Source organism: Pezoporus flaviventris, unplaced genomic scaffold, assembly GCF_033815535.1.
Source record: "Pezoporus flaviventris isolate CSIRO_AGI_PZ_B2104156 unplaced genomic scaffold, CSIRO_AGI_Pfla_v1 ptg000027l, whole genome shotgun sequence".
Lineage (NCBI taxonomy): Eukaryota > Metazoa > Chordata > Aves > Psittaciformes > Psittacidae > Pezoporus > Pezoporus flaviventris.
Window position 1 is genome coordinate 3,010,166 of NW_026892575.1, and position 72,089 is coordinate 3,082,254.

The following is a 72,089-nucleotide window of genomic DNA, read 5'->3' on the forward strand; positions in this document are numbered from 1 at the left end:
GAAAAAAAAAAAGAAAGAAAGAAAATCAGAGTGACAGCCTAATTGTGGCAAAATATTATCCCTCCCATCAAATCCTGAGAATAATTTCATTGTGAATCACAGCAATAAATGTTTGCCTGTCTTAACTGCAAAGGACATACGGCTTATATGATCCAAACAATTGCTGGAAATATACACAAAAGTAAGGAAATAAATTACCCAGATTACTAAAGTGGCAGCCTGCTGTAATATGTGTATATGGTATAACTTGTAGAAATATTCATAGAATCATAGAATAATTAGGGTTGGAAAGGACCTTAAGATCATCTAGTTCCAACCCCCCTGCCATGGGCAGGGACACCTCACACTAAACCATATCACCCAAGGCCTTGTCCAACCTGGTCTTGAACACTGCCAGGGATGGAGCATTCACAACCTCCCTGGGCAACCCATTCCAGTGCCTCACCACCCTAACAGGAAAGAACTTCCTCCTTATATCCAATCTAAACTTCCCATGTTTAAGTTTTAACCCATTACCCCTTGTCCTACCACTACAGTCCCTAATGAATGCAATGTCCAGAACATGAAATTATACTTTGTACCATCTTATTTACTACAGGTGCCGTGGTTCAACCCCAGCCAGTAACTCAGAACCACGCAGCCGCTCGTTCACTCCCCTGCCTTCCTCCTCCCACTCCCGGAGGGATGGGGAGAAGAATCAAAGGAATGTAACTCCCACAGGTTGAGATAAGAACAGTCCAGTAACTAAGGTATAACAGAAACCACTGCTGCTGCCATCAATAATATGAAAGTAAAAAAACACAGCACTGCACCAGCTACTAAGAAGGAGGAAAAGAACTGCTACTGCTGAACCCAGGACAAGAGGGAAGAAGGTTAATGTAGGAGAACATATTAAATATTATTTTCATTCTTTGAAATAATTGTGGCATTTGCAGAATCCTTCCGAGGAGATTTGCAGAAGAAAGTGCTTTTAAGTGACTCCACAGGTAGCCGAATTAAAATAAATTCTCAGACAGTGAAGAGTTATTTAACAAAGAACTTGGAACAAAACAGGAGGCCCCACTGGATACCATGCTTTCTGGTCCCAGTTTTTATTTTTCAAAGCACCAGCATCCACTGAACACCATTTTGTTCTATGTGAGCACAAGAAAATTTTCCTATACTGACAACCAGATTAATTCAATATTTTCGTATTGTATGTAACCTTTAAATACAATACAGTCTGCACGGTCATCTCACCCTGATGCCTCAATATTACTGAAAACTGAAGCCATCACAAAATTGCAAGGGGAAGTTCAGCCTTCAAGAGCAGGAAATAAACTGAAAACACCATAATCCTGTGGAGAGCTCCGGGGTTGGATGCAGGAACTCATCCTGGCAGCACGTGGAAAAGGTTTATTCATCTGGGGCAGAACAAACTGTCAGAACTCATAAACCAGCATAGGGAAACCAGGTCTGAAAGCACAGCTAGGAAGACCCCAGGAAAGCCCACCACCACTGGCATAGATGGAAGAGCACCATCTCCTGCCTCCCTCTGTTAGACGGGGCACTTTTACAGATTTATTTTTAATAGCTATTGGTTCAGTGTTGTATCCTCTTGAGGTAAAATAGCTAAAATATACAGAGCTGATAATAATGACAGGTATCCACACAAAAGAGGGGGAAAGGAAAGAGAAGTATCCTGTATTTTAATCAGCAATTATAACATACATGGCAGAAATGTTTGGTTGTACCACCTGGAGGAAGCACAGGAGTGGGAAGCATATTTTCCCTAGATAAGGTTATAAGAGAAGCAGAGGGCTGTGTCAAAATTACTGGGCTTAGAAACTCCAGCCTCGGAACATTCTGGTGGTCTTTGTCAGTTCCAGGGAGGCTGCCTTGTTTGAATTACACTGGATGACATTATTTAAAACAGTGGCAAGTTTATAATCACCAAGTATCTGGTCTTCAGTTTCACTGAAACATTACGTCAGTCTCGAGCTGACCACAAGGACAGGGTGACCCTAACAAACTCATATTTGCTCACTGGGCATCAGCATGAAGCCATGAGATGAACTAGAAACCAGGCTTTTAATAGCGGTTGTGGACTTGGCTCAACTATGTAGATTTTTCCATTTTTACAATCTATCACCTTTCAGACTGAACAATAATGACTTGTTTCTACATAAGACTCATGAAAAGCTGAATAGAAAAGCCAAAGTGATGGGAGATTTCAGTGTGCTCTTTAAACATCAGTAAGCCAAGAACTGAACTGGCAGGGCCAGTAAATCTATGGCTGCTGCCTGCTCATTAATCTTTACACCTACATTTCTACCTGTGAGGAGCAAGGCAGCCTTTCCAACCATGCCCACAGTCCCTCTCACGTAATGGTAACCCTCCAAGGAGGCCAACAAGATGCTATTGAAAGGCTTCTCCTTCTGGCACAAATCACTGTGGCACAAACATCAGAACTATTTTTCGTCTGACTCTGCTGTCATCTACATGGCCGTATATTTTAGCTTTAGACACATTACATGCATAATGGAGAATACATAAATGAATGTACAATGATGACAGATATTTATATGCATCCTGCCAGTGAGAGATCATGCCTATAATTCATATGTGGTAAAGCCACAAAATTATGACGGTTTTCTTACCACTGCCATTTATAATCCAATGGGAATCCATTACCATTTTATTTCTCATGTTGCAAGAGGCAATTTATGACCATCTGTATATCACATTATGGTTTAGAGATGATGATAATGTAAAGGCAGCCTGACTTCAAAATGGACTGATTCAAGAAAAATGTTATTTCACAAGAAGCATACTTGGTTTCTTGGAGAAATGAGGAACAACAGGTAAAGCTTTTTTTAAATTTTAGTGATGGCATTCATTTTAGAAAATCTTTTCATCAAATAATCTCTTTCTGGGTCATTTCATTTGATTTTCCTTTTAGGAACAGAGGCGTGGCTTTATTTTTTTAATTACAACAGAGCATACAAATTCAGCCTGTTTCAGAAGCTGTGAATAACCCATTCTCTAACCTTTCAGTCTGGTCATTCCCAAGCCATTTTGTTACCAATACAGAGCTGTTCCCAGCCCAAATGGAGATTTCCAGACCGTTACTATTTATCTACCGTCTACTTGTGTTGTGAGGCATAAGCTCTTGGTGCACTTACACACACTTAAGGTTTACTGTGATGCCTCTTTAGGCAGAGTTAACGTCAGACAGTTGTAATGTCAAACTACACAGGACTTGATGGGTTAGAGTCGTACCTGCTATCTTCTACTTAGAAATGAAGTAGCATTTCAGATAACAACTATCCAATGTCCTCCACAAAAGCTGCATGCCACTCCTCAATGAGAGACATGGTATGAATGTTCCTTTATCACTGTTGTTATTATTATTGGTTTTGTTATTATTTCTAAGGAAAAGTGTTCTTATTTCCAAGGAGAAGTGTTCTATTACATTCATTTAGTGCCTTAACAGCAACATAACTTTGTTCACACCTTTGCAAACCTACCACATTTGACTTTTCAGTTTCTTAAGTTTGCCATATTAAGGATAGTATTGCTATATTCTGGTTACAGTTTTTCAAAAGCTGCAAGTTCCGTTCTCTGTTGAAGGGAGAAACCTGCCTTTCCACAGGCGTATTTCAGAGCAGATTCATAAAAATTGACAGCTAGCTAAACTTTATACATCTTGACCTCACTAAAAGTTCAGTTTCACCTGAAGCAGAGCCATTTATACTGGCATAATTAGCATAGCTGAAGTCAAATTACACTTAATAAGCTAGACTGTATTTTAAAAAGATGACATAATGGTTATAACATTTAATGTGCCACTTAATTGTCACATTAATAGTAAATCTATCAGTAAAGATGACAGAGATACAATGGCTTAGCAGTTGCCAAACCAGACCATTACTGCTTTATGAGTAACACCAGTGAACAGCATTATGTGAGCAATTCATATCTTTTCTTATATGGAAGATCAGCCTCTTGAAATTCCTGAACAATCCCAACTAAGTGGGACTAGTCATGACTCTGCCCAAAGTCAGTTGAGATGCCAGAATGTGGCTCTAGGAAGTGCAGAACTTTATTCCATTTTCCAGATTTAGTGGAATACCTTTTGCTGGGTCTTCCATGCAATGTCTGAATGGACTCAGGGGTCTGTTACTCTTACAGCGCCTAAAGGCAACTCCTTTTCAGCATCAGACAGGAATTACTTGTTAGACTCACCTGCATCAGCAGAATGAACTGCTTTCAGATAGGCCACTTCCCTGAAGCAGCTCAGTGAGTATGGTGGAGGTGGCACAGATCCGAGGGGGCAGGACATGGGACAGGAATAGCCCAGACTTTGGTCAGTTTAAGCTGCCGTGAAGCTGAATACCTGGAGAGGAAACAGCTGAGGACTGATTCAGTCTCCATACAGCCCCCAGCAGCTGCTGAGCGCAAGTACAGATAACAACTTTCCCATGCTTTGCTTTCACACCACACTGTTAAGGAATAAGCTATCTGAATCTTATTTTTCCTGTGTAACTTATTTTACTTTATATAGGTTATAGTCTAAGTTTAATGAAATATTAAGTAATAAATATATGTGAATTATAAAATATGTAAAAAGTTAACATTTTAAATCCATTTATTAAAATTATTTTTTTAAAAATCTGTCATTGTTGGAAAATGAAAAACAAATTTTAAGTTTGCTTGCTGTATTCAGTGCCTGGTCTACTTCATTTTTATGTCTTGTCATTTAGTACCTCTTAACTGAAGTTCTTAAACTGATCTGCATTGTATTTCATGTCAGTATCAGTCAGTATATCCTTCATTTATCTCACTGAATGTAAAGAAAAAAAACGACCAAGAACTGAAAACTGAAAAAAAAAAAAAAAAGGGCTAAAAATTCAGGAGAGCAAAAGTCTTAAAATTCAGGTCAAAATAAAGCCTGGATTCATTTCTAATTTTTTCAGAAAGCCATCATAATTCTTAAGTTTACCTGTGCTGTGTTTACCAAAAGACAAGTGTTTGTTGGCAGTATAACCAAGTACTTTCTCTAATTGACAGCATTTTACACCAGGACTTGAACTATGCTTAGAGCTGTATGGCATTTGAAACAAAGAAATTATTATCTTGACTTTGACCTACCCTTTCAAAGGATTTGCGATGTAGTGGTTCAACAAAAACAGGCCTATGGGGGGTGCATTCAATTTTTAAATCTCTTTTCTAATGAAGGATAATGTGTGAATCCCAAACTGTGCAATTCATCTTTTTTCCATGTGATTAAGGGAGAGGTTTCAATAAAAACCAGAGTAAATTACACAACTGTCTCTCCCTAAAACTGGTTTTCTCTGTTACAGCAGTGTGACACGACTTCCAAAAAGGAACGAGCAAACACGATGAAGAAGAGATTCTTATCAAGGCTTTGAAAATGTCAGAAGAGGCAATAACATTGGTTTAACTAGTTTAGTTCTGTAAACATTTTGCCATTTCACAGAAACATCTCTGGTGGCAGAAGGGAGATAAAATTATGCTTTGGCTAGGTTTTCGTGATGCATTTCAGGGCTTCTCCATCTATAAGGAGACTATTTAATTCTTTTAAATATCATCCTGACAATGATAAAGCCTCTGAAGATTATACACAAAAATACACTTGTTTATAATTATCTGCTTTAGGCTGTATGCTGTACAAACCTGCACTTGGTGCACCCTGTGGAAAGCTTTCTCAATGGAAGCTGAAGCCCTGAAGGTACTAACTTTAGTACCAGCCTCCCCCAACAGGAAGTTTCATGGGCACTGTGATCTGCTCAGAAATTCAGTTGCCTCTGGCCACAGATAACCATCCACTAAGTAACCCTAAATGTTATCCTCTCAAGGTTAAAAAAGTGTGTTTAAGATTACTCTGGCTTTCAGGTCACATTCTTGCATCCTTCCTGAACTCCTGCTTCCCAGGAGATTCTGCCTGGTGATGGATACAATCTGTTTTTCCTCTTGTATTTAGAAGTTGATTCATTCATCACACTAGGTGGGGAACATTTTTTAAGCACTGGAATGAGAGCTGGTCAGCACAAAACAGCATACATGAAAGATAAAACTGTGAGGAAAACAAACCTAGGTTAGGATTGAGGAAAAGTCAGAGAAGTGCAGAAAAACGTCTCCGTCTCCTGCAATACACAATGCCTTGTATCAAGCAGCTCACTGCATCTCCTTCTCAAAACTCTGTAAATCTCAACTGAAGTTCTAATTATTAGGCTGCATTATGGTTTATTACCATTAACCTGGAATATCACCCAAAAAAAACCCAACATTTTCTCTCATCTTTGAAGCCTGCTCAGGGAAGGCACTCAGGAAGAAAACTGCTCAATATACTGCCTGGATTAGTGTTGTCTACATAATGAACCCAATTACATCAACAGAAATTATTACAAGTATTTTCCACATAAGTTTTTAATAGAGGGTGGCTTTTCTCTATATAGATTTTCTACTTCATGGTACCTACACTCGTCATCTTAACTCTCCCATATAACTGCTAAAGTTCTCCTAGAAAACAGAGACCAGCTTTCACTACAGCTGAAGTCGTACATATTATTACATGTCTCACCATTCAGTTTTCACCTCACAATCAAAAGGAACTAGGATGCAATCAACACACATCAAATAACAAAACTACTCATAAGATTACTGAGAAAATTTCCTTTCAAAATCAGAAGGAATTAATGTCAGGGTTTGCCTTTCCATGGTATAGATATTCATACTTACCAAAAACTCTTCAGTCACGGAAGATTTGACTTGTAGGAACAGCTAGGACTTTGGGACAGGTCACAAAGCTCAAAGAAAGTAGTTTTCATCTACAGGGGTAGTTACTGTTGTGCTGTACATACAGAAGCAAACCAACTATTTTAAAGCTCAGGTTGCTTAATGCAACAAAATGCATTCAGAACTAGAAGCACCATTGGTATAGAAAATAAATTAAACTCTAAAGAGGAAATCTTTCTGCTGCTGTTGATTTTCAAGTATCGCTAATCTACCCCATCTGTTACTTAACCTGCCTGTGCTACCATTGATTTCAATGGACCAATGCTAATGATTTGATTTTTTTCTAAAGAAGTCCTTCAATACAGAAAAAAGACAGACAGATATCATAGCCACAGAAGAGACACTAACAGGGCAGAGCCACCTCCCTGCTGAAGTCCTATAAGTGTGTAAGGTGATTACCATATCTGGGGTCACCACAGCTCTTCAGGAAGGGATAGCAGATACAGGCAAGGCAAGACACAACCCTTATCTATTGTTGAAAGCTGATACATACAGCAAAGGGAGTATGTTTTATTTTTTAACTATGACTCTTCTTTTTCCCTCCTCCAAGGTCTCATATTTCTAAAACTTATTAGCACTAAAATACTAACAGGAAAAAACATTCTTCTCCTTTTCCTTAAATTTTTCCCTTTTTTCCCCTACAGCCAGTTTCTAAAGAGTGAAAACAACAATTCCAATAGAGAAAAGCATACTTTAAAGGTACATGTCTAAAATTTTACAACAGTCTATACCTTATTTCAGCAGAAGTCCTGACACAATGTGCTTCCTGTCCAGGGCTTTGTTATGCAACGGAAATCCTTTCAATAGAAGCATAGATGGGTCAAAACAAGCCACAACTACTGTATCTGGAGAGGAAAAAAGCTTCCATTCCCACATATTATTCTATTCAAAGTGTATCTGATAGCATTTAATGGCATCCCCCTTGCATCTTCCCCTTGCACCACAGTATATGGCTTTAACTGAAAGCCTTAAAAAAGCTAAGAAATTAGTAGCTTATTTTCCTTTCAATATAAGCCTTGACCAAGGAAGGGGGCACTTCAGAAGTCATCCAGTAAGTAAGCACATGCAACAAATGACACGGGAAACACTACCCTGGGGTTCTTGAACATCACAGCACTGCCTAGCAATTCCAACCAAATTCCACTCCGTAATTGGAGGGACTGAGATAGGGACAGAGACATCAACAAGGGGAAGAATACCTCACGCCTGAATTCATCTGGTATATTCTGCATTTTGGTTTCATAAGTTTCAGAGATCCTTTGGCCCTACATGTCCCTACAATGATTCTTAAACCAGAGAATGAAGATACCCTAGATGGCAAGCAGGCCTTCCCTGAAGTGACGGTAAGAGCCCAACACGTGGATAGCATACAGCTTTGCAGCATCTTCAGCTCAGGCTTTTATTGCTGGTGAGTACTTTGTGAGATTTGCATCATTTATATAACTGAAGGTAGGTACCACTACAGAGCTATATGATGCCTACAACAAAATGTTACCAATACAATTAAAACCAGAAATCAGCCTCTGCTTTCCAGAAAATGAAGGCAGCATTTGATTTTAACTGGCAATAAAAGCCTTTAAAATCATCATTGTACTTCTTACTACTTTAGAAAGACTCACTTCCAAGTTGTATCAAACACCAGCAGTATCCCTTTGGGACTGCTCCCTTCTTGTCTTCGGAGGTTTGAGGGGCACGGTCTCATTTACAGTACAAAACAATCTGAAGGTGCTGCAGAGAAAGCAAGGCAAGAAAAAAACTAGAGGAGCTGCATGAGGGAGCAGGAGAAGGATGCTGAGTGCATGTGAACTGGCAGGGAAAAAGGAGGAGGAAATGCAGTGTGCTGGCTGGAAAAGGAGAGGTGTGAAGGGAACCCTTAAACAGCAAAAGAAAAAACAAATCCTCAGCTTTGTGACAGGAATATCTGCAATCCCCCAACCATCTCCACCTGTTTAGCCACAGCAATTCCACTGCACCACTACAAGCCAAGGAATCTCTCCAGCACCCCAGGCTCTTGTCTATACTTCGTCAATAAGGATGCATGCAAACACGCTGCTCTGCCTAATAGGCACAACTTCTACAGAAGCAAGTTTCTGACCTTCCAGCAATAAGCAGAAGGAAGCAAAGATTATTCCATAACTAAATAACGAACTATGAATTCCTGCTGTAAACTATGTTTTTTCATATTTATGAACAAGGGCACGTAGTACAGCACTCTCATTTCTCATATGCCACTTCGTCTTTTGCTCTGTAAAGCCAAATCAAAATCCAGAATTTCTCATTTTCCTGATGTGTGATGCATTAAGCTCTTACTGGATAATACAACTCTGTGACTACAATTGCTCTTTATTTCCCTTTCCACCTCCAGACTGTCAAGGCAATATAAAGCACAGCATTTTTTTAAATATAACCTGTGACAGCTGAACTGGTCAATCACTGCTAAAGAAGAAAATCATAGAATCATAGAATAGTTAGGGTTGGAAAGAACCTTAAGATCATCTAGTTCCAATCCCCCTGCCATGGTCAGGGACACCTCACACTAAACAATCCACATTTTCAACTATTATTCAAGTTATTGTAAAAAGTGTTTAAAAAATGTAGTTTACAGCCTCAGTAGAAACTCTTTATACTTACATTTGTACAGCTGTCAAATACCAAGTCTGCTCCAATAAGTGTAAACTGACTCATTATAAAATAACCTTTACTTCATTTCAGGCTTTCATGTAGCTCATTAAATATCTCAGCCTGCCAATAGATGCAGCACCACTGTCAAATTGTGCTCAGGTACCCATTGTTTTGAGTGTTGATTTGACCTCCCTTAAAACAAATCTACTTTTTGTAATGATAGCAGTAGCATCTCTATTTCCCCCCCCCCCCCCCCCCCCGGATAACACAGGACAGAAAATCTTTGCAGTGACAGTCAGAGAGTGCCGATGTGAAACAAAGCGCCTGTAACACACACATGTGTAACACACATGTGTACACATATGTGTACACACCCATGTGTAACACACACAAGCTGTCCTGTGTAGCGCTGAAGAAGGCATCCTTTCCCCCAATGAAATCCCACAGAGTCAGGACTCATCCCACTTGGACTGAAACCCTCTCTCCAGAGCCACACCACACACGTTTTCTTCCCCATCCAGATGGAAGCCACCAAAGAGCATCACCCCCAGCCAACAGCACATTCCAGCTTGTTGACTCACTGCATGTCACTGCCATTGGGTAAGGTGCCTTTTTGTTTCCAACACACCAGATTTTTTAAATCTGCTCAGATTTACTGCTTCCATTTCACAACACTTTTGCACTCAGTTCCTACATGCAGCCAAAGTGTAATGCTCCACATTACAAAGATAGCAAAGATAATGCTCCACAGGGATGATTAGAAAGGGCTCACCTTTCATCCCAGCCTTCCCAAAACGAACCTTCTGAAGATGTAAAGGAAACACGTAGAAGGCATTTCTCATTGTGCTGCTGTACACCTGCAGAGACTGACCAAGGTCAGGAGAGGAAACAACAAAATTCTTCAAGAAAGCCAGTTCCTTTGTCATCTGAACACAGGCAGGAAACACTGGAAGTGTCATAAGAAAGTTTTCCTAATGAGATCCTAGCCCAGTCTTGCAGAAGCTAAATACTGATGATTGTTGTTAGTCCCTTCCAACTGTCTGTTCTATTCTATACAGCTCTGAGGAATAAGTGCAATAACATCTGGCCATTTCAGCCCAATAGTCAACCAGGCCAGATCCCCACGTTCACAGAGGTTTCTGTGCTGCAGAGCACAGCAACAGGCACAGAGCTCTGGTTTGAGGGGAGAGCAGGATCAAGGTCTGAGTCTGGGTCAGAGCTCCTCTGGTTTAACTGCCCTGTTTGCCAAAGAAGGGCCTGGCCTGGGGATCTATTGCTCAGAGTTAACCTTGGCAGCTTTCAGAGAAGGCTATGAGTTATTATGTAACACAAATAATATTAATTACCAGCCATTTTTTTTTTACAGATACTTGAAGCACATTTTAAAATATCCCATTATTGTGCAAATAATGCATAAAAGGTAGGGGTTTTTGAAAATAAAGTGTTTTGAAAATATGCTTTCTCTTCAAAACAATTTTTAAAGTTAAATCAGCAAAATTTTCTGCTGCATTAAACTGGTGACAAAACAAAATAGCTGTAAATCTACTTGCAGTAATTCATGAACTTTTATCTTTCCTCCTGTTTAATGTAAATATATCTTTACACAATAACTTAATTTAGCAGCATTCCTTTCCAGGAGCATGCTCAGGAAGTTAATTTCTAATAGAAGTGTTCATGCATAACCTTTGCAAACCAGGAAGATCAGTCATCTTTGTATTTCTCTGAATTTCAATATTAATGTAAATCCTGAAAAGTCAAAGCAAGGATTTAACTGTCTTAAATTTTCCATTGTGCTTCTAAATATACATTTTCTCTCATTTGAGATTCTATTTGGATGTTAGCAACTAACTCTTATTCTTTTTAATCTCTGTTAAAGTGCACAGGGATGGGCACAGCATAACCATTTGTAGGCTCAAGATGAAATATCAGCAAAAGAAAACTGTCCAAGGCAGATATATTTCAGCATGAATCATTAATTCCTAAAGCTCGAGTCTCTTCATTATTCATTACAAATTTTTCATCCTGTATTATTCCCTCAGCAGATTTGCAATGAGATACTTACACCTCAAAAGTGTTAACATGTACCTGAGGAGATGAGGCCCATGCCTCAGCACTATCAAACTGAGCAATTCACAGGTAACCACAAGATTAAAAATGTTTTTTTCCACTGTATTGCAAAAATCAGTCACTGAAATCTGGCATTGGACAGACTGAGCCCTTCAGCCTCTGTGACTAGTTTCCTTGACTATTTGCAGGGTGCTTCTTTTTGCCAAAATTGAAAACAAGAAAACCCAACCCCAAATATTTGGATTTCTATCAGATTTGTGCTGTCTCTATGCTGTTAGAAGCTAAGAAGCTGTTTGTGCAATTATTCCATTAAGAATTACATGCTATTTTATCAGTTCTAGGGAAAGACTGTTACTTTATACTCCACATTCCACTGCAGTGCCTAAATTCAAACTGGTGTAAACCAGAGCTGCTTCATTGGAGAAGGAGACATCACAGCGGAGAATGGCCTCCAGTGTTTAAATAAGGGAAAATACTAGCTGCTGCTACCTCCACACATATGGCTCCATTTCAACAGGCTGGGGGAAAAAATCCATACTGACTAATTTCCAAGCCATTAGGAGTTCTTACACATACTCTCACTAGCTAGAAGAGGCACAATGCAGACTGCAGAACAGGAATAATACATGGGGGACTGTCAGTGAAACACTTAAACCATCTGCATTTTCACAGTGTTTGGCAGCCTAGGTCAGGGGGTATAATAAAGGGAGTGGATATAAATGTGTAAAAGTCACTGAACCAATTTACAAGGCATTAGTGCATTGGCTCCCAGACTTCAACCCCTCAGCAAGAATTATTTCAGAGCAGCTCTCTCCACCCTCCTTTTGGCAAACGCTCAGATATGCTCAGCCCAGCGGACAGATCCACAGACAGCTTTTACAGAAAGCACATGTACCTCCTTCCCTTCTCTCTTGCACTACTTTAACAAAACAAAACCCCAGTCTGAAATCCCATGCCCTTGGGAAAAGGGTGGCAGCAATATGAGACTCGGGTCCATCTGATCCCTGTCACAAAAGCCTGTGGCATCTCACACGCAGTCTGTGTGGTGCAGCAGAGCCTGGACCCCACGCCTCGCACATCTCAATCCTGGCGCTGGCACCTCAAGCATCGATAGCAGGGTGTCACAGACTCTCTCCCACTCCATGAAACCATATGCCAGAGAGATCTGGCCAGCCCCAACTGCAATCTGCCCACCAGCTGGGGCTGGCACACCGTGGCCAAGAGGAGCCATGGCTGTGCAGCAGTGAGACAGCATGTGCATGTACATGTGTATGTGTCTGCCTTAGTGGGGTCCAGCAGAGCATTGCTGGAAGATGCTCCAAGCACAGCAGCAGAGAGCTTCTGCCCACCCCTGTGAGATGGAACTTGGCGGGAGGCAGGGAAGTTCCGTGACACCAACATCAATGGCATGACTTCACTGGAGTGCTAGCAGTTTAATTTCACAAGATAAAAGGAAAATTGAGGAGCATCAAGGAAAGCATTTAAGATATGGGTCATCTCATGTCCAGTAAACACCCAGTGTAGCTTCCCTTCCAGGAACTTGTTTATTCTTGGACTCACATGACACAGAACAAAGCACTAGTCAGACACATCCCTTCTCCAGCAAGTTTACACGTGGATGGAATGAATCAGCATCAGGAAAGACATGGAAGTGAATGGCAGTCCAACATCACCCTGAAAGAAACACCAAGTCTGTGACCCACTCTTTGTTGCACTCCTCTCTTTTCACCCCAGTACTGTAAAATCTTACTCTCAAGATAAAACTGTTTCTGCACCTGATTAGTCACACGAATCCCATCATTACAGAGCTATTTGTGTGCTGCAGCTTTTGGGATGACATCTCTTCAATGCCTGCAATGGTTATTTGGTGTATAGCTTGCAGTTCAAGCGACTATCTCACTTTTTATCTCCCCTGAGGCACTCGCAGAACAATAAGAGGCGGAAAAAATAGGTTTCAGTCTTGTTTGACAGAAAAATCAACATTATTTCAACCCTTTTTAAAGTTTATCTATAATCTTCTTCTGATTTACAATTTACTAGCAGACATTCAACTTCAGAACAAGTCAAACAGTTGCAGAGTGCAGGGACACAGATACACTATCCTTGGTCACCACAGCACTGAAGTCAGGAGCTTGCAACCAAGTGTTTCAGCTGGCAACATCTGATCCATTAATGGGGAGAATGCCTAGGAAAGGCATTATCAGGATGGGCATCATGTCACATACACAGATACTGTATGAAGGAAAGAAAGGGGTCCATTACCCTGCTTCTGTCTAGCTCCCTACCTCTGATGCACTGCATTCCTTACAGAGTGAGGAATCACAGCACACAGTCAGGGCAGAGTGTAAGACAAGGCTCAAAGAGGGAAACCTCTCCCATCCCTCCTGCCCCAGCAGCCCCACAACACTACCTGTGCATCACCTACTGCAGAATCTGGTTCTGTCTATTTATTAAATTAATGCACAGGCAAGAGAGTGTTTGCACTGCCAACTTTACCAAAAATGATGATGGATGCTATCACTCTCATTTGAAACCTGGCATAACAGAGAAACTCTTTTATTCCAAAACATGAGTTTCCCATTTACACAACCAGTTAGAGGTGAAAGCTAAGCCGCTTTTACAATCAGCAGTATTAATGAATGAAAGGTGATGATTTCCATAATTATTTTAAATAGGAGAAGAAGAGATCGTATTGTTCATGGTTTCTATTTCAAGGCCATTTCAATTAAAGCAGATATTCTTTGGGTGAACAAGTTTAATTGAAATCAAGATTGTTTATCAAAAACCTTTCTGGAAAAATATTTTATCACCTTCATACCTCTGCATTAGACTTGCTCTTCAAACTCAAATTCCATATCAAGGTTCTTGTGCCTGAGCCTGCCTGCACACTTGCTCATTACAGTCCCTGTGGATTGTGTTTTCAAAAGGGTTCATGATTCCTTTCTTTCAGTCCAATGATGAGGCAGTTTCCTTTTACAGCTCCTGCCCAGACTGCTACTAAGAGCTTAGCACAACATGGGTGCATTTTCCACCATCTATTTTTTCCTGTCATTTCCAAACGAGATCATTTGGGATCATTCCCTGAGGAGCATTATAGATAAAAATCCTGCATCTAAGCTTATTTAGCAGGCATCAAAACAGACCTTAGTAGTCTAGACCTGTTGTGTCAGGGCATATATAGAGAACACAGGGGTTTTCTCTTTTCCTTTTCTCCACAGTGGACATGAAGGGCTCCCTTAACCTTATCCTTTGTTTAGGTTAGCTAAACAGCATGCCTACTCCCAAGTCCACAGATCTGAACATCAAAGGCTCTGCAACGGTTGTAAATACAGTTGAAGTCATTTGCAAAAGTAAATCATATCTGGGACCGTTGTCTGCTGTGGGTACCAGATTATCTCTGAGCTGCATCCTGACCAGATTAGCTACACTTCCCTGGAAAACTCCTATCAACATCCTCCCTGCTGTCCTCTCAGCAATGACACAGGAACAGCTAATTTTCTTGTAAGAAAACTTAACTCTGGTTGGTCTCCTCATGTAAGACTCTGAGAAACATCTCCTCCTTAGCTCCTTAACTTTTCTGAATAATTAATGTAGCAGTTTTTTTAAAACCCACTCATCTTTGCTGCTATACATCATAAAAATGTGAAACAATCCGTCCAACCTCAGCCTTCTAGCAAGCCAGGACGTTAATATCCTCACCTGTGCTGAACTGTAATGACAAATAGGTGCAAGAGAGTATTTAACTGTGGAACATTATTTAAAGTCCTGAGTAAGATACATTGAACATTTGCCTACACTTATTGTAACAGGTTATAAGTGAGTTTTAAGTTAGATCAGACACTTCTTAGATTTTCTTCTGCATTATTTAGCTAAAAAAAAAATAAAAAATCCCCTTCCGTTTGTACTGTCCAATGCCAGAGAGAGACCTTTGTGTTCAGTTTTAGATAGGGGTCAGAAAATGGCAGGTAGCACAGAGGAATGCATCACAGTCCCACAAAAGAGTTTGGGTACTCTAAGGTCATCATTTTATTTGTGAGAAATACTGTAAAATTCCATTTTTACACCCAGCACTGACAGTGCTTTAAAGAAACACATTCTCATTCACATGACAGCACTAGCTTTTTGCTTTCAGGTATAAAAATCTTTACAGACAGGACATCTCCAAACTGCTTTGGAAATCCCATTTGTGCAAAACAGGCATAGTCTGTGCTGATCAAGTCTCAGACGCTATTCAAAGTACCAGCTAATTCCTAAAACTTGTTACAAATATACAAAATATACAAAAATAACATACCAACTTTTGTGTTACACTCAGGGCCTATTTCCTTTTATTCAGCTCGCTCATTAGAGTCAGCAACAAATCAGTATGTATAGCAATAATAAGGCAAAGTTTATCTATTTCCTCCACTCCCTCTTCTCACTGTATTACTTGGAACAATAACAGGATGCTGGGATGCAGGACGGGAAAAGGCTGACTGCCAGCTGGAAAACCTTAGAGACTGGAGAGCTGAACACTCCCAGTATTGCTTAACAAAAAGAGAAGTGTATTTTTCTGTTTGATCTTCATTTTCTGTACACTGCTTAACATTTTGGGATACTGCTGATTTTAGTTTGCCTGATTTAGGAACAAATTCAAGCTCCACCAACTCTGACTCAGGTAAGGGACAAATGGTATTTGCTGTTCTTTGGGTATGAAGTTCATTTCAAAGGTTTTTTAACTCCAAAAATCTCTTCCAATGTCTTAAATTATTTAAGAAATATTACCAGACAGGCTATGAAGTTTATATATATATCCACAGAACACTCTGGGCCTAACAAAGATGGCACTTGAACCAAATAAAGTGCGGATAACAGCAGATCTGTTTACAAATGACACTGGAGGAGGAAAATCTCTGTCTTTCTTGGGCTATATCACAATATTCCTAGATTGTTTAAAATAAGAGACATTTTATGTGCTTTTTTTTTCTTTTTTTATTCTGTTTTGTAATGTTTAGATCATGTTGCTGATGCTTATTCATAAGGGAAAATGGACAGAAATGATACTGCAAATTGCACCTGTAACCCTTAAGGAGAGGACTTCACTTGCAGTGTGGACAGTTACAGGCTTAGTACCGCTTTGGCTGAGAAGGTGTATGCTGTGCTATGACCCAGTGCAGAATGCTTTATCAAAGTGGGGGCTGACTTGCTATCTATGTTTAAGGTGCTATGGCTTTGCCATGACCAATATCCAGAGGAGGTAAAGGCCATGTACACTAGCCAACTTGGGCATATTTCTCAAGCTAATAGATTTGTTAAAGGCTTAGAGGAAAGGTTACATAAACACATCAGTGACTTGGTCTCCTAAATTTCAAGTTTAAGTGCCCCAGGTACTTTAGTACCCTAACTCCGGACTAGCAGGTTTTATAGCCCCTGTTCTAAAGGATCAGAAATTCTTATTTTAGAAGTTTCTTGACTTCAGTGGTCCAAAAAGAATAATTTTTTCTGACAACATTTTATGAGCAGGGACTTGGTACAAAAAAGTTGGTGTAAAAAGATAGTGTAAAGATACCACTAAGGATAGTGTAGCAAGACCCTGAGCTAATAAGTTTGCTGTACGGCTTGCAGAGACAAGGCATTTATGCATAAGAGATGAACTGATACTGCTTTTCCTGTAAGAACTATATTCTGTAATACTGGGACTGTCAGTGTGCACAGCACCTTACTGTGCTCTTGTCAGGCTGTAAAGAGATAAAGGAAGGAAAGAAATGAAAGAAAAAAAGATACAGAAGAAGATGAATTTCTGTGAGAAAATCTGTTCCATTCTGAGCTATCAAAAACATTAGCAGTTGGTTGATACTGCAGTTAACAAAGGCATAGTTATTCAGTGTGTCCCTGCCTCCATTATATAAATCATTATATCAGCATTTGTAAAACCATACAGTATTATAGATGTTCATGTAAGAAAAAAAATATTAGACAAAAGCAAGGATACTCCAGTGATTTATAAAAGCTTCTCATCTTAGGCTAATTTGTGCCTTGTAACAACAACCAATACACCAGAAACAAATCACAGAAATGCTGACTTGTGATTTATCTGCAGTTATCTCCAGGAGTTATTTTTTTATCCTAAATAAAGGGTGATCAACAGGAGAAAAGGACAAGGAATTGATTTAGCATATGAAAGCCCTGGAATAGTTCAGTATACTAGAGAGAAGAATGTGAAGTTACAAACACTAAAACAATTTGAAATCAAAAGATAAACTCAATTAACAAATCATCCCTGCTCTGCCCACAAACCTGGGCTTTGTTTTTCCAAGTGCTATGGTTGTATTGCAACAAGAAGAATTTGCCAAAGCTTTGCTCTTTAACATAAGATCATAAAATTGTCACTTAAACATTTTAAAACACATGCTGACACTGAAATTATGACATGACATAGCTACACTTCCATCAGCAACCTGCAGCTTGCAGAGCACTAGGTGCAGGGCTCAGTGCTGAAGAGGCAGCTTAGGCAGAGAAAGTTCCACCCAAACAGTGGACAACAGGTTTGTTGCCAGGTTTGTTTCACATCCTGCCTCTGTGTTGGGGGAAGCAGAACTGAAAACAGGATATAGGTAAAAATCACTGGGAAAGGTTTAGAAGCTCCTCTGATTTATAGCATTTATGGTACAAAGGACTTCACTGTGCGCACATAAATCAATTAATTCCATTAATATTACAAATGGAAAATAGAAAAGCATTTTGAAAAACTCTTTTTTCTTGTTAGGGTACATGTCTACAGAACTACAGGCTTCAATCAGGCCAGCTAATGCTTTCTATTTTCTAAAAAAAAGAAGTTACGTCACAGAATAGACATAACTGATTATTTCAAGCAGCTGAGCTTTCTGTGAGGAATCTTTGCCATTATTTTTGCCATGTATTTGTAATTCCACGTCTTGCTCAGGTTCTAGAAGTTTAATTCAGAGGTTCAGATGTTAGTGCTAAGAAGAAAACATGAGGTTCTCTGTCTTTGGGAGAAATTTGTTGGCCATGAAAATATTCTGGTGTAATTTTATAAAAAACAAATGTCTTCCCCTTTTTTATCCTTGTGGGTTTACAAACCAAAAATCCCTCATGGTTTAGCCCTCACAGGACTGGTTTGCCTTCTAACCTAGAACAAAGCAGACAGTGATTTTTCTGTGTAAACTGGAGACTTGCTAAGACAGAGAGAAGCCCAGCTCACAATCATTAAGGTGAAATAATTCCCCACACATGGAGAAAAGCAGGTGAGAATTTGAAGTAGAACAGCCCTTAGGACATCCAGAGCTTGATACTAGTTTGATCCATAATTAATTTTCTTGATCCATGTGGGGAATTTAGTTCAGCATCCTGCTCCATTTGAAGGGCTTATGCAGGTGTACATCCACTGCAGACACAGAGAGCAGACAGCACTCTAGTGCCATGATCAGGAGCCACCATTTCTGCTGCCAAGGAACTTACCATCACCCTGCTCTAGTGCCCAGGTACAGGGCCCCAGGAATCCCACCAACAGGATTTACCAATGCATCTACCACTTAATTCCTCAACTCTGCAATCAGTTTGGTCTTGAAACAGAAAAAAAAAAAAAAAAATCAAAAATCCCTCAAAGTTTAGCCTGTTTAACCTGTTTATATTTCTTCAGTGCAACAATACAAATTAGCCCTTTCATTCAATGACAACCTGATCTTCACTCATCTTGATATAAATTTCAAATTTGTCAATAAGCATGGAATTAACCACACTGTGAATCTTAAGATCTTGCTGAATATCTTAAGTTGTCCTGTAACATACTTCTGAGAGGTTATCTGTGCCGTGAGTCTCTTTTGTACATATGTTGCTATACACATCTGTCGGGCAGGCAAAAGATACAGGGCCCAGCCCTCCTAGGTGCTTGTTAAAGCCCACAGATGTTCACAGAAGTGGAACAGTTCAAGGGATGCATCTTCCAAGCTGTGCAAAGACAGGGGAAGCACAGAGGAGAAACTTACCTATTCATTGCAGGTGTTCACACTGCCTACACTTCAGTTATGGTACTCTGAGTATATTCAAGTAAAGATTTACAGTCAATAAAAGAGAGACACACAGGTGGATGGGGCCTTTCCAAAAGACCAGTGGAGGGGAAGGAGTATTCTTCTGTTACCTGAAATGTAAGGAGTTACAGAGCACCACCATAGACAGAGGTAGACCAAAAGCAGAAATGTTTTAAAATCTTCAATATCCAAAGAGGCCAGTTCTCTTGCCCTACCCTAGGTATCATCAGAACCTTCATGTTCCTGTGGGATCTCACCACTGTCCTCTCCCAAAACTTTAGGAGAAAGAGCCTCCTGTTTGTGTAACACATTCTTTCAAAAAGTCTGCTATCAGTCTCCACAAATTAGCAGTAGCCTACCTGGCTTTGCCCTCACTGAAGTCACTCATTTCCCTGAATCCTCCTCACTCCCCAAGCCCACCAGCAACATCTGGAATGGTCCTCCTGACACCTGGCAAAGTTCGTAGCACACAAGGTAGGTTATCTGCAGCACACACAGGACCTTGTCCTTATTGTGTATGACAATATAAAGGGAAATTCAACTTCCACAGTATGCCTGAAGGATTCCTTCTCCTGCCTTTGTCCACATTTCCAAGCGATGTGTTGGTAGGATTAGTCTTCCTTTTCCCCTTCCTTTTATGATGCTATCTGCTATGAATTTGTGTCCTGGAAATCCTCTAGAAGTACAAATTCTACCTTACAGCACACTGCTTGGGAAGACTAAGGGCCTAATGCTGCTCTCCTGCAAATGATAGGAAATCCTGCCATTGATGGGAACTGTTCCTGTCACAGGTTCAGCTTCACTGGCAGGATCTCCAATAGCACATAGCTTTAGATTAGCTTCTCCATTCTTTTTGTGGGATATTCCCCCACCACGTCCAGTCCTAGACCTGAATTCAGAGATTTACATTATCTTACTGGATTTTATTACCATTATCTTTCAGATATAGATACATATGATCTGTTCACAAGAGAGCTGGTTTACTCATGTTATGGTTAGGCCAACCAATTAATATTACTAATGAAACATCAGACTTTTCACCATCTAATCTATGAGTCCAGAGTTACAATGAAGTAGTATATATTATCTATTTGCTGTTGATTTAGGATTTTAGGCTGTTACTAAACTGTTAGGCTGTTATAAAAAAAAAATAAATATTGTCACACTATGGACATTTTAGTATCATCTACATTATCAATGCACTCCACCTAAAACATATATCCAGCACCAAAATTAAAAAGTGAGAGCAGAAAGCAGAGAGCACAAAAAGCAGGAATGTTTTTTGTAATGGATTCATCTTACAAAGACAGCAGCGTGAGTTTGACAGTGACAAAGCTACCTCAGAGCGCTATCGTTTGTAGCACCATTTAATGAATACGTTTGCTTTGTACACTAGATTTGTCAGCAGCAGCCCTGGTGAGAGTTTCAGATTAGAACAGATACTGAGTTCTCCAGTAACTGCACTTGGAGATGACTTGAGTTTCAAACAGGAAGAAAGCTGCATATTTCTCTCTGGAATATGTAGAGTCATTTTCCTGCTGTGAAATGGTGAACTGGATTACCTGCCTTATAGGGCTTGATTTTTGGCTTCTTTAAATGAAGAGAAAGGGTTCATTCGCACAAGAAAAGGGTTTTCAGTGGCTGTGAGTTGGTGAGGAATAAACGTTCCGTTTACGCAGCCACTAAGGAGAGATCCAACCTCAGATTAAGAAATACCTCCAGCTGTGCTATGGATTCAGGCAGCAAACCATCAAGTGCAGCACTGCTGTGAACAAGAACTCCCCAGACAGCCAGGTTACTTTAAAGCTGCCAGCTCCCAGGGTGGCACAGGCTGATCCCCGGGCAGCCACCAGCCCAGATCCTGGCACTGGCTTGAGAAGACCTGTGAGCAGAAATGTCCCCAGGTCAGCCAGCTGGAATGTGCCCAGTGTCCCATCACTTTCACAAGGGCTTCTTACCACACATAAACAGACACATGGCATGCCTTGAAACAGAGTCACTTCTGCAGTCATGACTTACATGTTGAACTATCACCCACAATGGCAGCAATCTGCTTCATGAAGCAAGCTCTCCTTGCATGCAGGTTCCCTAGTTGCCTCAGGACTGGGGTAGCAAAATGCATCAGACTAATGTCTTACTTAAGTCAGTGCATAGATGAGGGAAGAAAACTCTGTTAAATCACAATAGCTCCAACATGGAAACAAATCCATACGGAAAAAAGTCTAGCTCTAAAAAAAAACCACAAAAAGGAATGCCATCCAGAGGGACCTTGACACGCTTGTGAGGTGGGCTGATGCCAACCTCATGAAGTTTAACCATGACAAGTGCAAGGTCCTACACCTGGGTTGGAGCAATCCCAGGCACAGCTACAGGTTGGGCAGAGAAGAGATTCAGAGCAGCCCTGCAGAGAAGGATTTGGGGGTGTTGGTCAATGAGAAAATGAACATGAGCTGGCAGTGTGAGCTTGCAGCCCAGAAAGCCAACCGTATCCTGGGCTGCATCAAAAGGAGCGTGACCAGCAGGTTGAAGGAGGTGATCCTGCCCCTCTACTCTGCTCTTGTGAGACCTCACCTGGAGTATTGTGTGCAGTTCTGGTGTCCTCAGCATAAAAAGGACATGGAACTGTTGGAACAAGTCCAGAGGAGGCCACGAGGATGATCAAGGGGCTGGAGCACCTCCCGTATGAAGACAGGCTGAGGAAGTTGGGGCTGTTCAGCCTGGAGAAGAGAAGGCTGCGTGGAGACCTCATAGCAGCTTCCAGTATCTGAAGGGGGCCTATAGGGATGCTGGGGAGGGACTCTTCATTAGGGACTTTAGTGATAGGACAAGGGGTAACGGGTTAAAACTTAAAGAGGGGAAGTTTAGATTGGATATAAGGAAGAAGTTCTCTACTGTGAGGTTGGTGAGGCACTGGAATGGGTTGCCCAGGGAGGTTGTGAATGCTCCATCCCTGGCAGGATCAGGTTGGACGAGGCCTTGGGTGACATGGTTTCATGTGAGGTGTCCCTGCCCATTGGGTGGGGGGGGGGGGAGTGTGGAGTGGAACTAGATGATCTTAAGGTCCTTTCCAACCCTAACTATTCAATGATTCTATGATTTCCTCATCTTTTTAAGCTTCCCTATGTCTGAGGCCCAAAGTTTCAGGCCCTCCAGATTCTCTTTCTGAGCACTGTAAGCTTGAAATTTGCTTCCCTAGTTTTATTTTGATTTGAAGGTGGGATTTTCCAGACAGAAGCTAAGCTGTAAATAAAAATATTGAAAGGCTCATTGTAAATTCATAAGAGCAGTAATAATATCATTTGTATCATCTCACAACACATGGTTATTATAACAATGGAAATGTTCCAGGAAAAGACTGAACTATAGAGGTAAGCAGAAAAGGTCTTGAAGTTAATTAAGCCTGGTCTGGAAGTCTAGTTGAATAGGGGCAGGAAACAGATAAGAATGAACTGACATTTGAATTAGACATTTTTAAAAGGGAGAAAAATACTGAATGCTAATTACCAAACAAAACACACACAGACACACCCAGGGTTTTTAGCCTCTTGCCCAGCTGGAAAACAAGAGATTTATATTTCTGTACATGCTTTCTTTATCTGCCACAAAATTAATTTTTAAAGGAAATACTAATGGATTCAGTTACCCAGTAGAACAACCTGGACAAACGGATCAAAACACATAGCCAGCTAAACAGGACTTCTCTGCTTCAGATTACTGTTAGCACATAAACACCAATTACCGTGACCCGTGCACGATGCTTGTGTTCGAGACAGATACTATTGCTCTTGAGCTTTGGCTGAAGGAAAATGTCAAGAAAATCTTATCTGCTGTAAACACAGCTAAAATGTACTTTAAAAAAATAATTTGTATTTATTGCACACAGTTTCTCAAAGGATGGGGACTTTTCCTTAATCAAAGCCTCTCAGTTGGAGCTCTGTGCTAGGAAGCCTCACTGGTACTAAGGCTTTATCTGGAAACAAAAGGAAAGTGCAAAAAGCTCTATAATATGTTATTCTCATAGTGTACCTTATTTTGCTTCAGCTTGGCCAAACTCTTAAACATTCAGTGGCAGATTTGGCAGAACTAACCAGGGGGCCGTATGAAAACAGCTCAATTCTGAAATGGGCACACTGTTTACTGTAGGAAACAAAGCTTACGGTTAGAGATGCTAGAGAAATCTTTTTAGTGATCACTAACACCTTCAATATAACCAAACTGTTCCAGTTCTGCACTGGGATGAGCCAAATAATTTTTGGAGGATTCCCTTGTCTCCTTCTCACCCAAACTTCCGTTGCTCCCAAAAAAATTAAACATCATCATCTGGGTGTGAAAAGCGCTGGGGATGAGGCAGGCTCAGTGTTGAGACACCTGCACCTCTGTCTCTCCTACCAGAGCCACTTTAGTCTGGGCTAAGCAAGAGGAAACTGGCTCAAAGCAAGCAAAAAAGAAGCTGGATCTACAGTCCTGTAAATGTGTCACTGAGACCAGCAGAGCCTCAGTCATTCGCAGGAAGAGTACACCTGACTGCAAGATCATCCCTGAAACTACTTTTTGCATACAAGGAAGAAAACAAGTTCTTTGCCTGTCTGTAACCCTGGCACTTCATCACTATTTTCAGCATCTGTCTTTATCATTAATTAATCTGGATGGGAGATAGTTTCCTCTTTGCTTTTATATTTTGGACAAAGAATTCACAGGGGAATGTTTTGCAGTTCCAAAGTATGCATATGCAGGGTTAATCCCTCCCACTTTATTAGCTCATTTCAGAACAGAAGGGAAGTACTTAATGGAAAGTTAATCCCCCAAAATGGCTCAGATTTCACAGCATTTGGCAACTGTCATCAAAAGACGTGTGGCCAAGAACAAATTTTCTGTCATTTAATTGTTAGTTTCACCCCTGCAACATCTGCAAAGCAAATGAATCACAGTAGACATAGGTACTGTGAGCTTCCTGATTTTAAAAAATGAGCCCTCTAAAACAACAGAACACAGAATCTGTACGACACGAAGATGATAAGGTGCAATATTCTCTGTACTAATTCCCAAACTCTGTTTGTGGGTTTGAGCATTCTCACTGAACACCAGAATAACCCTGCTCCTCAGGAGTCATTCAGCCCTCATACACACGCTCCCAAAGCTCAGAAGCTCTGAAGAACTGTAAGAGAGTAGCTCATGACCCTAAACTCAGTGCTCTGCATGCTGTCAACAATTTAGAGTAAGGCAAATCTTCTGTTTATGTTAATATATTTATCTGTTATGAAAAAGTGTCATAAACTGCTTAATAATTTAATACAAATGAGCTTCAAAATATTTTAGTGGCTGCGTTTATATTGAACACTCTGCTTCAGCACATCTTATCCCTTGTTATACTTTATACTTACATATTTGTATGTGAAGTAAAAAAGGCTTTATGCAAGAAAAGATTGGACAATACCACTTGCTTCTTTAAAGTACTCTAACCAATTCTGGGGTCACTTCAGGAAAAGGTTCTGTAGTAAAGCATTATATCACCATAGTAGCAAGGCCCAAGTAAGAACTCTTAAGCAGCACCAGAACATACATATTTCAGTGCTTCACCTACTGCATCTGTTCATTTTCAAATTGGTTATCATCATCTCTCAAGTATCTCTACAGTCTCTGTGATGACAAATACCATTATCATGAAAAACAAGTAAAGATATTGATTCTGCACCTGGCACCATACATGATCTGCATGCTGAAAGTGTGAAATGAGGAAGATTCTTAAATCTCACCTAATGATTTGGTGTGGCTCTCATAAACCTTCACATGTATTTCTCTCCAGGGTGGGGTAGAAGACCAGCAGTATTACTAAAACTGGTAGATTACGTGCTAGACATACCAGGATGCTCATATGGAAGGAAAACAGTCATCCACAAGAAAAAAAACAATTAGCTTGCATAACTGATATGATATAAAGAGAAGGCCAGTGCTCTCATCACCCATTTTTTATGATTCCAAAGTATTCTTTTACCTTTGCCATGTGATTCATCCTCACCACAGCAAACAACCCTCACTTAAACAGTGCACTGTCATTTCAACAGAAGTGATTCAAGAATTATTAATCTAGTCCAACACTAATGCTTCCTTAAGAAGTCCATTAACTAAACCATGTATTTAATTTGCTTCTCAGTTATCACATTTGTAAGTAAGAAACTCAGATAAAATACCAGATCAATAGAAATATTATTTAACTAAAAATTGGAATAGGAATCATAGCTTGTGCACATGAAACACAGAAGCAGTCCCTCTTGGTTGGATAACTTCACTCTGTGAGATTTTTGACATGCCACATAGAAAAACACCCCTATCTTCTGTCCGACCTATGTGCAAGTTACTCGCTGTTGTACACACTGTACGGGTACACAGAAATACAGTCACATGTTTTATTACATCTTGTATGGGATTCAGTTCCACAAACAGAAAGTTTCAGATCACCAGATGCAGTTAAACTATCATCATCCATGAAAGGCTTCCAGTTCTGGCCCACTGTGGTGGCTGAGTGCACCTGTAGTACTGCACTGGTCATAGGTTGAAATTAGCAGGCCAGTCTTTCCCCACCCACACAAATATGTTTATTTTCATTTGTCTACAGACCTAAAGTACTACCAGGCACATCACAGATGTAAGAAAACCAACAGCAAGTCAGGACAATTTACTGATGCAAGCTCAGATCCTGCACCTGACTCATCCTGCTGCTCTTTCATACCTGTGATGTGAATCAAACTGCAAATCTATAAATCCCTTTGCCATAAAAGATTCTTGGCAAGGAACAAAGGAGATCTTTGTGACCTTTTACAACTTTCTTCCTTGCCCATTTCTCAAAAATCATTCTGCTTACAGCAGATGTCTGCTTAGACACATTTCTTATTTTCAGTTCACACTCAGCCTTTTCATATGCCCTTCTCTCACTATTCACTGCAGGACTTTAATCCTGGAGTCAGCAAGGCACTTGCTAAATGCAAGCAGGGGTGTCAGGAAACTCTGGGAGGACATTCAGGTAGATTTCATTATTGCTGCTCACTTGCCTTCAGAGCACAAGCTCTCACACATTAGCTTGGAGAGGGCTTTGTTTCCTCAAAAAAAGAGACAAAAAATAAAGACAAAAAATAAGCCAAACCAGTGCTTGCCTCCCCCATTTTTAGCCAGCTCTGTATCTGGGGTAACAGAAAGACTGGGAGACCAATTTGGCTGCCTACTGTCCACCAGGCAGTAAATCTTTAGCATATACATAGTGAGTATTTATAAATCTTTTTTAACCGAATTTCTTCATTTCTGGAAGAGGCATGTCAGAGCTCATTCCTCCATCTACTCATGAGTCAAAGATGTGTTTTGTATCATGCAGTAGAGAATTTTCTGGTGAGCTGGACAGAGGAAAAGAATCATTAATCTGAGGGCTGCAGCACCTCTCCAATGAAGACAGGCCGAGAGAGCTGGGAGACCTTGTAACAGTCTTCCAATACCTAAAGGGTCCTGTAAGAAATCAGGAGGGGGATTTTTACAAGGGCATGTAGCTACAAGAGAAGGGAGAATGGCTTTAAACAGGCAGAGATTTAGATTAGATCTGAGGCAGAAGCTCTTCCCTGTGAGGGTGCTGAGGCGCTGGCACAGGTTGCCCAAGGAAGCTGTGGCTGCCCCATCCCTGACAGCGTTCAAGGCCAGGCTGGACGGGGCTTGGAGCAACCTGCCCCAGTGAAAGGTGTCCCTGCCTGTGGCAGGGGGTTGGAACTTTAAGGTCCTTCCAACCCAAACCATTCTATAATACATTTTCCCCAGACCTACCAGAAACTTGGAGCTGAAACCACAAAGAACTTTCAGAATAGAACTATCCTTTTTTCTCTGCAAAAAAAAATATGAAGAGCTAAAAACTCAAGTGCTGATTAATCTCCTCAACTATATTGATATATGGTGTTGCATTATCAACACCAAGAACTGAACAGCACCAAATGCATCTGAGAGTGCTCTCACAACAGTGAGTGACAGGTGGGTTTCTTTTCAAAGTAGGAGGTTCAGTTGAGATACTGCTGAAGTGCCTATTCACTCAAAGGTACTAAGACAAGTGTAAAATGTCATTTCATAATCAGTTTTCAGATAGGCATTTGCTCTCAAGATTGTTTAGTCATCAAAGTGGCTATTTACTCAAAGGTACTATCATGCATATAAAAAGTCATTTTATAATCAGTTTTCAGGTAGGCATTTGCACTCCAGACTCCAGTCATCAGTGAAAACCACTTTGCAGATGCATAAAATCGACATAAGGACAATCAGAAATGTAATACCAGGTAGTCAGGCACTTGGCACATTTAAATCAGCTCAATAATCTGGAAAAGAAAAAGCATCACAGTGTTCTCAGGAAAGGCCTATTTTAAAATGACTCATTATACATTGTTGAGGACGTGTTACAAGGCAGCTTTACTAAGAAATACGATAAACACTGAGAAACCACAAGAAAAAATCACATCTGAAAATGCAACAAAAACAATTGCTCCAGGTCAAATGTTGCACAATTTACTTAGTTTTTTAAGTAATGTTACTAAAGTTTGAAGACCTAGCTGACTTCCTTTTCTCACTGCACTCACTTGTGCCCTCAACTCTTCTCACACTGCAAGCTCAAGGGAGTGAAGGAGGATCACAGGTTTGCAGCTTAGAGGCCAAACAGAAACTGGAGTGAAGGTAACAATTATACAGACATGATTACTTGGCTGGTGTGGCTCTCTGGGTGTTTAGGAGCTAGTTAGAGCAACGTTTTCTAATTACGAGATGAGGGAACTGGGAGAACAAAACCCAAGACTGTTCTTACTCCTGACCTTGGTCCATTGTCAGGAGATGGGAAAACACATTTATGTCCTCTGCACTTCAAATGTAGCTTCTGAAGTGTATATTTCTTTTTATCTAGCTGCAGCACTTCTCACAGAGAAATCAGGAGGCTTTATCAGTTGATGTTTGCACAGCCTGCTACAGTCCCTGAAAGGAAGTCTTAAGTATTGCTAAGACTGTTTTCTTTTAATAATGTTTTGCCTGCTTACTACATGCATTGCAAGGAAAAAAGTACTTTATCTCCCTCCTGTGTATGGTATGTTATCTTTCTTAATTCTCATTGCATTCACACATTTACCTTTGGTCTTAAACATAATATAGATGAGAAATTAATGTTAAAATGGATTCTGTATAGCATGGCTCTTCAGGGTTGTTTTGTTAGCTGACACTGGGTCAGATTCTACTCTCTTTAGCATGGCTTAACTCAGCATAGTAATTCTGGAGATGTTTAGATGATACATCAAAGAAAATGTTTTCCAGCTGAAAAAAATACACTGAAGCGTTGTCTAATCTGTGTTGTAGGGTTTTATCCACTGTAAATGCAACAGGATTGTTTGCACAGAGCTATGTAGGAATACTCGACAGAGTGCAGCAGATAGGAGGTGAGAAATTCAGAAAACACTAATTAAACTCAACTAAAGCTATCCACAGTTAACTTTTCTGCAAAGCCTTTTGTGAAGAATGCTTCTTAGTTTTCTTTCTGTCTTAGCCCAGCTACTGCGTCGCCATGGGCAATGCACCCACCCAGGCACCCTGCAGGGTCATGCACACCAAGAGCACTTTAAGCTGAGGAAAAAAACCTTCCTTCCAGCTCCATACTTCTTCCACTTGATTGAGTGCAGTATTTCAGATATTTAGTACCCCTTACATTTACATGGCTGCAGGCATGGCAGCTGAGGTTTCATTAAAAAGCAGAAACACCACAATTTCCAGTTCTGTGGAATAGATTATGCCCTATAGTATTGATTTATTAGTAATTTTGTTAGTATTTTCTGCTTTGATGGAACTCTTGGTTTTGCAAGGGATTTTTCATTTTCATTTACTTTGCTCAGATTCCAACCAAGATACTGTAAGCAAAAATAATCATTAAGCTCCCAGTTCAATCATCAATAATAATTTCATTTCCAACTTCTCTAACAAAGAGGTTGCAAATTATTTAAACAATATGGACACAAACCGTTTAGAATTTATTTCTGTTCTGGTAGGATAGCCACTTCAAGCCAATTTCTCTCTTAGGATGTTCCCTTTCACCATTTCTAGCACTATTTTTGGTTTTTAGATGCTGAAAAATATTGAAAGATTAGCATAATATTTTAGTCCCACCAACCAGAAAAAAAAACGTTTCAGCTACAACTGTCTCCTCATTCACCAAAATCTCCATACAGAAGCCTGGTTTAACTGCTATTTAACAAGCAAGCATAGAACAAATTTATTTGCCAACTAAATTAACCACAGCTAAGCATTAAGATAAATTTTAGAGTAACTCAGATGAGGCAAAAAACAGAAAAAAAAAAGAAAGAAAACCCACAAATGTTCATGCGAATATTTCATTGTAAGAGTTTTCATTATATTATTAGCTGCTCATCATTCTTATGGTTGATTACTTACCAAAACCACTTGTAAAATGCAAACCTCTAATTAGTACACCATTGTCTGTACCTCCACCTGACATTTTTTTAATAATTACTTCCAATCTGAAAGAATAAACTACACCGAATGAGTCATGTGTCCCCATAAATCAGTTTGAATACCAGAATTTCTCAATTAACAGTCTGTAGTACCCTCCAAACCAAGAGTTATTTGCTAAAATAATTGAATGCATTAAATGAATAATGGTGGTGGAAAAACCCGTCATTTGCTGAAAGAAAATCTAAGAGCAAAGCCAGAAGCTTCACTACCAAAATAAACCATTCCCTGCTCAGAATGAAAGAAGCTTGAAGGATTGGTCTAATCAGAGGGATAACTGGAGGTTGTACGCTGAGGTAGACCAACAATGGGACCTCATGGCAGTATGCCAGGGATAGCCACATATGGGACACATGGGTCACAGCACATGCTGTGCTGTGCCCTTCTCCGGAAGGGTGGCCGGGGGGGTCAGTGCTTGAAAGGGTGTTTCTTATGTCCTTTTCTCGGTCCTGGCTGCCACAGCAGACACAAGAAGAAACAAAAAGCCAGTCCCTGCATGTCATCTACCTGTCCTGCCTCAGAAACTCTTTCGCTTCTGACTCCATGGAAATGCACTGTCCTGCTCAGGATTAGGAATATCTCTCTTCTGCTGCTACCTCTGGCATTTCAATGTGATCTCCTGGAAAGAAAAACTAACATCCATGGAACATGGCCTTCACAACAGGACAGTGCCCTTACCCAGTTACTGCTCAGCAGGGTCCTGCTTCCAAAGTGCTAGCATGTGCTGCCAAAGAAGGGCTATTCCTAAATATTGTGATGAATTCAGCTACAGATTCAACAGCAGTGGACTTCCAGCTGGCAAATGGAAAACTTGCATGGTGCCATAGAGAAAGTCTTCTCAGAGTCAGGCTGTTCTATGGAGCAACGCGTGTCACATGTCCCTAGAAAAGACAGCACGCAGTGCTCCAGGGTGCCGTGTTACTTGTACCAAAATGAGAAATTTTGAAAGATGTCAAAGAGAAGCAGAAGTCATTTTTTGCACAAGGCTCTTCTATCTCAGTCTGTGTTTGACCTACACTGCATACCAGAAGGCAGACCAAACTGCACCAGATTGGTCACAGAGGAACCATTGGAGGTTAGAAAAGTTTTACCAAGGAATCCATCAATGAGGAGTTAATGGAAGTGAAGCCACCTTAAAAATCTAAGAACACAAGTGTGGAACTACTGAGTGGACAGGGTAGCTTAAGCTTCAAATGAAATGTGCACAGACTGAGATGAGCTCTTAGGCAGAAGTTCTTCCCTGTGAGGGTGCTGAGGCGCTGGCACAGGGTGCCCAGAGAAGCTGTGGCTGCCCCATCCCTGGCAGTGTTCAAGGCCAGGTTAGACGGGGCTTGGAGCAAGCTGCTCTAGTGGAAAGGTGTCCCTGTCCATGACAGGGGCTGGAACTGGATGAGCTTTAAGGTCCCTTTCAACCCAAACCAGTCTGGGATTCTATATATTTAGAAAGACTTTCTGCATTAGTGGCCAGGCTTTCAAACACTGCCTGAACTGTGAAACATGTACAGGCCACCTACTTCAAGGCAGAGTTTGCACTTGCTGCATGAATCCTCAGGAATAATCAAGATGCTACCACAGTCCCAGAGGTTCTATACAGATAACTGTATACTTGCTATGAATTTGAGACTTCCATTCCCTATAAGCAACGTTCTGTGTTCCTATAAGCAATGCATGAGGACACTGAAGGTCACGAAGTTGCACTTACTAGTAATCACTCTCAGCTACAGGGAGAGAAGTACCTTAAGGCATTTGACAGGCAGGGCATGTCAGGCTCTGAATAGAGCATTAGTCAACAGAGAGGCAAATACCAGGAAAATATTACTAGGAAGACAAAAATTTCTCTTTCTAAAGCAGATTTCTACTGAGACCACTATGCTTTAAAGAAGACTTGACTATTGAAGTTGAAAATGCTTCCTGCGAGGATGTTTGTAAACGTGAAATGAAACTGAAGTGGGCAGTCTTGTTCTCAAGTTTTCCCAATTAATCTCTTCACTGCAGCAGTACAGGACATCTCCACGGTATCAGAGCGACTAGAGAAAATTACTTTGTAAACACTACAGTCTGTTTTTTTCCAAAACCACAGCTTGTACTAGCTGTCATTAACTAGCTGGTTTCCTTTGGTTATCATGTTTTGTAATTTAAGACTAAAAGACAGACTCATGCCTTCACAACAGAATCACATCAATACGTTCCAGTGTCCAGGTGTAAAGTGTTCGTGTATACAAATAAAATATAGCAAAACAATTAGATTTTACCCATTTTTCAAAAAATATACAGAGCCAAAGTAAGTGCATAGAACACAAAAAGCTAGATAAATCCAAAATGTTTCGTATGAATCCATAACACCGGATAAAACACAACTCAGCTATTAAAAAGCAACTTCAAAGCCACCTCATTTGGTCACTTCCTACACAAAGAATAAGGAATGTTCCTCAGTTTACATACAAAAATGTAGAAGAGAAACAAAAAACAGGAAAGCATAATTTCATGGTGGATAAGATCATTTTACTGACAATGAAGCTGCACCACAAGATAAAGTTCATCGCCTGGTTACCAAAGAGTAATTTTGGAAATCTCAGCACCTTCCTGGTGAAAATATTAATTTAATCTTGCATCTACCAACCTGTGTGATGTCAACATCCCCACCAAAATTAACAGTTTTATTTTTGATGTGCATGCTGACAGCTCCTAAAAGCTAACAGAAAATCATTTATGTGTAAGTTAAAGTCTGATTGAGTATTGAAGTTCCCTTACAGTCCTTTATACTGGGAGGGGGAAATTTAGTAAAAAAAATGAACCAGCTTTGCTGTGTTAAAATAACTTCTCAATCTGATATGAAAGTCAGGCCTCAAGTTTGCTAATATTAGCAGATGATGCAAAAATATGGTTTTACCTTAGAATCTTTTCACAAATTATCATTTTGTAGATGGTAAAACCTGAGAACAGGTGATAAAGAAACTTCATATGTGTCTTCAAATGTTTCAAAAGACAAGACATTGAATCAATACATGAACTCCTTGAGAAAGATAATTTCGTACATCGCATTTGGAATTGATAGAAAATGTCACATGAATCATTTTTTCCACCTAAAAAAAACAGATTTTATTCTAAATCAATATTTTCCATATGAAGATATTGACTATAGCATGTTCTATATTCTATATATGCTCTATAGCTATAGAACATATAGCTTATATATCAATACCTTATAGAACACGACTATAGCATGCTATAAGATATTGACTATAGCATTTTGACTATAGCATTTTGTATCAGAAAAAGTCAAAACATTGTATTTGGGTTTGTCAAGCTGGAACATTAAATTTCAAGTTGGGTTAACAAAAGCTTGACCTGGGTCAGCTTCCCTCAGTATTGCTTCCCAGGCCTGCTCTTTCCCTGAGCTGTGCTCTGCAGCCAGGCTCTTCTTTCTGCAATACAGCAGTTGATCTTCACTTCTGAATCTCCTTTTCAGATGAACAATGGTAGCTCAGGTGGATGCTGGCTTTCAAAACTTTCACATTTTTTATCTCATTAAAATATCTTTGTTGGGTTTTACAGTTGTTGTCTAATTAAAATGGAAGGAAGAAGCCTGATATTTCAAATTTTAATGTTAAGGCAGATGAAAATAAATACAGAAAGTAATCAAACATTTCAAGAAGAAAAGTCCATTTGAACTTATACATGTGCTCTAATTGATCTCATTCTCTTGTTACTTATATAGTTTTCTTATTTTATATACCTTTCTAGGCTACAGAAGAAGATGAACCACATTATTCTACTTTTCTCATTGTTCGTGGTTCCAGCATTTGCTGATGAAGAAAGTCAGAAAACAACCCAAAACTTTTCTTCAAACAGCGCCAGTCATAAACGACTGAAGAGAGACTGGATATGGAACCAAATGCATATCAAAGAAGAGATTGATACACCACTACCACACCATGTTGGCAAGGTAAATAGCAGTCTGCTAGTAATGAAGAATTAGAAATGCAGACAGCAAATGAATATCCAGAAAAGTATTACCTGTTTGCAGTCTAGGCGGAATAGAAGAGGGGAAAAACACAAAAAGGAAATAAAAATGGGACTTAATAGCAACATATTCACATGTTAAACTTAAGAATGTGGATACAGAGTAAATCAAGATTAATGGCAAAGGCAATCTAATTCTTTTGAAGAAAACAAATAAATTTTGGAGAGTGGGAAGTATGGAGCATCCACACTGCAGAAACAACTGCACTGCACACAGGTGCACCCTTAGGAAGGAAGTCTGGCAGCTGATGTATGTCAGTATTTTTCTGGCAGCTCAAGATTCTTTCAAAAACCCAGGAGATCAGCTAATAAAATCATACATATTGAAACCCATACAGTTTATGTCTCCCAGCTTAGACACAAAACAATAGTGTCATGTTTGAGATTGCTGCTGCACAATCAAAAACTTTGTTGCACAAAGTGAAATAAAGTAATTTTTAAGAATAATAACAAGTACTGCCTGCAAACACATTTCCTTCAGGGAAGCACTCATAAAATCCTATGATTAACAGCATATCGCCCAGATAAAATTCCTCAAATTTACTCTTTCAAACTGGGAACTACTTTGACACTTTTCAGATAAATGCAGTTGTAGGTTTTCCTCCCATGTATAACAATCAGCATCTGTCAAGGCTGTCTCAGCAAAACGAAACAGACCTTTCTGGATCAGCACTGCTCACTGGCAGACAGTACGACAGAGAGAGGAGAGAGGCCATAGAGTACTCTGAGCTAACACAGGGTATCTCTGTTTCATTTCAGACCAATTCAGTAGCAGATTGAGAACACTTCTATTCCTGGAGCTGTCCTAAATAAGAGTAATTTATTTTTTACTGTGCTGTGTGGTCTTTCAACAGTGAAATGCTTCTGATTATTTCTGCAATGGCTGTGTTCAGAGCATTGCATTTGCAGGATTGAACACTTGATAAATCCTTTAAAAAAGTCCACAGCAGCAGCATGGCAGAACTGAGTGACAGCAGCAGAAATATGCTGATAAATTTTGATTCTGTCTTTTATGACATTAGATGCTTTCCTTTGTATGTTCATCCTTAGCTTTAGAAAAGGCAGCCTTGGAAGTCTAAACATGTTACACTGAATAAATAAATAAAAATTGACAAAGCAGGCAGTGTGCGCTCACAGCCTGGAAACCAACCGTATCCTGGGCTGCATCAAAAGGAGCGTGACCAGCAGGTCGAAGGAGGGGATCCTGCCCCTCTACTCTGCTCTCATGAGACCTCACTTGGAGCATTGTGTGCAGTTCTGGTGTCCTCAGCATAAAAAGGACATGGAACTGTTGGAACAAGTCCAGAGGAGGGCCACAAGGACGATCAGGGGGCTGGAGCACCTCCCGTATGAAGACAGGCTGAGGAAGTTGGGGCTGTTCAGCCTGGAGAAGAGAAGGCTGCGTGGAGACCTCATAGCAGCCTTCCAGTATCTGAAGGGGGCCTATAGGGATGCTGGAGAGGGACTCTTCATTAGGGACTGTAGTGATAGGACAGGGGGTAACGGGTTAAAACTTAAAGAGGGGAAGTTTAGACTGGGTATAAGGAAGAAGTTCTTTACTGTGAGGGTGGTGAGGCACTGGAATGGGTTGCCCAGGGAAGTTGTGAATGGTCCATCCCTGGCAGAATTCAAGGCCAGGTTGGACAGAGCCTTGGGAGACATGGTCTTAGTGTGAGGTGTCCTTGCCCATGGCAGGGGGGATGGAACTTCATGATCTTAAGGTCCTTTCCAACCCTAACTATTCTATGATTCTACACCATCTTTGAGACAAGGGTGAGGTTTTCTTCTTGAGCTTAAATTGTTCTTCAGCAGGCCCAGCAGCCACAAACATGAGTAAGTATGTGAAACAAGGGAAGAAAATTTTAATGACGCACTTCAAAATAGAAAACAGAAATGAAAGAATGTTCAAGAGTAAATGACAACTGCAGGATAAATGAAATCCTGAATACGAAGCAGCTGCAAATGATGAGAACATCAGTAACAAAAGACTAGAAATTCTTGGTCAAACCCAGCAATTATTGATGAATAGCTTGCTAAAATAAGAATGTTAATGTACTGCATAGAAAATTGTGGTTTAAACCTTCCATCAGTGTCCTTAGCTGGGTGAAAGTACATAGAAAAGCAAGAATCATCGGATAACCTGTAGATTAAAAAATATGCAAAACCATTGGATTAAATTACATTTTTTAATTGATTAATGTTTGTTCCTTTTACCCCATCCCTTTTTCATTACATATATTCTTAAATTTTAAAATCCTTCAGGTGGAAATTTAATCCTACTGCCACAGCATGAGCCTAAAAGACTGACTAGAAAAAAATTGCATGTGACTAAACACAAGAAAGCTGTCAGCTATGGCAGGAGTTCAGCTAAATGCTAAGTGACAGAGATAATGCTGAATAATATCAATACCTCTGAATATAGATTAGATTCTGTAATTCTGCGAAATCTAAGAGAAATCTCTTTTAAATTCAGAAGGTTACTTGCAAAAAGAGTAGCTCAAGTTGAACGTGGTGGCATACATTATTTCAGACACAATGAGATTAATGACTTGTATGTGTTAACTGCATGAACAATTTCTATCTTTAGGAAATATGCAATACGATCTGAAAAAATAAATGCTTCCTGATATATAAGCAAGAAAGTTTCAGTCTGGATGCAAGCTTCATCTTACAATCCTATAGGCTGCCCGAGGAAGTTGTGGCTGCCCCATCCCTGGCAGTGTTCAAGGCCAGGTTGAACAGGCCCTTGAGCAACCTGGTCTAGAGGGAGGTGTCCCAGCCAGTGGCAGGGGGCTGGAACTAGATGATCTTAAGGTCCTTTCCAACCTAAAGCATTCTATGATTCTATGATTGTATGGCTATAGCTGCTGTTGTGCTGTTTGTTTAGTAATACTCCAGCTGACATCAGCCTCAATGGCTATTCTATTTCCAAATTGAGTCTGAAGAAGTCCTGATCATGTGTATCTTCTGGTAGAAACTGTATTGCATCTGGATGACAAAGCCCACTTCTACCTCTTTGAATTATGCTTTCCTTCTAGATCACATCAAGTGTAAGGCACAACAACGCTAAGTATATTATTGAAGGTGAATATGCCAACACCATTTTTAAAGTGGAAGAAACCAGTGGTGATGTATATGCATTTGAGAGGCTAGACAGAGAAAAGAAAGCAGAGTATGAGCTGACAGCTCTCATTATTGACAGAAGAACCAACCAGTCGCTGGAAACTCCATCCAAATTCATAATCAAGGTTTACGACATTAATGACAACGTCCCTGTATTTGTACAAAAAGTATTCAATGGATCCGTCCCAGAAATGTCACCAGTAGGTATGTTCTCCCATCACTCATTTCCATTCATGTCACTGGTTAAAAAGCAGAATTTATACTAAATATGCCCTTTAAAAACCCTTTTCTAGGAACCTCGGTCACTAAAGTGACAGCTGTAGATGCCGATGACCCAACAGTTACAGGTCATGCCACAGTTACCTACCAAGTCATTAAAGGAGAGGAATACTTCACAGTTGATGACTCTGGTAGGTCAGATATGCAAATGTCCTCACACTTTGTCCTTACCTTACACTTAGAATAAAATGCAGCTTTAAGCCTTTTTCGTTCTGGACAAGGGGGTTAATAACTCAAACATATAATTTTAACCATAATTTAGAAAAAAAATTCATTCACACTCATACAATACCACTGCCTGCCTCTGGAAATGAACCAATAGAGTCAGAATTTCAGGTGCTTTTTTCAGCCTAAATGAGAAGATACAATGTCATTTTTTCTAACTGATGAAGAGACTGAGTAGGAGCTAATTGAAGTTCCTGTTTTCACAGTTTAGCATAGATACCATATTTTTGACCAAACAGTAAAAAGGAATGCACAAATTCTGAGACAGCATTCAGTGATTAGTGGCTCAGTCCTTTGCCTTCTTAAACTCTCTTGTAAATTTCATCCACTTTTAAAAAAATTGCGAATATCACTTGTAACCATACTAGTCCTGTGAAGCAAGTAACTTGGACAAAGTGGTGCACAGATGATCTCTCTAGATGCTGTAGTGACCAAGTTTAGACATTGTTAGACTGTTTCTAAGCAGCAAAGATCAGTTTAAAGGAAGGTATTGTACAAAATTCCCCAAATATTCCATCATGTGGGAAGACTTTTACCATTTCTAGCCTTGGAAAATTACTGCTGTAAAATGCTACTTAGAGCTGAACATGTGGCATAAGGCAAAAATTTGCCGTCAGTATTAAGACATGTTAGACATGCTGCAAAATCTAATCGTATTCAATGTTATTTTTTCAAAGGTGTTATTTCTACAACAAGGGCTGACTTAGACAGAGAGAATCAATCAACATACGAAATTATTGTGAAAGCAAAAGATGGTCCAGGGTCTTCTGGGGATTCCAGCACAGCCACAGTCATTATCACTTTAACTGACATTAATGACAACTTCCCCGTATTCAAACACCGTAAGTATAACCCAAGTGCAGCATCATTTGGAAACCAAGGGTTGACACAACTATAACAAATTTATGTTTAATTCATCACAATTCCACTTTTCTTAAGAGTGGACAAAAGAATCTTACATGTTCAGAAGGTCTGTATTTCAGACCTAGCTATACATTTCCTGGGTGACGCACACCTAGAGGAGGAAATAAAAAAGAGTATTAACTTTATCACCTTGTACAAGGTGACAGTTTTGACAACTTTGAGAATTAATTATACTTTCTAAAAAAAATGTATCAGTGCTATCTCCAGAGATGCAGAATGCTGATTTTCCAATGAAACATTTTTATGCACATTTATAAACTAAGAACTATTTTTAACTAAGTTCTAACTTCTATGTACACACTTTATGTCTTTTTTGTTGTGCTTTTTTTAACAGCATCATTTCACTTTAAAGTTCCTGAGAACATTTCAATAGGAGGAGAAGTTGGCAGAGTCAAAGTAGAAGATGTTGATGAACCACAACACAGAAATACAAAATACAGTTTTGTCAGAGGAGACTATAGGGACACCTTTGAAATTGTAGCAAATCCATTCACAAACGAAGGAATCATTAGGCCAAAGAAGGTACTTCTCCTATAACAAGGATTATTATTTTGGTTTTCCATGTAACAAGAATTTGATGCAGTTTGGGACTATTAGCAGGAAAATATGGAAATGTGTGGAAGTCAGCATGAAATACATTTATTCTGTGGAGAAGGAGACCTGGTGGTTTCCACTGACAGTTACTGGAAAAACTAGATATACTGCAGAGCGCACTGGGGACTATATCAGAAATTCAGCTTATGCACTTCAGGCTCCTCCCAAACTTCAGATATCCTGATCTATCTAACTGACTCTTCATATCCAAGTCAGTGACTTTAAGAGTTGAACCAACTGACCAAGTCAAAGAATCTTTCACTTCTGCAGCCCAAGTGAAGCCAAAGTAGAAAATGTGAACAACTCAACCTGACCACTTCTAAATGCGCTCTTTACAGTTTGGCACTTGCTCCAGCCTGGGCCACAGGTCCCTTACTTTCCTCAGGGTGTTTTCAGAGCTTCCCCACTAATTCCTTATAACTTTTTAAGGGGGCCCAGACTCTCCAAAGCCTTTACTATGGTTTGTTCTTTGTTTTGTAGTTCTCAGACCTGCTTGATTTGTACCAAGGGATGGACATTCCTGCATTATGCAGAGCATTGGCAAGAGACAGTTCATTGTTTCCAGTGACTTACATTAAAAAAGAAAAAAAAAAAAAGGGGAGGGGGAGGAGGGTGTAATCCTCAGATGTGGTTTGCACTTCCAAATGTCCCTGACTGTTAAGACTAGAAATGTAGAAATGTCATTAAGAGGAGAAAACTTTAAGGAGAAAAGTACCAAGTATTCCAAGACCAGTAGTGAAATTTCTTCAGCTGTGGTCACACTGGGTGTAAACAGCTCTTGTTCCCCAAATGCAGCCCTTTTCTTGGTCTGCTCAAGGCCTGAGGAATGCATTGCTGGGAACATCCACCTAAAAGAGGAGGGATAGGAGACCCCACACATAGACACACTGGGTGATTTGGAATTGGCTCATCTTGCAACATGCAGTGAGCAAAGTTCACCCCACTGTTTTGTAACATGCTTTTGGCCATGCACATTTTAAATATGCAGCCATGTGAGATAAGACTTCAACTGTTAGATAAACAGTTGGAGCAGACTTCCATTGGCAACGTCTACTTGAAGAGAAAAACAAGTCACCACAATTAATTCCTGTGCATTTCACGATGCTTTTGTAATCTCAGGCGATAGTGCAAGGGACCCAAACGTCAAAATGGGTGATGGCTTGGGCATTTCTCACTGCCTTAGCTCCTGGCCTTCCTTCCATTGTGCAATCCCCTTCCTAATCTTAGTCAGCGGGAAAACCAGGGAAGTGGATGTCATTTATCACTAAATGTCCCAGCTATCAGTCACAGCAGCTATGAATTCTGCCTTGAATGGAAGCCAAGAAGAGAAGTCTGGTCCCCGGTCTTTGAGAAAAAGAAGCTAAAGTTTTGTTAGCTACAGAATTATAAAAAGAAAATTATTTAAACCATTAAATACTTGTTGAACTTAGAATACTGGATGAATCTCTTCAAAATAAGAAGCTGCTCAAGTTGCTCAATGAAAAAGAAGTTCATTCTGGGAATGCTTCAGCATTCCCAAGAGACTAGCTAAGATGCAGCTTGGTAATACTCCTAAACATAAATTAGGGCACACAGCTTGAATTTGCTAATGTAAAGTTTATTTTGACATTTTCAAAGGCAAAATATCTGTGTTGGTCTTTTTTTCTAGCCCTTGGACTTTGAAAAAGTAGCAGAATACAGGTTTGACATTGAAGCAACTGATCCCACAGTTGACCTTCGCTATTTTAAAGCTGGGGGCTCTAGGAGCATTTCAACAGTCACCATTGAAGTCACTGACGTTGATGAGCCTCCTGTCTTCACTAAACTACCATATGAATTTAAAGTGAGGGAAAATGACGCAGAAGTAAGAACACTTGGTTCAGTGTGGGCACACGACCCTGACGCAGCTAAACGGAAAATCAGGTAACACGGCTTTACTGATTCTAAAGTGGAGAATTAATTCATGATTAATTCATGATTCCAAGAATTTGTCACAGAACTGAGATGTTGGACCTATTTTTCAGAGCCTGCATGCCAATTTGATTTTTCCAGCACTGTACCCATGGATATACGTGGTAACCAACAAATACAAACATAAATTATATTTGCCTATGTAATTATCACACAAGCCTACTGCTAAAACATTTGCACAAAAAAAAAAAAAAAAAAAGAGGTAAAATGCATAGTCTTGGATATCTTTACATGGTTATAGATTATTGTTGCATTTTGTCTTGTAACTCTCCCAAGCACGTGCTTTGAAAAGAAAACAGACTTCTGAAACAGCAAAAGACAATAATCGGGAAACTTTTCCAACAGATATGTTTCCTCTCACAGCTTGTGTAATTCTAGGGAAATATTCTCAGACCACCTGGTCAAAATATTAACATAATTTGTCATACAAGAACTCTCTGACCTTCCATGATGAAGAACTTACGAGAAACACAGTAGTATCACTCTTACATTGACATTATCTCTTTTTACACAAAAAACCAGATTTATTCGACGAAGAGCTAGTCCTAATGGAGACTATATCAGGGTATCTGATACTGGAATTATTCAACTTCCCAAGCCCCTGGACAGAGAATTCAGTTCCTCATACAACATCACTGTTGCAGCTCAAGAAATCCTTGAAGATGGTAAGTGCTATCCACTTCCCTATTGGACAGAAGTCAGTGTACAGCTTTACAGCAGGACTGCATCTTATCAAAAAAGTAGAGCCACAACCTGACAGCCTGTTTCCACTAACATACAAATGAAAGGGATACTTGCAGGGTTTGTACAATAATCTGCCAAATCAGATGAGTACCTACAAATGCTGAGGAGCATCTCTGCACAGGCATCCCTGTATAGCTTCCTCAGGTTCAGGAAGCAGGGCAGGCCTGGGCCAGGAATGCATTGCACTTAGGGGAGGTCAGCCTTTCCTGGAGGGTGAAAGGTATTTAATAATATAGACACAGCCTGTTCTGTGCCTATTGCCTCAGTGTCAAAGAACAATGCTGGATCTCATGGCCACATAGTGTGAAGAAACAGGAAGTCATGAGAAATTGTGATTTTTTTCCTCACAGATGTTTGATGACTTAGTCTAACAGGAGATTTTTTAGGAAAACATCTTAATCTGTCAAACGAAAAGTTTAAGTGAATGATGGAGCTAGAAACAATCCATATTTGTCATGCATGAGGCACAGAGGCAGACACAGTGGAAAGGAGGACGGAGACCTAGACAGCACTGAGATTCCAGACATCTCAAGAGACCTGTACTACTGTTGTTGTCATTTCAGGCCGTCTTTCTGACAGAGAATCACATGCCCAAGTTCATGTGATAGTTACTGATGAAAACGATAATGCTCCAGAACTTGTTTATCCTGAGGAACCCAGAGTGTGTGAAAATGCTGCACCAGGAAAGGTGAGAGAGGATGGAGAGTTTTTCCCTTAAACCTCAATTACCTATTTGCAAGCTCAAGCAAAATATGTCTTTTATGAATAAAAGTTAGTCTCAGTTTTCATACCCAAGCAGCTGATCATTTCACTGATTTCCAAAATCAGTGGTCAGAAATCTCTCTTCAGGATTTTACACTGTTGGAATATTGATTTTTATCTGCTTATACACATGGGCTGCACAATTCCGCTCCCTCCAGGCACTTAAGTATGTATGTACATCAGCAGCTGAACCATGAAGCACAGGCAAGCCTTGCAGAGCAAAAATTAGCAATTCGGTTTTATCACACAAATGCTCATACGTGAGTCAGAGAATGAAACCATTTCAAAATACAAAAAGGAATATAGCTGAATAGATTGTAGTATTCATCAGAGTGCTAGTACATGCAGGAACACTGTTAGTATTTGTGGGTTCAGATGTTTGGCCTCAGACACAAATATTTAGCTCATACATTTTGGGTTCAAACTTACACAGGGGAAGTTTAGGTTAGATATAAGGAAGAAGTTCTTTACTGTGAGGGTGGAAAGGCACTGGAATGGGTTGCCCAAAGAAGTTGTGAATGCTCCATCCCTGGCAGTGTTCAAGGCCAGGTTGGGCAGAGCCTTGGGCGACATGGTTTAGTGTGAGGTATCCCTGCCCATGGTGGGGGGTTGGAACTGGATGATCTTAGGGTCCTTTCCAATCCTAACTATTCTACAATTCTATTCTATGTGAGGTTTGTTTAATTAACAGACTCTGTCATAGGCTGGACTTTCTGATGGAGTCTGTTAGAACACATGAGGTATTATTTCGCCTTTCTCTTTTTTAAAACCTCTTTGGAACATAATCATACATGTTTTTTATATTTTATACAACTAATCTACCCCAGAGTTTTTAAAAAACAAACATGACATTGAGGAGTGACAGCCTCTATGACATTCTATGAAGGAGTCATACTTTAACACTAGAAGACAGCCATGTTGGGGTTCCTCTAACACACCATATGTCTTAAAGCATAAGACTTTTTTACGCTTTAATTTGTTTCCCACCTGTGAAAGAAGGGGTGAGACTGCTCCTTCTGAAGACCTACAAGGAAATTACTTGCCTTGAAAAGATCTGAAGGGAAGCATCACAAGATACCTTTGTCCCGCCCTTTACTAAAGGGTTATACAGGATACACAGTCCAGCCCTAACTTAAATCACTGGAAGCAATGTATACTGAAAATTATTACCTCTTCCATCTTTGTAGGTAGTCATCAGGATTTCAGCTACTGACAAGGATGAAATACCACCTAGAGGGTTCTTCAAATACTCCCTGGCCACAGAAGATAGCAATTTCTCCTTGGTTGAGAACTACGGTAGCGTATCCCTGCAAAGTTTTTTCTCAGCTAGTCAAAGTGAGACATTAGGACACGGGGAGAAAAGCTCTAGCAATGACCTATGACTGGTCTAGCTGAGCTAAATAACTATTTTTAAAGACTTTATTTACTGGAAAAAAAATCCTGTTGCTTGTTGTCACCCAGGTTTTACTGGGTTCCCTAAAGGCTGTCTCTGTCTAAGGGGAAGATATACCAACTGACTTATAATCTATAAGGAAAATCTGGTGGAGTTTACTTAATTAATGTCCTTACTTCTTCCAGATAACACAGCTAATATCACTGTCAAATACGGACAGTTCAATCGTGAGCTTGCCAAAATCCACTACCTGCCTATCATCATCTCAGACAACGGTGATCCTGAGATGAGCAGCACAAATACACTCATCATCAGTGTCTGCAAGTGTAATGAAAAAGGGAACTTCACATTTTGTGAGGAAAGAGCTAAACAAGTTGGAGTTAGTATACAAGCACTGGTGGCAATTTTTATCTGTATCTTCACAATCATTGGTAAGTATCTGGCTTTTGTAGTGTTCTCTGACTTTAAATGTGGGGATTGTTTTGTTCTTTCTTAACTGAGACCTACAAAAGCTTCCTGGCTATAAAATGGTCATGAAGGCAGAAATACTGTAACTATTTGATTCATCCCACTTGCTCTTGCTATTTGGACTGTTAGCACAGTTTCAGTTCCAAAGCTGCTCATTCTATTGGAAAGCTTGAGTCACTGTAAAGGTTATTGCACATATGCATAGTATGCTTGGCTTACTGTCACCAGGCTCACATGCAGCTATAAACCAGGAAATTTGTGCTGGGGCAATAACAACAGGATTCCTGTTTCCAAAGGCTAAGCTAGTGTGGAAACCCTTTAAACAGTACAGTAAGCACAGGTAGTAAAACAGCTGACCAGTACCTATTTGCTGTATTTGGAACCTGTCAGAGAAGGAGCAACATTTTTTCTTGCTTGAGAAGAGGCCTCCTCTGCAATTACCACATAAGTAGTATTTGACACCTGGCACTGAAAGATTACCAGTTTGAGGCAGTAGCTGATTCAATGAACTTGTGACACTATGCATCTGTACTTGTGGTTCCAGCTCAAGAGTGACTTGTACAATTCCTGTACAGACTGAATTGCTTTGAGATGATAGAAGGCCAACAATTAAACAGTATTTTAAGCTATTTTAAAATACAATTAAACAGTATTTTAAGCTATGTTAAAAAATTCACTCTGGAAAAAAAACAAACAACACTTCAGACTTTATTACATATCTTAAATGCAATTTGGTTTACTTCCTTACTTCTTTATTTACATGTGCTCATCTAAGTTTTCTTTGCAGTAATCACATTGCTAATTCTTCTGAGAAAGAGGCACAAGAAGGATTTGAGTGGTCTTGGGAGGAATGTGGCAGAGATTCATGAGCAGCTCGTCACTTATGATGAAGAAGGCGGTGGTGAAATGGATACCACCAGCTATGATGTGTCTGTACTCAACTCTGTCCGCAAGAACAGTGCAAAGGCAGAAGCAGTTCCCTCTCCATACGCACAAGTTCAAAAGCCTCCTGGAAATGTAACTTCTGGTGCTGGAGAAATGGAAATGATGATTGAGGTTAAGAAGGATGAAGCCGACAATGACAGGGATTTGCTGCCATATGACACACTCCACATTTATGGCTACGAAGGAGCTGAGTCCATTGCAGAATCTCTCAGTTCTTTGGAATCCAGCTCCTCAGACTCAGATATTGATTACGACTTTCTAAATGACTGGGGACCCAGGTTTAAAATGTTAGCTGAGCTCTATGGATCAGAACCAAATGAAGATTTTGTGTATTAAGTTCAAATTAGCCATGAATTTTCTCCCTCCCACTATACACAGACATCAAGAGACTGCCAATGGCCAAAGAAGAACTCACAGCTGTTCATCCAAGCTGTACTAGAATTTCAAAAGACATGAAAAAAAACAACCTGACAGCTGTAGGGTTAAAAACAAACACACAGATCATGTATATTGACTTCCCCCAGCACTGCCATCCTTACTAACAGGTAGTTCTTTCCCAAAAAATTGCTGCTTGAGGATCTGTTCGAGTCTTCTAGGACACAGGTCCTCTCCCTGTCCAGGTAGAACACCCCTTAAAAAGTGGTTTTATCCCCAGTTTCTCCTTCGTTCCTCTCCTCCTGTACTGTTTTCATGAACAAGCATTCAAGGTTGCCATCCATTGTGACAGAGAGGTCCACTGGCATTGGGAAGGAATGTTTTGAACACCCTCTTACACCTCCAGCCGGCTGGTTTGCCTGTCCCTCCTGTAACATCTTTCTTGATGTTCCATGTTTATGCTTACCCAGCAGAGGATGAGGAGGAACATAGGACCCATCACTTAATATTAGAAATTATTCCATCACTTTCAAAAAGAGGCATGATTTTCCTTCTTTTCAATATTTTAATTATTCTTGGTTTTACAGTCTTCTACTATATACATGAGTTACTAAATTAGACAGGGTTTTTAGATGCACAATCTGGTTTCATCTGTCATTTTTAAACAGCCTGATGATGATTTCAGGCACCTTGCTGGCATGCTAGAATTTGCTTTAACTAGCAGCAAAATTGTTTTTTCTTTCTGTAAATAGGATCTCAGTGTTACTCAATGAAACATATCCTGCAGGGCAGGAAATGTGGAGATCAGGGGAATGTTCAGAATCCCATACTGTAAATCTCTCTAGATTAAAACATAGGTCTCTCTAGACCTCTGAACAGGTTGAATAGGCTTTTATTCAACATTATTAAAGCAATTGTATTTTTTTCAGGGACAAACAAATGAAGGGCCTCATTACTGTGAAACTGTTTGGGGTTTTTTCTAAGCAGGTACTGTAAAATGGGGATTTTCCACCTAGGAATATATTGTAGACTTCCAAATCAGAATGCTAAACACACACACACATTTGTCTGCATAAAAGAACCACAAACACATGTAAGGTTTTGGAGGTGCAGCTACTATGTCCCTGGTAAGTGTGTGTTTAGCTTCTCGCCTGATGAAGAACCACAAATGAATAGAGTGAAACTTCCCATGCAGGAAGTTACCCAGCCAAACACAGTTTGTACAAAGCGGGTCTCTTAGGACAATGGCCTGTCTCTGGCTTCCAGCAATGCAGATTCCTGTTGCCTTCAACAACAGCAGAGCCCTATCACACAGACTCTCAATTTTGAAGAATGTGTGCTGGAGCTACATGTATTAGTTTAGTTGATTTGATTATTTAAATCTGGTAGCTAACCAAATAACACTAATCTTTTTTTTTTCCCTAAACAAGTATAGTGGAACCTCATGATTTTGCTTTTCACTTATTCTTGTCATCTTTAATTTCCACTCCCTTTCCCCAAGATGCTCTCTTGGCAGGAAATCACAGCGCATGATAATATGGCCTCACAGCAGTCCTCACGACTCTAAAAAGCTGTCCAATACAGTACTCAACTGGACACTAATGCCTACTATCATCAATAATGCAATTACTCATATTTCCAAAAAAGAATTAAAGGAAAACTAACTAAAATTCTGTCCATCAGTCATATCAGCTTTGGAAATGACTTATAAAAGAGTATATTTGGCGGTTGCAGCCTTGGTTTTATTTTTAATGTGCTCATTCTCTTCTGTTCTGCTTAATTCAGCCAACAGTGTATGCTACTGAGGTTCCACATGGTAGTTTATTATAAAGAATGCTAACTAATAATACTTACACAGATTAAGGTTTTCATCAGTAACTAAGGTAAAGTTAGTTGTGAAATTATTTAGTGCATTAAGTACTTTGGCATGCATCATCCAAATAGTATTACCTGTAATTGCTATTTTTAAACCTGTTTTATAAAGCTTATTTTAAAACACTGTATCAATTTCCTTAGTATAAAGATGTTTGCACTGGATAGTTTCTTTTTATACTCCTGTACTGTATTTTTTTTATTTTTTTTTTTTTACTACATAAAGTCAGTCTCAAGTTTGGATTTTGTCTGCATCAATGAGTTTCACATCATATTATAATAGGCTTTTTACCAGTGAACCCACTGGTATCTATGCTCTAAGTGAACTCAGACTAGACATAGAGTCACCAAAGGACTTGCTGTAGAAGTAGTTTTCTACACTCTTCGAAAAGCTGTCAGTAAAGCTCCCAAGGTAAGGAAGAGAACAGCCCAACAGTGCAGCCTGGTTTCAGCAGCTGGTGAGGTTCAACCCTCTGACTTTGGAGGACTCATGTCTGCCAGTGCTGAACAATGCATTCAGTTTCTAAGCAGATGTTTGGCATGCCAGGCATCAGGCTGATTTGGAGCCACCATGTTTAGTGAGATCCCATCTTTTTTTCTGACTGTAAAAGTACTCCTCAAATGGTAAAGAACATGCTGCAGAACAGATGTACAAACACCCTGCGTCAGTACATGCAATCACCTGCAGGGAAACTACACTTATGCCCACCACTTGAGTGGTGCATCTACTTCAATGGGAAAAAGAGGAGGACACCGCAGCCCCTGGCCTGCTATCATCTTCTCTCCTCTGCTCCTACAGACATACACAAGCAGGATTACTCTGTAGTACACAAAAAGCTCCAGCTTTCTCACAGTCCAGGATTTAGACAGGACATGAAACAACAGTACATACCTGTGGCAGGAAAAAAATGACCCTTAAATTTGCAGCTTTAGATAGCACAGTTTCTTACTATTTCTTTCAGCTGCCTATAATCACTATGCCGGTATATTGCCAAGACTACTCTAGCACTTTGAAAAAACCACATCCATTTTCTCCAGATATGGCCTGTATAATTTACAAAGCCTGGAATAAAGAAGAAAGTTCAATTCCTTCACTGCTAATTGCCATAAGCAAACTCCAGATCAAATACACTTTGGCACAAGTTGTATTAAAAACACAATAGCTGTGCTAATTATGCTATAATGAAATGCATTTTTCCATAGAAAGAATTTGATTAAACAGCTCCTCGCAACTTGTAGCACATAGTCTCATGAAGGTTTTCATTATTCATTTAATTAATATGCATTTTAATCTCTTATCCCTAAAAACATATAAATTATTATTTTATTACATTCAGAGGCAGAAGTTCACACCATTTAATAAAGGTTTTTTTCCTCCCACCCCGTTAGAAATGATTATGAAATAATGACTGTGAGCAGAATGCTTTATATGTATGAAAGCAGCAATGAAAAGCTGTTTGAATATTACTACCAGGCCCACTGCTGTATGTCCCAGACAGGTCAGGTGAGCCAAGGTCCCATCATCAGAACCAGTTTCCACTGTTCAGAGAATTACCTGACTGCAGTCCAGTAGTACTGATACACTGTCTGAAGAACATAACAGCAAATCCAGTGAAAACAAAAGGACTAGATACAGAAGGAAAAAAATATAACCTGTTCTGAGTTCTTGTTCTTCGGTTACTGGGTCCTTTCCTTTTCTCCTTTCAGCTACAAGGGCTTTGAATAGCACCAGAAGGGATCAGCCAGCCCAGCCACTAGACCTGTTCAAGCACAGCCAGGGTTAACAGAAGCAAGCACATAATGTAAAGCCGCACTGGTTTTTAAAGTTCAGAGCTTGGCGCTCAGAATATGCATCCACCTATATACATTTATTTTACATGTTTTCACTCCCATGCGTATGTCACAAGCAGGGAAAATATTCATGGTGGTAGTAAATTAGTTTAAAATAGTTTAAATTGCTTAAAGTAGTTGGCAGATACACTAACCTATTTGACTATAATAGTGATACTTATTTCCATTATATTTCAGGTGGGACTAGGACAGAAAAAAGAGAATAATCACCATCTTTGCTGACTTATTTTCCCATCCTACTTTTTAATAAATGTTTCAAGTTTGAGGGAGAAGAAATAAAACTCTTGTGGTTTTACACATGCTTCCTGGAATGAAAGAAATCACCAAGGTAATATCTCTTCCATTTAAGAAGCTATCACAATTTTACTGTAGCACAAGTCATCAAGTCTCACCAGGAACTGAGTAAGGGACTAATCAGATCAAAGTGGATGATTTAGCCTAGAAAAAGCATGACAGAAAACAAAACAGCAAAGATACCTTTTTAGTCTGCATCAGAAAAAGGAAAATAACACCAGCAAAACTCTTTTATGAGCAATAAAACTCCACAGATCTTGCTGACCTCTCAGCTTCCTGACTTTGTTCCTGCCTGACCTGAAAGCAAAGGGGAAACCAGCATTTCCTTCCACTTACCCCCAGTGCGGGGCTGTCCCACCTGCTTTCCCACAAGACTCTAAATTCATTCTAGTTAACCCCTTCATCAATGCCACAGTAACCATAAATCTCTGCAGTTCTTTCACTCTTTATTAAAAAGGGACCTGTACTTGAAAGCTGGTACTCTGAATGAAGTTACCAAACCAAGCAGAACAAAGCAATACAGAGTCCACCAGGCAAACACATCTCAAAAATAAGCCAAAATAAGGTTTTTCAGAGGGTCGATAACAGCTGGACTGCAAATGGTCCAAGCTCTTCTGGCAGCCTCACTGGAGCGCAAGGCCTGACCTGCAGTGCCCTTTACAATCCAGCACATTCTCAACTGGAAAGGTTCAGAAAGAGGCATCTTGTAGCTGCCTGTTGCTCTGACCTGCAGAAAACCTCCTACACCGCCGATATTTCCTGGACAACGTCTGGCTGCTACAAACGACTTTTACACAACTGGGGCAGTACAGAGAAAACATACTAAAATATGAGTCCAAATTCCATCATTTTAAAATGTCTTTTCTGAACAAATGTCTGTGCTTCCCTCTCCCCATTGAGAAAATTAAATCTGAAGAGCTTAAAAAAAATGACAAAAAGCTGAAGCGCCAGATTTTGTTTCAGCAGCATGTCACCCGCAATAGTGCAACAGCGGAAATCACAAGTGAATTTACCGCGGGTTCCTGCTGTCGCCAGGGTGTCATCTCAGACCCTGCGCTGAGACAGGAGAGGCGCAGGCAGAGGCAGAGGCGCTGCGGCGGTAGCGGCCGCCGGGGGGCACCCGAGCCCAGCGCTCCAGCTCCCCTGGCTGTGGTGTCAGCTCCCACGAGCACCTTACTCGTGTCCGGTGAAATAGCACCTCCAGAAACCTAATTCGATCTGCTGCGTGCTTTAACGCCAACCTCACGAAATTTCCATAAACCAGGAAGGCTACAAAGGCTCAATTTATTTATATATATATGTGTATATATATAGTGATGCTGTTCAGGCGGGAGTTTTGAAGGGCGTGAAGGGCATGGAAATTGCTGTGGGGAAAGGATGCAAGCTCCAGATGTCTCCTTTGTTCAAACGTCAGTCCAGGTCATGCTAGTTGGGGCACGTTTCCCTGTTTGCTAGAAGTCAAATGCTAAGTTTCTCAGAAGACACTTTTAGGAGAGGACTCATTTTACTGATTGTTAGCTAAAGCAAACCACCAAGTTGAACTTTAACTAAAGAAAACCATACATATGTCAAGAAGGAACAAGACAAAAGGTAAAGAACATTCTTTGCCTATCCAGGCCACTGAACTAGGAACCATTGTTCACAAGGTGCCTCTCCAGCTCATTGAACTGGGAATCATTCCTCACAAAGGCAGAAGAAAAGCCAACCTAAGACCATAAAAGGAAGACAACAACAGAAGTTCAGCTGAAGGCAAACAAAGAAAAGAGCACCAGGTACCTGGCCACTGTGCATACTCTAGAGGGTGGTGACCTGTGTTAGTTATCTCTGGGAAGAAATTACAACATGTATAAGGTTTCTGGGAATTACAATGTACACGTATGAGATAAATGCTTATAGGCAAGAAACCTGTAAGAATCAGCATGCAAGTTAGGCAGAGCTATCCCCTGCACACCTGGTGCCGTAATAAATAATGCCTGCTTCTTAATGCTACATTGGAATTAAGGAATTTAATTACCCTGACTTTTGGTGGCAACACTGAAATCTGTTTTTTATGGAAATGGTGTTTTCCAACCCTATTTCTTTTGAATAATTCCCTGCCAAACAAACCTTCAACCGCAAATCAGGATTTTCCCAAGCAATACCAAATAATTTTCATTTTTAGTGACTCTTGTGAAACTGTTGGGGTTTGCTTTCAATGAGTGTGTATGAGGGCACGCATTATCCAATAGTCATTATTATCATTATTTTCATGTTATAACCATGCAGCAAAACTTTCACAAGTAGCCACACAAACAAACCAGTGAAAAAAAGAAGTACAAGGAACTTCAGTGACCATCTCAAAGTTGAGAATATTCACAGAAATCACCTGTCACACAATTACAGATTAATCACAGAATCACAGAACACTTTGGGTCAGAAGGGACCTTCAAGTCATCCAGTTCCAACCCCCTTGTATGAGCAGAGACATCTTCAACTGGCTCAGGTTGTCCAGTACCACATCCACCCTGGCCTTGAATGTCTCCAGGGATGGTTCATCCACCTCTCTGGGTGACTGTGCCAGGATCACTGTAAAGAATTCTTTCCTCATGTCCAGCCTGAATCTCTCCTCTTTTAGCTTAAAACCACCACCCCTCGTCCTATTGCTACAGGTCCTGCTAAAGAATCTCTCCTGATCTTTCCTATAGGCTTATATTAAGAACTGAAAGGCTGCAATAAGGTCTCCCAGAGCCTTCTCTTCTCCAGGCTGAACAACCCCAACTCTCTGACTTTTTTCCCTCCGGGCGGGGGAAAAATAAGTTATTTCTCCCTCTGATCCATAAAGTTATGTTATACGCAAGTACCAGATTGCAGCAGAGTCTCTCTAAGCAGAGACTAGCCTGAGGAACTTGGGTTCCTTATTCCCGATTTGCAGCTGAGCCACCTTGGCCTGCTAGCTCCCACATCTGCTCCCCTGACACACGTGAGTCCCATCCTGCTGCCATCTGCTCCTCTTCGTTCCCACAGACACGCAGGGTGACACAGCCAGCAACCAGGGCACTGAGAGCAAGTCCCACACTGACCACAGGTCCCCCCTTGACAGGCCTCCTCCTTCAGAGAACCAGGCCCATTTCACCAACACGTGCAGCTGACAACAGCCAAGGTTTCTTCCTAAAGCTGCAGTCCTAGCAGATTGGCAAGCAGAAGTGGCAACCAGGAGCCCCAGCCCAGGTCAGAGGGTTCTGCAGCATCCACAGGCAGCCTCGGCCTCCACAGAGGGCAGCAAGGGGAATTCTGTGCCCTTCCCAGACCGCCAGCAGGAATGGCTGTGAAGTTGTACCATGCCTGGGAGTACAGTAGAGTAGGTGGCTTCCTGCTTGAGGGATTACTGTTTGAACAGTATTGAGACATTACAGTTTGGATAGAGGTTATACGAGTATGTAACATAGCTGGGGAGAGTACAAAGCTATCCTCTGTATCACTCGCTTGGGTAAAAGCCATGGATACTGAAACTTGCAAATGTCATTGCTAACTACTCTGGCTTTGGGTATATGACCATTTGCAAACCTGAAGTATTTTTGCCATTGCACACATGGGTGGCAAGCAGACACAAGCAGGGCACTGCCCTCCTAACAGCTTGAGAATGACATGAGCTCTGCAACTGCAGCCAGGTAAGGATCCAGAGCAGCAAAACTACAACTATGTAGACTGCACGAGGGTCAGAAACACACGATAGCCATGCCCAGTTATACTGCCTTCTAGCACTCAGCAGCAACCAACAGCAGAAGCTGAAGGTAAGACTAACAGGGATTCACCTAGGAAGTCAACCGTGTGAAAGAGCTGGCGTCAAGGAATACACCTAGAAAGCTAGCAAAGGGCTAGACACAGGGCAGTCAGAAGAACCAGGCAGCAGAGCTATGTCTCGTGCTGACAAAAAAAAAATTATCTCATTCTGTTTATTTGGCAGTGACCACTTGTCACCTGACTGAGCAATCACATCTTAAACAGACTCAGATCTGCCTTTCAGTACCTGCATGGATCTGACAAAACTTGTCATCAAGCCAGGCAGGCTGATAGCTTTGTGTAAGGGAAAAGCATTATACCCTTACTGGAGAGCCATTTAAAACTGTTAGAATATAACCATCCATCTTGTCCTCCTTTACTAAAAGAGCTCTGGTTTACCTAGAAAAAATAAGTGACTCTCTTCAATTCTAGGAAAAAAATCTCCGCAATTAATTCCTTCTATAAATGGATGCTGAAGCATCAACCCTAATCAGAACTGGGTTTCCTGGATTTTGTCACAACATCTGGATTGTTCTAGATGTTGGTCCAAGTGCTTGGCAAGCAGACAAGGCATTCTGTGGTCATAGCTGTGTATAATTAATCTGTTGTCACATACATCACTTCTGAGTGAACTGGAAGCACCATTCAGCCCTCCAAGAGAAAGGTAGCTGGCAGAACACCAAATGGTGACCAGACCTATGCAGAGTTGCCTGTGTTCTATGGAGACATATTTCAGGAGGGAATCTGAGACTTACAAACAATATGCATTAAAAAAAGCCTGCTTGCAAGAGCAGAACTCTGGGCTTGTATCCTAGCTGTGACACAGAGCTCCGTTTTCATCTGAGGTACACCATGTACACCCAGATATTTGCTTTTACACATTGTGTGCAAAATGGGACTCCCTTCTGAAAGGCGATCTAGCCACTGTCTTCCCCTTCATGCACCACAGCAACCATATATACACGCTTCCCCACGTCATTGCAAGGGTTAGTTAATATGCAAAAAGGCATTCTAAATAAGTAACATTCTCTAATGCTTACTTATTTCAAGGATGAAAGCTTTAGTACTATTCATTATTTTACGCAAACTTCATGGCACAAGAGATTTGTGCCAAAAATCTACAGAAACTTCTAATTAAAATACACTCCCCTGCACATATTTGCAGCTCTGCATGATGTACATACTACCACTGCAATTAACAGAGAGCCTGTAGCATTGCATGAGCAGAACCTGCATTTCATAAGTCACTGTGAGCAAACGTGATGGGTAGCTCAGTTAATGAGGGAGAGTTAGAGCAAGGTACTCATGTACGTATCTGCAAGTCAAAATCACTTGTGCTAGGCATTTAAATTCCATGGCATAGCCACAGAAAGTATATTTCCTGCATGCAGAAAACACTGGTGAGAAATAGAGCACAGATTTTATTTTTAAGAGATGATAAATGTATGACCAACATACCTCCTGTGGCTCCACATGGGATGGAAAAAGACTCACAGTTAGTCAAGGGACTCAGGTTTCAGTGCCTTTTCATTACTTCAGTTCAGCCTCTAAGAAACATGTTTATTTTAGCCATTCATACTACTTACATCAGACTTTTATTGCAGCTGCTCAAGTTATCCTGGTTTAGATGACCACTAATAATCAACACTCAGTTGTTTCTCCTGCATAGCTCTAAAATTAACTTTTTTAATTTCTACCCACCTGTAGCAATTTTAGCCACCAGGTTCAGAAGCCATCTGGATTAAATCCTTTACAGCACAGGAAAGGACTCATGAAATACACTCACCTCTAGTTAATATTTCCTTTGATCATGGAAAGCTTATCCCAGGACAGTTCTGAAGACCTCAAAGAGCAGCTGAAGAGTTGTACAAGCTTTCCTTTCCCTGAGATCAGCTGCTTGGGCTAATGCTCAAGGGGTCAGTCTTGGAAACATTCGCATGTAGAATTGAAACTTCAGAGCTAACACACTTCAAGGCCAGGTTGGACAGGGCTCAGAGCAACCTGGTCTAGCAGAAGGTGTCCCTGCCCATGGCAGGAGGGTGGAAGTGGATGAGCTTTAAGATCACTTCCAACCCAACTGATTTTATGATTCTGTGAAATGCGGTTAAACTGGACTTCAGTTAAGTAGAGAACAAAGAGTAACATGCACAATCAAGGTGCTACGCTGTATACGTTTATGCGCTGCATTTTATTTTGATGCTTGTCAAAGGTGCCTAGAATTGCATCACTATAAACAGGACCTCCTTCTAGTCATCACTGAAGCAGCAGGAACTGTGGCTGCATAAGCTACAGCACAGAATCACTTTAACATACCCTTAATGCACAGTAAGACAACACTGTTACAGGGTAGTTGTCTCAGAGACTTGCTTACAGCAGGCAGTATTGAAAGTTCAATGTCTCAAAACTTTTCCTTTCTGCTAGGAAAGCAGAGACCTTCATTTTTATGAGCTCAATGATGAGTAAATTTTAGTCCAGAACCACTACAGACTTAAACTAAAGTCTCTGGATTTATGACTAGCAAAAACCCTGAATGAACATTGTACTTTTTTATTTATTGTTAGGACTCTGAAATACTTATACTAAGCCCAAAGGAGATGGGAGAGACTGAAGTGGGTAGCTGAGGTATTAGCACCGAGTTCCTAAAGGAAAACTTAAGTGCATATCTGCTGATTCTCAGAAACAGCACAAAATGTTAAGAACCTTCAATGGCCCAGGAAAACATCCTTGCATTCACACACTGGATAGAAAAGTATTGTTAAGTGCTACATTTAGAAGCTGAAGTCTTCCTGAGGCTTCCTTGCTTTCAGAAAAAAAAAAAAAAAAAGAGGACATTCATAAAGACGATGCCTGCCTGAGTCATTGTTAAGCACCTAGAGTGTGCAGAAATTGAAGTTTACTGAGGCTCTTTCTTGTCCTCTCTGCAGTGAACTAGCAATCTTCCCTAGCTCTGTTATCAGGTGAGGTGTTTTCAATGCAGATCCAAACTTCTGCCCACTCACATGTGCAAACACATGTGCACTGGCTGTTAGGAATTCTTAATCCTGAGACTTTCCAAGACTGCACATGGAGAGAAAGGGACTGGCGCTGATTACATTCCACCCCAAGCAGAGGAGACGAAACAGGAATCAAGCTGTGACTTTCACTGTGATTTTCCTGTCCTCTTCTAAGCACTGCACAACTACTGAAGCACCAGGCACAAGGCTCTTGTTGAACACAAAAGCTATGATTTCACATGTTCGGCTATGCATTTCCCTACAGGCAGGACAGTCTGCAAAAAGTCAACATTGTCCATAGGACCCTGGAACGTACACATTTCTCTAAGCACCTCTGATCTGAACAAGGTTCCACCACTATGAGAGCACAATCTCACATTATAATCTTTGGACAAATGTTAGATCACAGTATGGAATATTGCAAGCACCAAACAAAGATTTGAAAGCTGGATTATAGGACCCTTAAGATATGTTTATCATGGAAATGCTGTTGGAAGGTTAATTACAGTGATACTACTATACACTGCTCTGCTAGGCAAGCTATTTAGGTCCTTTCAATAATGTTTTGCTGTAATGGGAATGGTTCAAGCTGCAATATCAGATTTGCAACACAGAACACATTATAGCAGTTGAGCTTATACTTTCCAATGCACTCATTTTAATAGCTTTTTTTCTGCTGCTCCACCTATCAGTTGCCCTTATCTCTAGAGAGCACAATTGCCTTTTTCTGCCATTTCCAATTAGTTATGGTTTTCAGATTCAGCTTAGAGGAGCTTCACTCAATCTAAAATATGCACATCTTTTTCATATATCTTATTTATTTGAAGATACAAAAGTTTTGAATTATTTGCATGCTGAGCATGTGATTGCACTGCACCCATCTAACTTCTCTGCTAGGCAATGAAGAGCTGAAACACTTACCCACCTGAGAAGCCTGAGAAATTCAATACACACTAGATATTTCTACAGAAATAGCCAGATAATGAAATAAGACACTAAGAATGGGGGTCACATAGAGAAGCAGTTTTCCAAGCCCTGACATCAGATGGTGGGATGCCTCAAAAAGAGCAAGAGGTAGCTCCTCTTAGAACACATTTTGGACTTCTTCAGCTTCAGGTTTGTTTTCCCTTCATTCTACTTTCCCAGACTCGGAACTGTTTCCTTCATCCATGCTCCCACACATATCTCTTCTCCCTTACAACCCCACATTTTCCAGAAAGGATCCCAAACCCACCTTCTTGTCACACCTTTACCCACCCAAACTATTTTCTCACCCACACTTCTCCGCATCTTTAAAAATAACACCATGAGGTCCCTATCTAAATTCATAAACTCCTATCTGCCTTGCAGCTGAAGATCATAGAATCATAGAACGGTTTTGTGTTGGAAAGGACCTTAAAATCATCTTGTTCCAACCCCCCTGCCATGGGCAAGGACATCTCACACTAAGACCATGTCTCCCAAAGCTCTGTCCAACCTGGCCTTGAACACTGCCAGAGATGAAGCATTTTCACTTCTTTGGGCAACCCGTTCCAGTGCCTCACCACCCCCACAGCAAAGAACTTCTTCCTTATATCTAACCTGAACTTCCCATGTTTAAGTTTTAACCCATCACCCCTTGTCCTGTCGCTACAGTCCCTGATGAAGAGTCCCTCCCCAGCATCCCTATAAGTCCCCTTCAGATACTGGAAGGCTGCTATGAGGTCTCCACGCAGCCTTCCCTTCTCCAGGCTGAACAGCCCCAACTTTCTCAGCCTGTCTTCATACGGGAGGTGCTCCAGTCCCCTGATCATCCTCGTGGCCTCCTCTGGACTTGTTCCAACAGTTCCATGTCCTTTTTATGCTGAGGACACCAGAACTGCACACAATGCTCCAAGTGAGGTCTCATGAGAGCAGAGTAGAGGGGCAGGATCAGCACCTTCGACCTGCTGGTCACGCTCCTTTTGATGCAGCCTAAGCCCACTTTGTCTACATGCAATTCACAAATGCCGGTTACTAACCTGCATCTATATCTACTCACCTGCTGTAAAAGACAACAGCATCATAGCACATATTGGATCTGAAAAGAGCAGATCTACTCAGTGTTGATCAGCTTTAAGTTTCAGATTGACTCATCTTCAATGGCAAGACATGATCTAAGCCAGCTGCTGTACAAAAGTTATTAACAATTGTCTGCCATTTATCCTCAGCCTTTAAAACCATGTTTAAATATTAAGACATTTTGTTTAATCCCATCTCTAGCTTCCCAAGGATTCTGATTTTTATTATGACTCATCCTGTTTTTTATGGAACAGCCTAATGATCTGTCAAAAAGTGGTAGATTATTTGCTCAAATAATTGTGTGGTTTTAAATAAAGTATTCTAAAACATAGGTAATGATTGTAGGCTTAGATTTCTCTAAGGAATAGATAAGGTCAGATCACTTGAATTTTTCTTAACTTAGTAAAAATACGTTATTCATATGATAATTTTTTATTGTTTTTTGTCTTGTTCCTAGAATCATAGAATCATAGAATAGTTAGGGTTGGGAAGGACCTTAAGATTATCAAGTTCCAACCCCCCTGCCATGGGAAGGGACACCTTGCACTAAACCATGTCACCCAAGACTCCATCCAACCTGGTCTTGTCCTTTTTTTGTGTGTGTGTGAATTAACTGGTTTTACATAATAAAACTTGAAACACTAAATGTCCAACATAAAAGTAAATTTTTACTTTTGTAAGCTTCTAAAGTCAAATGCAAGCCAACAAACTAATGGCAGCGATGTCCCCAGTTTCCCTGGGTTTCCCGATCTCTCGTGACCATTTCACCCATGCAGATTACAAGACCTTATAGGGAAGCACTATGCAGTTCCCAAATCCAAGTTCATGCACAGCCTGCCTAAAGAGCGACTTCAGGATAGATGGACTCTGTAAATAAATCACTTCACAGCAATACTAATCCTTTTCCAGCAATAAAAGGAGTGCTTTTCTTTACTCTCCTTTACCTTGGAGCTTCTGCCCCACAGGCTTATATCTGCAGTAATCTAAATGCACGTGGATATTGGTTTCTATTAAGCATAAGATCTACATCAAATCCCTCATATGGGGTAACTAAAGGTAAAAAGAAAGAAACAGCATGTACCAAAAACCCTAAGTAGGTGGGACACATTTTCATTTTGTTGTCAGTTCACATTGTCAGAAACAAAATGATTTTGAAAGTAATAGAAAATCTGTGTAATAACACTCTCCTCAGCACGGCTTTGAAACACATGCATGGGAGTCCCACTGGTAAAACACATATATAATTACAACTGAAGCTGTATTTAGCTCCAGACTAAATGCCATCATGAGGCAGCATGTTAAATAATGCATTTCCCTAGTGCTTTTATCATTTCATACATTAAATTTATTGTTTTGATAATACAGTCTAGTAGCTTCACACTGATGTGCAAACACTTTTTCAAGATTTCAGTGACACAGGAAGTATCTGCTCTGAGAAGTGATCACTGATAGACACAAATTTTACTGTGTGTCAGATGCACTCTCCCTGCTTCACCTGGAACAAGCTAAACCACAAAGAACCAGCAGTATTCAGGGAAACACGGGCTTTGATGCTCCATCACAGTCTCACTGTCCTGGGTTCAGCAGCAGCAGTCATTTTTTCTCCTTCTTAGTAGCCGGTGCAGTGCTGTGGTTTTGACTTTTGGCCTGGTAACAATGCTGATAACACACCAATGTTTTCAGTTGCTGCTGAGTAATGTTTACTCTGACCAAGGACTTTCTGAGTCTCATGCTCTGCCAGGGAGGAGGGGAAGCTGGGAGGAAGCAGAGACCCAAACTGACCAAAGAGGTATTCCATACCACAGCTCGTCATGTTCACTGTATAAACTGGGGGGAAGTTTCCTGGAAGGGTTAGATCACTGCCAGGGCTGGGCTGGGTATCAGTCGGCTGGTGGTGAGCGGTTGTATTCTCCTCCCTTGTTATTTCCCTTACCATTATTATTATTGGTGGTAGCAGCAGTGATTTGTGTTATACCTTAGTTACTGGGCTGTTCTTATCTCAACCCGTGGGAGTCACATTCTTTTGATTCTCCTCCCCATCCCCCTGGGAGCAAGGGGACTAAGGAGGGGGAGTGAGCCAACAGCTATGTGGTTTTTCTTGGTTGCTGACTGGGCTTAAGCCACGACACTCACCAACTCCACAATTTCAAGTTTCCCCACCGGCCTGTGGGCAACAACTTTATTGTAGTCCATGTGCTTAATTCTCTGCTGGGTACACAAGAAGAGGGAGCAAGCAACAACTCTGGAGATTCTGCTACTATTGTCACTGCAAGGAACGTTATCTTAACATATAGATAACATAAATTTTAGACTAGAGATATATATATTAGACATTGGGAAAAAATTAGGGTGCTGAGGCACTGGCACAGGGTGCCCAGAGAAGCTGTGGCTGCCCCATCCCTGGCAGCGTTTAAGGCCAAGTGGGACAGGGTTTGGAGCAACCTTGTCTAGTGGAAAGTGCTCCTGCCAATGGCAGGGTTTGGAACTGGATGAGCTTTAGGGTGCCCTCCAACACAAACCAGTCTGTGATTCTGACTCTATAAACAAGGGCATCCTATCTTCTTATAATATGCACCAACTCTCTTCCTACCTTTCTTCCTTCTCACCAACAGCCTATATACTCACAGATATTTTTTTTTTCATTTTGACTTGAATCAAGCCCCATTGCTAAATTTTTTATTGCTATTTTCCATGCCAGACGCACATGTGTGTCAGCTGATGTTAGCTGTCATGTTGCCAAAATAAGAGTAAAACAACAAAAGGCAGCAGGTAAGAGTGTTGATCCCAGATATTTTCTGGACAGCTTTCATGGGAATATCTTTGTCAATTTAACATGACATTTCATGACATTTCAGAGCACACTAGGGACATGTTCTTCCATTTTAAAATGTCACAAGTAGAAACTGGCTAGATAAAGTCACATTGCATTCTCTGTATTTATTCTTACTCATTTATGTTTGTTGTATTTACAAGAGAAGAAATGTATGTTCCTTGTCAGGACAGCAAATGCATCTGGAACTTCAAAATCCACATGTTCTCTCTCCTACTTAAACCTTGAGAGTTCACAACCAATCTTTCTGGTGGTACGATCTGCTACAATTCCTCCACAGCTACTATTCAAAATCTGCTAGTAGATATCATACAGAACCATTATTATATATATATAATATATACATATTTTTTTTCAATGAATAGATTTAAGCTATTTCGTTTTGGTCTTTACTTTTACTTTAGTACTAAAATAAATGTAATAATAAATATCTTCATTTTGGCCATGGATATTCTTAAGAAGATTGACAGGCAATTAATCTATTACATAGAAAACACCAAAATCTACTATTGTGTAAATAACTTCTTCCAAACACAACAGGATTTACACTTCCTTGTGCACCAGCTGAACTTAAATTTTTGCTCTTTCACCAGACAGTGGCAGTTGCAGCCGAAATACAGCAGATGGCACCGAAATCAGTCTAAACGACATCACTGTTGCCCGTTTCCCCTAACTGCCGGCACAGAGTGCTGCAAGCACAGCTTCCAACAGGAGTTGAACCCGGAGTTTTACATTATTCACAGTGAGCATGAATTCAAAGAAATAGCCAACAGACAATATGTAGATGAACACACAAGCTTAACTTTTGGAACCTGATTTAGTAAAAGGCAGTAGTTCTTGGTGTATCCTGTAAAAACCTTTACAGTTATTTAGACGGTATCAAGTGTCCCAGAATAAGCAGGATTCAACCATCTTGATATACTCCAAAGCCTGAATAATTGTGTTGGGATTTAAAACTCATTTACAGTGTCTCAACCAGTATGGAGAAGCCAAAGGCAGCACAGGTTGAGTCCTTCTCTTCTGTAATGATGGCCTAAGCAAAGGTAACTTACTCTCAGAAATACTAAAATGGGCTTTTGAGTGTTTTTTTGGCACAGGTAGGGAACACTGTGAGGCAGTTTTAGATTAGCTTGGAAGTCAGCAGTTCGTATTATGATCTTATTTAGTTTTGTTCTCCCTGTATGCTCATATTCTTAAACATGGGTAAGCACTAGTGGAAAAGACAATGGTGCTGACTGGGGATGCTGACTGAAGGCATCACTCACGAGCCTGTACTCAGCTGTGCAGCTGCTGCCACTACCAGGACACACAGTGCCTGGGGAAACAACTAGGAGAGAAAAAATAAGGGGCACAATTTCTGTCCATGTTCCTCACATCCTCAAGTTTTTGTGCCACAGAGAAAACCATCCTCATGGTCCCACGACCAAAGGCATTTCAGATATACAACCGCTAAAATATAATTAGTGGCAGCAAAAAAAATGAAATGAAAGAGAGGGAATATGTCTGGACAAATTCACAGAAGTCACTCCACTAAGAACTGTTAATTAGAAAGCCCTGAGGCTTGAGCTGGCATAGTGTCACTGCCGGCTACACTGGCTGATGCAGTTCTCTAGGTGTTGAACCCTGACTGCTGCCAAAAGCTGGATATTAGCCTTCATGTTAGATCTACTGGGGTACAACTGTTTCTAGGTTGTCTTTATCATATTTTCATCTCATTTTCCCTGCTACTAAACTTTTAAAAATTAAGGGTTTAGCACGGTTTTGCAGGTTCTTATGATTTGGAGAAATCTCCAGGAACAAACTCGCCAACAAAGTTTCAAGTTGACAAGCAGGTATTCTTTATTGCGGAGCTGGGAGACACTGGGGGATAGCTCCTCCTAACGTGTGTCCCCAGATTGCTACACAGGCCATCCTTATATAGTCCCTGAGCATACATACATATTCATGAGGATACGTATGGATTATTTTCCAGAAAGTTCCCCCCATGCGTACAGAATTGTGGTGGTGGTCTCAGAGGGTCGTTTACTTCTTCCAACAATCTTCATCACTTCTGGCAGCCTTCAAAGCTCCCGCAGCAGATGCTTATACCAGCTTAATTGGTTCGTTAACACCACAGACATAACAATCCTCCTGTCCTTCTACTTATCATTTAGTTTAACTGCAGCCCATCCTGGATACCTGCCATTCTCAGATACTCCTTTTCCTTGCATCCTGTTCTTCTAGCCTGTTTTTCCTCCATTTGTTTTGTACTAAGGTAATAGGGCCTAAAACTACGTTAACTAACGGTTTATCTTGTACAAGAATTCTCAGTATGTTCTCTAGCTGTACTCTACTTTTTTTTCTGTGTGTATCATGCATCCCACTGTTTCACGGACACCCCCTTGCGTGCCTTTGTGAGGTTGGGAGCTATGCTGGTGGTGGCACACGCCTCCGATAGGGTCTCCCATGCCAGACAGTTCTCAACTGAAGGGTCAGACAAAGTGTGTCCATGGGCAGGATAAGCTCACTAGCCTTTGGGCAACCATCCTAGAAGGACAACTCTAACTTCAAGCCCGGGCAGATGGAGCTCGTATAGCCCTGTAAGGCCGTCCATCTAAGAGAAGGACACTCTAATCAAACCTACGTCCTGAGGACTTTGCTGTCACCGTCCAAGCTCGCTAGGCCCTGGCAGATAAACCTCAGGTGTACAGGGTGGGACCAGTTCTGCACATGCTGTGCCTCAAAAATCCACTGAGCAGGCCTGAAGGATTTACCCACACTTGCAAAGCCCTGTAGCGACAGGCGAGGGATGAAACGGCAGGTGATAAGGTGCACTGGAAGTTGCAGACCCAATCCTGCATGCAGGCGGTTCAGGACATTGGTCGCTCGAGACTGACCCAGGAGACGACAGTCTTGTTCGGCAACATCCTGAATGACCAAGCAGCCCTTTTTTTCCAGGAGAGCACTGCTTGCTCCATATGGAGAGAGGCCTAGAAAAGGTGGCCGAACCAAAGCTCATCTCCCCCTCCACCTGGCTGGCTATCCGCAGCCAACCGGCATCTTCTGTTGTGGTCGATTGAAAACAAAGAGGCAAAGGCATACACCTGCCTCCAAAGGTGTGTCCAGATTGCCACTTGCATGTTGGAACATCAGAACCATGCTTGATACAGCAAACAGTGAGCGTCTTGAGCGCCATTCTGCACTAATTGCCCATGAATTGTCACAACTTAACATTGATATTGCTGCTCTCAGTGAAGTTCACCTTCATGAGGAAGGTAGCCTTAAAGTTCATGGTGCTGGCTATACACTCTACTGGACAGGCAAATCCAAAAGTGAAAGCCATCTTTCTGGAGTTGGCTTCATGATTAAAAACTCCATCATCTCTAAACTTGAAAATTTGCCAATAGGTCATTCCGATCGTATTATCTCCTTACGTCTTCCACTATACAATAAGCAACATGCTGTTCTTTTCAGCATATATGCTCCAACTCTGCAAGCTGACCCTGCAGAAAAAGACAAATTCTACTCTGGCCTACGTCACCTCACTCAAAAGGTTCCTATAGAAGATAAGATCATAATTCTTGGTGACTTCAACGCCCGAGTAGGTAAGAACTTTGATGCCTTGAAAGGAGTACTAGGCAAGCATGGTGCTGGCAGCTGCAATGATAACGGTCGCCTCTTACTAGAGTTCTGTGCAGAGCAACAGCTTACCATCACCAACACTATTTTCCAGCAGAAAGACAGCCGGAAGACAACCTGGATGCATCCTCGATCTAAACATTGGCACCTTATTGATTATGTCTTAGTGCGCCAGAGAAATATTTGTGATGTCTGTCACACCCGAGTGATGCCTAGTGCAGAATGTCAAACAGACCACCTCCTTGTGCATTGCAAACTTAACTTCCGCTTCAAGCCCAAACCTAAGAGGGGCGGCATTCTGAGGAGGAGGCTCAATGTTAATAATCTCCAAGTAGCTGCAGTGAGGGACAGCTTTCAGGCTAACCTTCAAACTAGGCTTGAAGACCATCTTACAGATCCTCCTCCTGAAGTGCTTTGGCAACATATTAAAAATAGCATCCTGCAGTCCTCCGTAGAATCCATTGGATTCTCCTTAAAGAAAAACAAAGACTGGTTTGACAATAGCAACCAGGAGGTCCAGGAATTGCTGACAAAGAAGAGATCTGCTCATCAAGCACACCTCGCTCAGCCACTTTGCCATGTAAGAAAAGCAGCCTTTCGTCTTACATGTAGCAAACTCCAACAGAAACTTTGAGACATCCAGAAGAAGTGATGGCTCAACCTAAGAGACCTAAAAGACTCAATTATGTGCAGATCTGGGTGACCACAGAGGATTCTGTGAGGCTCTGAAGGCAGTGTATGGACCCACATTTCAGGTTCAAAGCCCCTTACTTAGTGCAGATGGCCAAACGCTTCTTACAGATAAAATCTCCATCCTGAATCGTTGGTCTGAACATTTTCAAACACTCTTTAGTGCTAACCGTGTAGTCCAAGGCACAGGAATCCAGCACATTTTACACCATTCGCTGAAAAATGAATTGGATTTAGCCCCTACCATGGAAAAGACTCTTAAGGCTATACAACAGGTGAAAACTGGCAAGGCAGCTGGGGTTGACGGAGTCCCACCTGAAATCTGGAAGCACGGAGGCCAAGCACTTCATGCTAAATTCCATGAACTAGTTGTGCGCTGTTGGGAACAAGGTAAATTACCATCAGATTTTTGTGATGCAATCATCATCACTCTGTACAAGAAAAAAGGTGTAAAGTCAGACTGCTCAAGCTACTGAGGTATAACTGCTCTCCATTGCTGGAAAAATTCTTGCAAGAATACTATTGAACAGATTAGTACCTACTATCGCAGAAGAACTTCTACCTGAAAGTCAGTGTGGTTTCAGAGCTAATAGAAGTACCACAGACATGGTATTTGTTCTCAGACAACTGCAAGAAAAGTGTAGAGAACAGAATATGGAGCTCTATGTAATTTTTGTTCATCTCACCAAAGCTTTTGACACTGCGAGCAGAAAAGGCCTGTGGCTGATCTTAGAATAATTAGGTTGTCCCCCCAAGTTCCTCAAAATGATTATTCTGTTACATGAGGATCAGCAAGGCCAAGTCAGATATGGCGATGCGCTCTCTGAGCCCTTCCCAGTAACCAATGGTGTGAAACAAGGTTGTGTTCTCGCACCAACTTTATTCACAGTCTTCTTCAGCATGATGCTCCAAAGGGCTACAGTAGACCTCGACGAACAAAACGGCATTATATTCGATATTGTACTGATGGTAGCCTATTCAACCTAAGGTGACTGAAGGCCCACACTAAGACCCTAAATCATCTTGTCCGTGCACTGCTTTTTGCTGATGATGCCGCCCTTGTTGCCTACACAGAAGCAGCTCTGCAGCGTTTAACATCTTGTTTTGTGGAGGCGGATGAGCTTTCTGGGCTGGAAGTCAGCTTGAAGAAGACAGTAGTTCTCTACCAACCTGCACCACAAGAAGATTATCATCATCGCCACATCACCATTGGCGAGTCAGAGCTTAAGTCAGTTCAGCAAGTTCAGCTATCTGGGAAGCATTATTTCCTCGGATACCACGATCAACAAAGAGATAGACAACAGAATAGCAAAGAGCCTTCGGAAAACTCCATAAAAGAGTCTGGTGCAATAAACACCTGAAGAAAAGTACAAAGATCAGTGTCTGTAGAGCCATTGCGCTGTCTACTCTTTTATATGGGTCTGAATCATGGGTCATCTACCGTCATCACCTGCGACTTCTCGAACACTTTCATCACCGCTGCCTCCGTACAATTCTATGTGTCAAATGTTACTGTTCTTGAACAGGCAGGGGTCACCAGTATCGAGGCCATATTGCTGAAATTGCAGCTGCGCTGGGCAGGGCACGTCTCTAGGATGAAGGATCACTGCCTCCCCAAGATCATGTTTTACAGTGAACTTGCCACCAGTAGCCGCAAGAGAAGTGCCCCAAAGAAGAGATATAAGGACTCTCTGAAACAATACCTTAGCCTTGGCCATACTGACTACCATCAGTGGTCCACCTTGGCCTCCAATAGGGAAACTTGGAGACACACCATACATAATGCCATTGACTCCTTTGAGAACTCACACAGAACTAGTCTCAAGGAGAAAAAACAACGTAGAAAGAATCATGCCCTGCCTATACCACCCAAGGAGTCCTTTCACTGTGCTTTTTGCAACCAGATTTGCCTATCTCACATTGGCCTTTTTAGTCATCAGTGTGCTTGTAGTAAGCGTGGGTAAAGCCCTTCCCAAATCTTCGTTCACGAAGTCAAGCCATGTATGTATGTAATCATGCATCTCAGTAATTTTCCATTGCTACTGTTACAAAGCCATCAAACTTAACATTACTTAAAACTGGTTCTAAAGGTTTTGTAATTTTGTGCCATCCCATCCCCCATCCACGCCCCCCCCACCTGGTCTCACTTAATCGAGCTCTAAATGTGGCATGAAGAATATCCAGGGGCACAGGTAATGCTCATCAGTCTTGGATATGCAAACATTCGTGCACGAAAATCCTTTCCTGTGAAGGTGGTGAGGCACTGGAACAAGTTTCCCCAAGAAGTTATGTCCACCCTATCCCTGGCAGTGTTCAAGGCCGGGTTGGACAGGCCTGGGAGCAACATGGTCTAGTGGAAGGTGTCCCTGCCCATGGCAGGGGGTTGGAACTGAATGACCTTTAAGGTCCCTTCCAACCCAAACAAGTCTCTGATTCTATGATACAGGATTTGCCTTCATCACTTTTCCTCACAGCAAAGCTATATCTGTTGGGAAGACATCCAGAAAAGACATTGGAATCAAATTTGTGCTACAGAACAGAAATGCACGACCTAAATGCCGTATTACTGTGCCTTACATGCTTAGTCCTGTCAACACTGGATCACATTCTTGTTTCTGATACTGGATGATGTGAAAGGAAAACTACAGGCATCTGGGACAACAGCTTTGGGGGTTTTTTTCCTTAGTGTTGGTTACACTGTTGTGTAGCAGATCTGAAAAAATGCTACACACTGAGCCATGCAGGAAAGAGATTTACGTAGCCAAATATCGCAGAAATTAAACTTTTAATGAATCACAATTCTGCAGCCTACCAGGGTAAATGGAATGGTTTACAGTACTTAACATGCTCATCTAGGCACACTTGGTTTACCTGTTCTACCTTGGTACCTATTTTTCAGTTAAAACCTGAAAAAACAAAAGATCAGAGCTACTTGACAGTAAGGTCAGAATCTGCACACCATGTTCAAGTGTATAATTTAACCTTTAATGACAACTAGTCATTGATAAGAATTTTCAATAGTCTGAATAATGGAGTCTCTAAAATACCAAGCCATTACGAATAATAAGGTATGATGCATATACTGGATTCTTTCTCTTTTTTTTTTCCTTTTTTTTTTCTTTTCTTTTTTCTTTTTTTTTTTTTTTTTTGTAAGAGAAGTCAATTTTCAAGCTAACAATAAAAAACAAGAAAAACAAGAAAGAAAATCCCAACAATAAAGCCTAATCATACTTTCTTTGGCCTCTGCTTCACAGTCAGTCATTTTCAGGTAAGCTTGGAGCAAATTCAGGTTAATAACACCCATAATCTCACCTGTCCAGTTTGTAATGTAAAATAACAAGACTAAGAGTGGCAGAGACACAGTTCAGGTGTGTGTGTGTTTGTACCATTTCATTTTTTTCTACTGGGCTTTTCATAAAAGTCAATTATCCTTTTCAGGTACTAAGAACACACAAGTGTCCTCTGTAATTACAAGTCACCAACTCAGGCAGTCAATGGCTTCTTTGCCCCTCATTCCTTTCTGCTTTCTCCACTGGTACTTAATCATAAAGCCCTCTTCAGAGAGAAGCCAGTTCCACTGCCTTTTGTCCCCCTATACCCTAGAGTGGTCATTCACAACTGCTCCTTTATAATTTTATCCACAATTCTGGGAATATCTTGTTTTGTCAAAATACACAAAGGCTGACTGGAAACTGATGCAGCTGATCTCTTAAACACCACCTCGCCCACCAACCTTTCAAGTGCTTTCAGTTCTGACTTCTTTTTGAGATCTTTTTAGCAGTAACAATCTGTGCCACACTGCTGTTTGCTCTTTCCACTGCATTAAACACCCTGCCCAACCTGTCAGAGACAAAAGTTGTACAATAAACTCCAATACAAAAACACTCCAATACTGTAAACCCTTCAGGGTCCATTCCTTTTGTTTTCCTTTGCTCTGTTCCTCTTGTCCCCAGATCTACCTTACATTTCTCCGCAAAAAATTGCATAAGCCACTTAACTGCCTGGTTTCCTACCTCTCCAAATCACGTACCACAGTGCTTCTCTTTCCTAGCAAGTGAACTTCTCTGCTCTTGAGGTTTTAAATTAATTCCCAGTTTGATTCTCTTACCATGCATTATTTTCCATAGATCAGAACAATTAAACAAAAGAGTATGTTACATCCTTACTTTAACCGTTAATAGTTTATAAAACAGTATGTCTCACTTCATAGGTAGTGCCAGTCAGTCAGGATAGAGGGAGAAACACAACTTGAAGGTTGCTGATGTTTTTTTTTTTAATCAGTTTCATCTAAAATCCAGCTGCATCAGAATCAACCTCTGTACAAGTTCTTCTCACAGCAACTCCTCTCAGGTAGGAGCCTCACCATTACCTAAAACTGAGCATTACTTCCAGGGTCTTATTTTACCCTCACTTTTTCATGCACAATGCCAATGAAAACAAGTGTAAGTTACACAAAAGTTTCATGAGCCTGAGGGTACATACATTCATACTTCTGTTTTAGATTAACAAATTCATTGCTAGATTCATACACTTGCCTACACTAACAATACTGTAGGCTATGCCTTTTTCACCTGACAGCTGTCTATCAAAAGCCTCATTTTAAAAGATTACTGATAATAAATGACAAATACTTTAGTGTCCTTCTTTAAAAAATAAATCACAAACCTCCTAACCTCCACTGGCATTACATTCATGAACAATCTTTTAAATAGTCAAGAAACTAGTCTGTAGCATGAAGTTTCCTTTGATTTCCCTTTTCTCCTTCCCCATGACATGACACACACAAGCCCCACTCTGCACTTTCACTAAGTTCTGCCTGTACAGGGTGTGGCCTCTGCATCAAGGACACAGCTTTCAGGCTTGGCTCCACCTAAGACCATGGACAACCCTCACCTTAGGAGCAGGTATCAGTTTTATGGGACAACAAGTGGATCCAATCATCCAAACGCAGGACTTTAAGAACCGAGTGCAACACCTATATCAAAGAGTGGACCTACAGCATCTAAAATGTTTTGTAATATTCTGACATGCAGAATTACTATTATTGCTGGTGGTAGTGGTGTTACCCTATTTGAAATACTGTGTATGACATAATTCAGTATTTATTTTTATGTATTTGTGTACATTTATAATTATGTATCTCCAGGAATACAAATGTTATTATTTCTTGGTAATACACTGGCCATCTTTAATTCCAAAAGTACCATTAGAATTTTTGATAAGTTGATACAAGTACTCCTGGAAATCAACACGGAGACTCTGCATTCACCGTCAGATGCTCTAAGGTCCTTGAAAGGTCAACACAAAATAAATTGCATAATTAACTATAAATTCAATTATGGAGTCACAGAGTGAGAGGGAAAAGAACACTGAGATCAAATTTTCCATTTGACATCCTTAAACAGTAACTCAGTAGGCACCAGGAAGATTGAAATCACAGACTGACAGGTAGGGGAAATATTATTGGCTTTCAATAACAACCTTGGACCCAACAATTTCCTAGCATGTACATACATATTCACCATCTTCCTCAAAAGTCTGCAAGCAGGTGAATAAATGAGACATTATATCTGGTCCCATCCCAAAGCCTAAGAGCATCTTTTGTTCCAAAGAAAAAGACAGTTGGTAGCTTTAAAAATCAGTAAAATAGACCCTGAGAATTTGGGCATGACATAAAATTCCTACAGAACACTTTCTTGACATAGCAACTATAGAAGCAGAATGAAGAGGCTCTTCATTCTAGATCTCATTTCTTTACATGGCATGTAAAGGAATATGAATTCTTCCTTTGGGCATTGGTGCTGCTTGTAAAATCTTTGTTATTGATATATTGCATCTCTACTAAGAATTTTAAATTATTTTGCCTCTTGAAAGATTTTGTGCTAAAGAACTGAATCACGTGATTTAAACCTCTAGAAAATATTTTTCACAATAAATTTACCTGTTTTATAAATTCTAGCTGAAAAACATAACACTGTAACTTTGTATTTTTGAAATTGCATCCTTTCCATTAAAAAAATTCAGCTGGACAAGGCTCTGGCAATCTCCTCTAACTGGATCTGCATCTAGTCAGAGGATGAACAAGGTGAACTCCAGAAGACCCATACAACCTACGCTGTTCCACAGCTCCCTGAGATCAGTGGAAAAGGTCTTTATTGAATGATGGAAACGAAGAAGGGAAAAAATAATTAGTACACAAATTTATGCCTACAAATGGCACATTTTTACTGCTGCTCCATTCCTTAATGGAAAGGGATGTTAAAAATATCTGAAAAATACTTTCAAAAAATTTGAAGCTT

General features: G+C 40.6%; 1 protein-coding gene across 2 annotated transcripts; it reads left to right on the top strand.

Moving 5' to 3' along the window:
* The first annotated feature begins 15,927 nt into the window (after positions 1-15,927).
* CDH5 (cadherin 5) lies at positions 15,928-47,893 on the top strand. 2 transcript variants are annotated; one of them, XM_061458465.1, is made up of 12 exons: positions 15,928-16,147; positions 33,783-33,984; positions 37,100-37,388; positions 37,478-37,594; positions 38,366-38,530; positions 38,947-39,134; positions 40,855-41,108; positions 41,679-41,821; positions 42,464-42,588; positions 43,850-43,958; positions 44,241-44,486; positions 45,311-47,893. In XM_061458465.1, the coding sequence occupies exons 2-12, from the start codon at positions 33,796-33,798 to the stop codon at positions 45,802-45,804; spliced, it is 2,319 nt and encodes a 772-aa protein (XP_061314449.1). In that variant the 5' UTR covers positions 15,928-16,147; positions 33,783-33,795; the 3' UTR covers positions 45,805-47,893. The 2 variants fall into 2 exon arrangements, with proteins under 2 accessions (XP_061314449.1, XP_061314450.1); XM_061458466.1 differs by lacking the exon at positions 15,928-16,147 and adding an exon at positions 28,083-28,208.
* Positions 47,894-72,089: the final 24,196 nt, after the last annotated feature.

Excerpts from the sequence above, each read along its gene's own strand:
- CDH5 (XM_061458465.1), top strand. The coding sequence starts at position 33,796 with ATGAACCACATTATTCTACTTTTCTCATTGTTCGTGGTTCCAGCATTT. Across the intron at positions 38,531-38,946 it reads CTTCCCCGTATTCAAACACC|CATCATTTCACTTTAAAGTT; the intron begins GTAAGTATAACC and ends TTTTTTTAACAG. Across the intron at positions 41,822-42,463 it reads TCAAGAAATCCTTGAAGATG|GCCGTCTTTCTGACAGAGAA; the intron begins GTAAGTGCTATC and ends TTGTCATTTCAG.